Genomic DNA, 72,089 nt, shown 5'->3' with positions numbered 1-72,089 from the left:
GAAATGGTAATAGATATTACTCCGATTTCATGGTCGAATCACCGCGGTCCCATGGAATGGTGATATCACCGCTCATTTCATTACTCCGATTTTATGGTCAAATCTGCGATTCCATGAGATGGTGATGAAATTATCATTTTATTATTCTGAATCCATTGTCCAATCCACTGTTGATTTTATGGATTGATAATAAAATAACTACTCATCTTATTACTCAGTTTCATGAATTATTCTTCACTGAATTTCATAAATCAGTAATAATACCTAACAACCGGGCATCTGGACCATCACCGAGTAAGCCCCACAAAAATGGTGCGAGTGTACTCGACAATGATGCACGAATGATCACCCGGATGCACGAATGAGTGTCCAAAAAATATGAAATAATGAGGAATCCTTCGAAAAACAGGAGAAAACAATGAATATTAATAAAATAATAAGAGGCGCCCAAGGCCGGGCCCACTAGTCGGTCTGTCGGCCATGCCCTAGCCATTGTCGGTCCGTGCCTCTCCCGTTATTTTCCTTATTTTTTGTTATTTCGTGAACTCACGAAAACTCCTTGGTTTTAACAACTTTCCTTGTTTTTGCAAAACTCTTGAATTCTCCATAACTTGGTGGATTCACGAAATAATATTATTATAAAATAAGGAGAGGCGTGCGGGACCGGGCAACCTAACTGGCCGTCCATACCTAAGCCGTGACCGGTCCCACACCTCACAATCCTTAGCCTTTTATAATTATTATTCCCTAAGCTCACGAAACTCCTGTGTTTCAACAAAAACTCGTGGATTCTCCATAACTTCAAGGATTCTCCATAACTTCAAGGATTCATGAAAAATAATAAAATAGGGAAAGGTGTGGGGGACCGGACAACCTAGTCAGACGGCCATGCCCTAGCCATGGTCAGTCCCACACCTTGCAATCCCTAATCTTGCATAATTATTATTTTCCTCAATTCATGAAACTCCTGGGTTTGAGCAAAATTCATGATTTCTTCATATTTTCTCAAATGTTGCTCAAATCACGAAAACCAAAAGCCAACATAGTTGCACGACTGGATGGCCTCTCACGACAATTTTAAATATTAAAACACTTTTATTTTAATATTTTCAAAATATTGATGAATTGAGAAAACATGCTCATTCTAACAAAAATCGAGAATTCTCAGTCAAGAGGAAACTCTTCTGAAAATTCACTATGTTGCTCGAACGCGCATCAGAAAATAATGAAACTCTCGGTATGGAAACACGGACACCACGACAACACGTGCATCCCTCCATGACCGACCAGAGTCATTCCTAGGGCTTTCACAAATCCGTTCCCACATGTTTTCATAATTCAGACCTAATTTTTTCAATTGCTCATACTGGGCCCGAACTCTCTCCAACCAACTGGAGAACCCTTCAAATGACCAACAACTGGTCCCGAGACCACCAAGATCCGGTCCCGAGACCACCAAGATCCGGTCCCATGCTCTTTTGGTCAGTCCTCATATCTCATACCTAGGTTTGTGACCTAATGATAAATCCAGTAATATTTCAATAAATGATGAAACCTGCATTTAATCATCGTTTTTTCACCAACTCTCAAATTGAGAACCCTGGTGCGTGCTCACTCGAGCACCGGGCATCACATGGACGCTCATCATCCCATGTGGTCGGTCCCTCTTCACTCATGACCAATTTTCAGCAATTCACCAATTGTTGAAGGATTGATCAAAAAATTAGGGTTTCGAACAAACGCTCCACGAATCACCATTCTGAGCAACTTCAAACACAAAATTTATGTTGATTCAGCAATCAACATCCAAATTAATAATATTCGGTAATTCACCAATATTTTTTATTAATATTTTATTGGGTCACGACACCAGTAAATAATTCTTTGAATTGAGCAATACTTGCTCAGTTGCTCGAATATTGATCCAACCATCAATATTCGGTAATTCATCAGTAGTTTGTCGAATTGAGAAACACTTGCTCAATTGCACGTCAAATTATCAATATCAAGTGTTTTGGTGAATTGAGCAACACTTGCTCAGTTGCACACCAAAATTATCAAATTCGTCAAACTGAGCAATACTTGCTCAGTTGCTCGACAAACTCTCAATATTCGGCAATTCGTCGAGTTAAGCAATACTTGCTCAGTCTCTAGTCAGTAATTCATTGACATCTCAGAGAACTACATGTTCAATCCATGAATAGCCGAGCATTCACCGCTTATGCTCGATTCAACAAAATTAGATTCACAGTCTAAATCAGTCAACAACTGACCAACTAATACACGTCTGCCTTGCAGACTCCACTATTCTTGAAATCTCAATCACATCAAAAATGGGGGATATCATTCAGGGTTTTGTTCTGGCGGTCTATGGCACGTGGATTCATCCACAATGATAAATGTGCATAAGTCGTGTAAACGGTGGAAGGAGTTAGCAAAGTAGTGGGTGCACGATCAGTCAAGTCTCTGCACGACATGAAACTGACTTTACCACGATCTCCCACTTTCCAACTCTTTTACTCAAGAAACCGTCACACTTACAGGGATCAGTGGTACATCATTCTTGCAATATAAATAAGTCTAAATCGAGGACATCGGGGAGGATCAATCGAATATCATCAATCATCGATTATCATCATTATCCGTCAACAACCCGATATAAACTTATTCACAGAACTCAACTTCAGCAGTTCAGCGATATTGCAGAAACCTTCAACACACCCACAATCCTTGATCATCACTGATCTCACTCAACTCTCAGCTTCCTTCCTACAGATCAACCCATCTCCATCTTTGTGACCGAATTGACTCTGGAACGGCCATTGTCTTAGTTTAGGCCGGAGTCATACAGATTGATTTCCCGAATCTAAGCACCCCCTTTGCAGCGGTGCATCTGTGTGAGGATTAACATTTTGCCCGGCTGAGGAGTCTCGACAGCACGCTCGACTCTCCACTTTCCCAAAAAACCGGCGGCTCGTTTTTCCCCATCTACAGATTGGCGACCACAGTGGGAGATTAATCTCTCGGTTGCAATCTTTCATTTTCGCAAGATGGTTGGTCTTAGATCTAATTCAGTTTCTCAAAACTCCAGTCAGAGTCTTTCAAATGGTGACGCTTCTCTAACTCACCCGAATGATTCTGGTAACATTCATCATCCGTACTTTACTACTCCCTTTTCATCTATTGGTGCATTTGATGGAAAAATTCCGTCACTAGCTGAACTGGCACGATGGCAAGAGATTTTGGAAAGGAACATAAATCGATTGAAAAGAGCAATTGATAATTTGTTCAACTGCATGGTGGACCTGACAAGAATCTTAGGAGATCAAGTTGTGGAACGCTCATCTCTTGACACCACTGACGCTAACCTTCAAGTCAACAACTTCACCACTTATGTAAAGCCGGTGGAACAAGAGGTCACACATCTAATCGAGAATCTATGTGAACTTCTGCATTTTTCCAGAGATCAGTGCACAAACACGTTTGTCACTTTCAACAAAATATCATCTGATGTGCGAATAGTTTCATCATCTCCGGTGGTTGAACAAGTGTCCATGGTATCTGAACTCTCAATCAACAACATCACCTTCACTGAGGAAGGCCGACGGGCGGAGGAATGGCATAACCGAGCCTTGTTCGTTACTGCTTCCATTAAGGACTCTGAATTCAGGAGAGTTCTCATCGATACAGGTGCTTCCACGAATCTTATCACTATGAATACTCTCAAGGAGTCCAAAGTTCCACAAAGAAAGATCGTTCATCATCCCATATTAATGACGGGTTTTGAAGTAATCCAGAGTCACACATACGGGTATGTCTATGTGGATCTGAAAGTAGGGCCGATTCAATCCACTGTCAAATTTCACGTGATCGAGAAATACCCTGACTATCACATGATACTCGGAAGGCCATGGCTACATGAAAATAAATTTGTTCCTTCGACGTACCATCAATGTATGAAAGCTTTGTTCAACAACAAAATTGTCCGTATCCCAGCCTCAGTGTCTCCTTATGCTCCGGTTTACGATGTTAAGTTCCTGGAATATCCAAAGAGCATCCCCGAACCTCCAAGCAAGATCTGCAGTATTCCACTCCCAAGTTGGAAATCTATTGAGAAAGTCGACAAACCATCATCAACAGATGCTAAATATATCAAGTTGTCCACCACACTACTCAAGCGTCGTCAAGGTCAAGGTACGACTCAGAAAAAGTCCAACTTTATTACTGATTATGATGCAGAGGGGAGAGTCATTTATCTCCGTCGTAAGGATTAGAAATTAACAGGGGAGGTCGATGAAAAGTCTCCCCTCCCTGAAGAATCATGCCAGAGTGAGCAATCACCCGATGAAAAAATTCGAGATGCACCACGACAGCTACAAGATGGCACAGATTCCACAACCGACGACCTCGAGACTATCAACATTGGAACGTATGAAAACCCAAGGAGAATTCTAATTAGTTCCGCTCTCTCAGCTGAGGAACGAGAAGGATTGATATGCCTGTTAAAAGAGTATCAAGATATCTTCACCTGGACGTACGAAGAGATGCCTGGACTACAAGACAAATTGGTTACTCATCATCTGCACATCACTCCCGTCTCCAAACCCGTCAAACAGCCGCCCAGGCAATTCAGACACGAAGTTGAGGAACAAATCAAGGTGGAGATCCAGAAACTACTAACAGCAGGGTTCATCAAACCCATTCAACATCCAACATGGCTGGAGAACATTGTCCCAGTCAAGAAGAAAAATGGACAGATCCGGTGTTGTGTAGATTTCAGGAACCTGAACAAGTGCTTCCCAAAGGATGACTTTTCATTGCCAAACATTGATATGCTCGTTGATGCGACCAGTGGCCATGACATGTTCTCGTTCATGGATGGTTACAGTGGATATAACCAAATCAAGATGTACGAACATGATGCTAACAAGACTGCATTCAGAACCCCCATTGGAAACTTCCACTATACGGTGATGCCTTTCGGCTTGAAGAATGCAGGAGCCACTTATCAGCGGGCCATGACTGCAATATTTCATGACATGATGCACAAGCAAGTAGAAGACTATGTCGACGATGTGGTGGTGAAATCAAAGACCCGTGCATCCCACCTAGACATTCTGAGACAAGTCTTCGAAAGATGCATAGAATACAAACTGAAGATGAATCCCCTGAAATGTGCTTTTGGTGTTTCTTCCGGAAAGTTTCTTGGATTCTTGGTCACTGCAGAAGGAATCAAGGTCGACCCAGACAAAACAAAAGCCATTACTACCATGCCGCCTCCATAAACTGTGAAAGAGCTCCAGAGTTTCATGGGAAAAGTCAATTACATCCGGTGTTTCATTCCTGGACTCGCTCAGCTCATTGCTTCGTTCACTCTTCTGTTGAAGAAAGGAGCAAATTTTGCATGGACAACCATTCAACAAGAAGCATTCCAGAAAATACAGCAGATATTATTGTCGCATGCTGTCATGAAATCTCCAGTGTAAGGAAGGCCTCTGATACTTTACACAGCTTCCAGTGACGTAGCTATTGTAGCACTCCTCGCTCAAGAGGATGAAGAAGGTATCGAACAACCAATCTATTAATTCAGTCGCACAATGAGGGATGCTCAACTCCGGTACCCAAAGGCTGAAAGGGTGTGTATAGCGTTGGTTTGCGCAATTCAGAGGTTCAGAAATTATCTACTATCAAACAGGGTCGTGTTGATGGCCAAAGATGATCCTATAAAGTTCTTACTGTCGAAACCTGCTCTGATCGAAAGACCGGCGAAATGGCTACTTCAAATGTCAGAATCTTACATAGCGTGTGTCCCACCAAAAGCAATCAAAGGAAAAGCAGTTGCATACTTACTTTCCGCTTTCCATGGAGAAGAAATCACGATGTTGCATGAAGAAGTGCCCGGTGAGTTTCCAGAAATTTCAATCATTCAGGAAGAAACGTGGCTATTATATTTTGATGGGTCAGCCACTCCGAGCAATGATACCGGTGGGGCGGGTATTGTGCTGGTATCTCCATCCGGTGAAGTCTTCTCACATTCATTCAAGCTGGATCTCCATTGCACCAACAATTCAGCAGAATATGAAGCTTTTCTCCTAGGGCTATCTTTGGCCAAGAAAGCAGGAGCGAAACATCTAGAGATCAGGGGAGACTCAAAGTTGCTGGTCAATCAAATGAATGCCGTATACTCTCTCAAAGAAATAACACTTTCTCCATTCAGGACTGAGGCACAACGAATATTATCTCATTTTTTCGATGCAACAATTGTCCATACCGGACGCACCAACAATAGACATGCTGATTGTCTAGCGACCCTAGCATCCAAACTGCAATTTGAGGGGTCTGAGAAATCCATCATTGTGCAAAGACGCGTTGTGTCATCCACCTGGCTTACTCAAGTCGAAGATGCTCAGTCAAGCGACTGGCGAGCGCCAATTATGCATGAATTGAGCAATTCTCTTACGGAGGGGAAAATTAGCCTCAAGGAGTTGAAAAACGTTTTCCTGCTGCACGGAGCGTTATATTATCGCAAGACTGATGGATCCCTGTCTCGATGCCTCGGAGATGAAGAAGCCGGTGAACAAATCAAATGTATACATGAAGATGTATGTGGGCAAACTCTAGTGGTCACACTTTACAGAAGGCTTCAAAGGCTCGTATACTATTGGCCTTCCATGGAAGCTCAGTCGAGGATGCTGCAAGGATCATGTCCCAATTTTCAAAAACCACCTCATCATTTGGAGGTTCTAACACTTCATCACACTAGGGACTGGAGAGAACCTTACATAAAATATCTTCGTGACAACGATCTTCCGTCAGAGAAGAGAGGTGCAATCAAACTCATTCAGAGAGCCAAACGTTTTGTCTACTTGGAAGGGATTTTGTATCGCAAAAGCTTCGGTGGGAATCTCCTGAGATGCTTGGCCGAGCATGAAATTTCCATAATTTTGAAAGAAATGCATGAAGGTGAACACCAAGGGAAGAAGAAATTGTTTCTCCAAATCCATGAGAAATATTACTGGCCAACCATGGAAGACGACGCAGCTGCCTACGTTCGGAGATGCCATCAATGCCAAGTTCATGGTAATCTCATCCACACTCCTTGTCTTCCATTAAATTCTGTGAGCAGTCCGTGGCCCTTCTATAGCTGGGGACTGGCTATCATAGGAAATATCAAGCCGGCATCTTCAAAGCAGCATGAATACATCATCACAGCAACAGAGTATTTCACCAAATGGGTCGAGGCTATTCCTCTTCGAAGCACCACTGGAGTCACAATTGCATCTTTCATCAAAGAGTTTATCATATGCAGATTCGGCGTTCCTAAACATATCATCACGGATAATGGAACTCCTTTCGCCGACAAACATGTTGCATAATTGCTCGAAGAATACGGAATCAAACAGATTTTCTCCACACCATACTATCCCCAAGGAAACGGACAGGCGGAGAGTACCAACAAAACCTTGATCTGGATTCTCAGTCGAACAGTTCATGATAATCCACGAACGTGGAATGAGGAATTGCCCATGGATTTGTGGGCCTATCGAACCGCACCAAGAAGCTCAATTGGGACTTCACCACACTCTCTCGTTTATGGCACCAATGCCATTCTCCCAGCCAAAATCAAAGTTCCCTATGCAAGAATCGCAGCAGCTAGTGGAGTACAATGGGATAAAGCATAAGTCTCAGATTCAAGAATTGCTGAATTGGACATGCTCGATTCAAAAAGAGCCAAGGTGGAAAAATATGTAGAAACCTACAAACAAAGGGTTTCCAAGGCCTACAACAAACTTGTAAGACCTCGAACATTTCAAGTAGGAGATTTGGTTTTGAAAATAGAAAATCATATCCAACGAGACATGTCCGCTCCCAAGTTCTCTCCGAAATGGGAAGGACCTTATGTGATCATCAGGTCAGTATCCAGCGGATATTACAAAATCTTAGTTGTTAATTGAGGAGTTGCATCATCAACGGCAAGTGGCTCAAGGCGTATTATGCTTGAACAATCATTGGAAGTATTAAATTTCTAAATGTAATTTCTTTTTTCTCCAAAAGAGCAATATGCTCATTCACTCAAAATTCAAAATATCCTATGAATCTCACAAAAATCTTTCAATCACCTAATTTATTCAAAGCAAAATCTCAAACCTACATAAAATCTTCCTCTCACTCAGAACAAACCATCCAACAAAGGATAATCTCTATAGAAAACCCTGTCAAGCTTCTTCTGGAAATTTTTGGTTTTCACCTTCAAGTCCTGAACTGCCTTCTCAACTCGTGCTGACTCCAAGGCGAGTGCCTTTTCCTCCTTCAATATGGCAGTAGACGCGGAAATTGCATCAGCAGCGGCCGCCGCCTTGTGAATTTTGATCATCTCGAGTCGATGACGAAGCCAACCTATTTTAAACTGCAGGGTTTCACAGTTTGAAATCATCTCATCCCATTTGTGCAGTTCATGATTCTTGACATCTCGCAGATGCGTCCGGTTCATCTCTTCAATGATCGGTAGCAACCCTGCAACTATAGTTAGGAGGGTTGGTATAAATCCTTTCCATACTTCGGGCGTAGCAATATGCCCATACCTTCTCCAAATTTTGGTGTACATGGGTGTGTGACACTTGGGAATGACGAATCCCCCAACCACTTCATTATTCGGGCAATTGTTGATCATGGGAGCCTCAAACGGGAGTCCAGCTGTTGGATACTCAGGAGCACGAGATCTAACCTCAGTATCCACAGAATCAGTGGAGTTCTCGTCGACACGGTTGTTGTTATCATCAATCACAACCGCGAATTTCCCGTTTTTCCTTTTTCTAGCATCGACGACGACATGAACATCAACCTGCGATGAAATGATGTAGTATTTAATGGTATTGACCATTGAGAATGGTAAAAATCTCAGTCGAGAAGTTAAGAAATTACTTACAGACGTTCCGGCATCAACAGGAGCCGACCTATACCGGGAAAGAGCTTTAACCGTACGTTTAGGTCTCAAGCTACAAGAGGAATGTTGATTCTTTTTATTATCCTGCAATAAATTCTTTTCTTTTGATCAATCATCCTGATCGAGCAAAAGACAATAGAAGAAATGTAACTCACCGAGACGGATACTGCCACAGCATGTTCGGCATGAGATTCACTTCTGGAAAAAACACTGCTTCTGGACATGGTGACGAGAGGTAGGATTGTGATCAAAATTTCTTTTGATGATACACAAAGGCAGCAGATGGTCGACTGTTTAAATAAAATCTAAGTCCAATGTGGATGCTTATCCCCTAACGGATAAACAAGTCTGTTGCGGTTTCTACTGAAACCCTAAATCTCGAATCAGATACGTGGAATATGGGAGAAGAGTAACAATGCTGAGGACTGACGGTTCGGATGTAATCAACATTAAAACTACGGATGGATTGATCATCTGGTAGGCCACGTGTTTTCTAGATAGCTCATGTGATTGCATTCTATGGGTAATTATTGTCTATGTGGACATTGGTCCATCTACTGGAGATGTGAGGAAGATTCAGAAAGGGGATACTATAAGGAATTACGGTTCAAAAAATAATAATCTCTAAAGAAACATCTCTACATTCAAGCTGCTTAAACCAGAGAACATCTACTTCAACGAAAAATAAATAATCTCAGAGAGAATCCTCTTCGAGTTCTTCATTAGAGTCACTATCACGGCCATTGATGAAGTCTGGGTGGATATTAGGATCATCTGAGTCCGAGTCATCCTCTGCTTCGTACTCAGCTTCGAGTTCAGCTTCAACCTGCTTCGCAATCTTTTGAAGTTCCCTGGTACGCCGGTCTGGCTTAATCTCGTAATTCCGTACCACCCACACAGTTTCCTCGAAGCATTAATGTCAGAGTCGGAGGGTACACAACGAATCGACGCCTCTCTTCAGCCGCCTGTATCCTGCGCCGGATTCGATCCTTTCTACGTCGACGATCCTCCATCTCATCATCCTGGGACTTTCTCTTCATGAGATCTTCATGACTGCGGAACATGACTGTTCGTGTTTTACGAAGTATGATGCATATATCGCTCTAAATGCCTCTCCCGAGCGTTCGACACAGGGCATTTCATCATAGACTCTATGTAGAATACGTAATTGGCCGGTTGTCCGTAAAATTGAGAGCTTAACGCCTTCAGGATACCGGTGACACTCACTGTTCCCTGACTACATAAAGGAATTTTCCTCTACATAGAAGAACAATTGGGCGGTTCTCCGTAAGATTGAGAACAATAACGTCTTCAGGACGGTGATACTCATTGTTCCTGACTATGTAGAGAGACCCGTGTATAGACTCATGCGGTCCTCCATACAGGAAATGTTGAGAAGGAAAAACGTCTTCGGGACATTACCAACACTCGCTGATTTACTGGCTATACGCAAGAGATTAAATTCTAGGTCATATTCACCACTGAATTCCTAGAAGATAATCTATCTTATCTCATTACTCCTATTTCATGATCGAAATGGTAATAGATAAATGTATTACTCCGATTTCACGATCGAATCCACGGCTGATCTCGTGAAATGGTAATAGATGTTACTCCGATTTCATGGTAGAATCCACGACTGATCTCATGAAATGGTAATATCACCGCTTATTTTATTACTCCGATTTCATGGTCGAATCCATGGCTGATCTCATGAAATGGTAATAGATATTAATCTGATTTCATGGTCGAATCACCACGGTCTCATGGAATGGTGATATCACCACTCATTTCATTACTCCGATTTTATGGTCAAATCTGCGATTCCATGAGATGGTGATGAAATTATCATTTTATTATTCTGAATCCATAGTCCAATCCGCTGCTGATTTTATGGATTGATAATAAAATAACTACTCATCTTATTACTCAGTTTCATGAATTATTCTCCACTGAATTTCATAAATCAGTAATAATTACCCAACAACTGGGCATCTGGACCATCACTGAGTAAGTCCCACAAAAATGGTGCGGATATACTCGACAATGATGCACGACTGAGCAACCGGATGCACGAACGAGTGTCCAAAAAATACGAAATAATGAGGAATCCTTCACAAAACAGGAGAAAACAATGAATATTAATAAAATAATAAGAGGCGCCCAAGGCCGGGCCCACTAGCCGGCCGGCCGGCCATGCCCTAGCCATGGTCGGTCCGTGCCTCTCCCGTTATTTTCCTTATTTTTTGTTATTTCGTGAACTCACGAAAACTCCTCGGTTTTAGCAACTTTCCTTGTTTTTCCAAAACTCGTGAATTCTACATAACTTGGTGGATTCACGAAATAATATTATTATAAAATACGAAGAGGCGTGCGGGACCGGGCAACCTAACCGGTCGGCCATACCTAAGCCGTGATCGGTCCCACACCTCACAATCCTTAGCCTTTTATAATTATTATTCCCTAATCTCACGAAACTCCTCTGTTTCAACAAAAACTCGTGGATTCTCCATAACTTCAAGGATTCTCCATAACTTCAAGGATTCATGAAAAATAATAAAATAGGGAAGGTGTGCGGGACCGGGCAACCTAGCCGGCCGGCCATGCCCTAGCCATGGTCGGTCCCACAACTTGCAATCCCTAATCTTGCATAATTATTATTTTCCTAAATTCATGAAACTCCTGGATTTGAGCAAAATTCATGATTTCTCCATATTTTCTCAAATGTTGCTCAAATCACGAAAACCAAAAGCCAACATAGTCGCACGACTGGCTAGCCTCTCACGCCAATTTTAAATATTTAAACACTTTTATTTTAATATTTTAAAAATATTGATGAATTGAGCAAACATGCTCATTCCAACAAAAATCGAGAATTCTCAGTCAAGAGGAAACTCTTCTGAAAATTCACTATGTTGCTCGAACGCGCATCAGAAAATACTGAAACTCTCAGTATGGAAACAAGGACACCACGACAACACGTTCATGCCTCCATGACCGACCAGAGTCATTCCTAGGGCTTGCACAAATCCGGTCCCACATGTTTTCATAATTCTGACCTAATTTTTTCAATTCCTCATACTGGGCCCGAACTCTCTCCAACCAACTGGAGAGCCCTTCAAATGACCAACAACTGGTCCCGCGACCACCAAGAGCCGGTTCCATTCTCTCTTGGTCGGTCTTCATATCTTATACCTAGGTTTGTCTCTAACGCTGAATCCAACAATATTTCAATAAATGATGAAACCTGCATTTAATCATCGTTCTTTCACCAACTCTCAAACTGAGAACCCTGGTGCGTGCTCACTCGAGCACCAGGAATCACATGGATGCTCATCATCCCATGTGGTCGGTCCCTCTTCACTCATGACCAATTTTCAGCAATTCACCAATTGTTGAAGGATTGATCAAAAAATTAGGGTTTCGAACAAACGCTCCACGAATCACCATTCTGAGCAAGTTCAAACACAAAATTATGTTGATTCAGCAATCAACATCCAAACTATTAATATTCGGTAATTCACCAATATTTTTGATTAATATTTTATTGGGTCACGGCACCAGTAAATAATTCTTTGAGCAACACTTGCTCAATTGCTCGAATATTGATCCAACCATCAATTTTCGGTAATTCATCAGTAGTTTGTCGAATTGAGCAACACTTGCTCAATTGTACGTCAAATTATCAATATTCAGTATTTTGGTGAATTGAGTTACACTTGCTCAGTTGCACACCAAAATTATCAAATTTATCGAATTGAGCAATATTTGCTCAGTTGCTCGACAAACTCTCAATATTCGACAATTCGTCGAGTTGAGAAATACTTTCTCAGTCTCTAGTCAGTAATTCATTGACATCTCAGAGAACTACATGTTCAATCCATGAATCGTTGATCATTCACCACTTATGCTCGATTCAACAAAATTAGACTCACAGTCTAAATCAGTCAACAACTGACCAACTAAGACACGTATGCCTTGCAGAATCCACGATTCGTGAAATCTCAATCACGTCACAAATGGGGGATATCACTCAGGGTTTTGGTCTGGCGGTATACGACATGTGGATTCATCCACAATGAGAAATGTGCATAAGTCGTGTAAATGGTGGAAGGAGTTATCAAAGTAGTGGGTGCACGATCAGTCAAGTCTCCGCACGACATGGAACTGACTTTACCACGATCTCCCACTTTCCCACTCTTTCACTCAAGAAACCGTCACACTTACAGGGATCAGTGGTACATCATTCTTGCAATATAAATAAGTCTAAATCGAGGACATCAGGGAGGATCAATCGAATATCATCAATCATCGATTATCATCATTATCCGTCAACAACTCGATATAAACTTATTCACAGAACTCAACTTCAGCAGTTCAGGAATATTGCAGAAACCTTCAACACACCCACAATCCTTGATTATCACTGATCCCACACAACTCTCAGCTTCCCTCCTACAGATCAACCCATCTCCCTCTTTGTGAACGAATTGACTCTGGAACGACCATTGTCTTGGTTTAGGTCGGAGTCATACAGATTGATTTCCCAAATCTAAGCACCCACTTTGCAGCGGTGCATATGCTTGAGGATTAAAATTTTTCCCGGCTGAGGAGTCTCGACAGCACGCTCGACTCTCCACTTTCCCAAAAAACCGGCGGCTCGTTTTTCCCCATCTACAGCTTGCAATTGTTAATACTGGTTTTCAACCTTTCTATGGTAAAGGTTGAGGTGTGTTGTTATTCTTTTGTTTATGCATAAGGATGACAACATGGTGATAATTAGATATTAATTCTCCCTGGACGAAGATGCAATCATATTGGAGAAGTGGATGCGAAATTTGAGGTAACAATCTTGTTAGTTAATTGTTTTCCTGTTTAAGAAAATCCTGAGTTTATATTATATATATTTGTTGCTTTTGCTTAACAAAATTTAGGTTCAATTGATATTTATTCCATGATGTGTGTGTGGATGTGTGTTTCAATTGGTTCATGTTAAGAAAAACTATTGTTATCTTGTTTTATTGTGTGGTATCAATCGTTTAGGCTTACAAAATTTCGGTACAATTGATGTGTGTATGATTCAATTGGTTCCGGTTAAGAAAAACTATTGTTATCTTGCTTTTTTATAGTTTCAATGGTTGAGGCTTACAAAATTACGGTGCTTTTAATGTCTATGTTGTTTCAATTGCTTCCGGTTGAGGTGAATAATTATGCAAGTTGATTTGTATGAATTATTTATGTCTTAACGAAATAATATGTGTACGGGATGAGTTGTTTAGTCCAATTCGATTCTGGATAAGAAACTAAGTTAATTCTGATCTTAGTTTGTCTTATCAAAGTGAGGTTTCGGTTATTCAAGTCTAATCGAATGCCTAAACAAAGAAATGCTAGTTAACTAACCTAATATTTGGTTTGTTTAAAATTGAAAGGTCTAAGTTTATGGATAATTAGACCTGATGAGAAAAATGGAGTTTATCTTTATTTTGGTCTTATCGAATTAAGCGGTTGTTTTTGAACAATCGGTTTAGCAAAGGAACTAATGTGATTAGTTGTTTTTGGTTTGCTAAACTAAATGAAAAAATTGTTTTGGGCAATTGTTTCCTTGGTAACATATCAAAATAAGACTACTTGTAGTTTCGGTTTTGATATTGGTTATCAGAACGTGATGTGTGGAACCCTCGTGCCTAACTCTACAGGTTTGCAAGTCTATTCTGAGATTTGTAAGATTCTTTTCGTGTTGTCCTTTATTTTTTCGTTTCTTTGTCATTTTTGTGACAAAAAGGGGGAGAAATATATGGAGTAAACAAGTGATACTGGCATTGATTTTATATTAATTGGTATCACTAAGGAAAAGAACATTGGTACTTGAATGTTTTATCTAACGAAAGAGTGAAAGCATAGACTAAGGGGGAGTAACATGTCATATTGATTGGTATAAAAAAGACGTGCGGATTGAATATCTACCTATCTTCCTTAGGGGGAGTATTAGCTTTGTTATTATAATGTCAACAACGGCATTTTCAAGGATTGAATGTAAGCAGTTTTACTGTGTTGTTGAATCGGGAATCAAGCGGAGTATAATGAATTCTTGTAATTTGTTTATCCATATGATGTAAGAGTTTTGTCACTAAAATTGACAAAGGGGGAGATTGTTAGAGCATTGCTCGGTTGAAGCCACCAAGCGTTGCTATGTCAAGTTTGGTAGTCATATTTTAGTGAATCAAAACTCATGTTAAGAGTCGCTTGATTATGTACTAGAGTTAAACTTCGTATAGGTTAGCTTGAAAGCATTAGGATATGATACATTACAAGTATTGTGAAGTCTTGAAGATGTGAAGAAGCAAGGAGCTACAACGACAACAATCATCCTTCCACTTGAGGTTAGTGATATTTTACTTGAACTGTTTCATTCCCTAACGTATTTTTCAAGTCGTGCATATTGAAAACATAACTGCGAAGCATATATGAACTCTAGATAGACATAGTATTAAGGAATACAACACGAGGTTTATTGCTTAACCATTAAATTTTGTAGATAAGACATCGCCATAATCATTTGAATGATATTGTGATTATGTATGGGTATGAGGTGAGGATTTCATCCTAGGGAACAATGTTTACATGTGTTCTAAGGAATTAAGTTCATAAACTTGTTTGTGAACCGAAAAGGAAATTGACAGGAGTTATTTTTTTTTGTTATTCATTGCATATCTTATGAACAACCAATATGTGTGATAGAGTATAACCGCTCACAACTTGTTGTGTTCTTGGTATAACTATTCACAAAGTCCTGAATTTTGTATTGGTATAAATTTTATTAGTAAAACCAATCTTAAGTAATCACCTCTGGTATGATCGGATTATGTCTGCCTTGGGGAAAGGGAACCGATCCTAGTAAGGGAAAGGGAACCGATCCTTGTAAGGGGTGCAGTACATCAAGGGGAACGGATCCTTGTATGGGGTGCATCAAGGTTTATAGCAGAAAGGGGAACCGATCATATGGACATGTGCAACACATATAAGTTAGATACCATATATATGTAGGGAACCGATCCTAGTACCTAGTCAACCGAATCTTTGGGAAGCTAGTGTGACTCTGCGTAGTACTCACATGGAGGTAGAACCGAAACTTGTTTTGGTAGAACCGTAAACCCATGATTGTGATTGAATGTTGGTTTGATCAATCACATAGTTCTTGAAAGTCAGATGAACCAATTCTAAACTTGTTTGGAAGTGTGGCAAATCGGTTTCAAGGTTGTAAGTGTGAAAGAGAACTTACAAAGTAAAGATGTCGACAAACTTTGAACACGTGCTCTGAATGTTTATTTCTATAATTGTTCAAAGATATTCCTTAACGGCTAAGGGAAGAGAATCCCAGGATCGAAACATAAGTAAGTTAAAAATCTTTTAATTAAGGTAATTAATTTCACTTTGTAGGGAAAATACAGAATTAGTAATGTGCATTTACTAATTAGATTTTCCGAGAGATTTCGATTGTTATTTTTGGACAGAGAATTTCCTGGAATTATGAAAACCGAATCTGTGCTTTTATGAATATCTTGAGAATATTTTCGGTTTTGGAAATTCCTTGGTGTCCAAACTTCCTTGTATATAAACACACGAAGTTTTCCTTTCTAGCAAACTAATCCTTCGTAACAACAGACTTCCTCTTTTGTCTTCGTTACTGGTGTAGCCGCCTATCGGAGAGAAGAGTAATCTAATTAGGTGAAATCTCTTACGGCCGCTCATTTTAAAGTCTTCTTTGGGATTGAGAAGATCTAGCGCGACCCGTTGGTGGGAAACTAGATAATTGCGGTTTATCTTTGTTTTCGATTGATTTGATTGACTAACGGTGGTTGAAATCTGATTGCACCTAGTTTGTTTATTCTTGAGAATCTTTTCTTTTGATATAAGATTCATTCAAACTAGTTCAGAGTTTCGACAGGGATCTTTAGACTGTTGTTAGTTCTAAAGATGATCTTGTGATAATCTATTGTTAACAGACTCCATTCTGTGCGTGATTGATCACTAGAGATTCAAGTGATTGTGTGCAGGTTTTTATTGAAGATTTAAGAATATTTGAAGACAAAGAAGATATTGAAGATCTGACTTGGGTTTTATAATCTTTGGTGTGCACAATACTTGTTTGGCAAAAAGAGGATCCAATTAATAATCGGTTTATCCTTGTGGTAGATTGGACTGATTAATTGAGTACATCGGAATCAACACGGTTCTTCGGATTAAATGTGTTGTTGGCTTAATCTTTATTGATTACCTTCGAGTGATTAAACATAAGATAGATCTAGACCTGGCGAAGGAGTTTATGTTGAGATAAACGGAAGAGCCTTTGTCCGACTCATATCACTTGGTTGAATAGAGTTGATACCAAATAAATTTCTTGTTCCTTTACTGTTTGGAATACGAACCAAAGGTATTGTTCCAAGTACGTGACTTATTCATAAATCAGAGGCGTGGGAATACAGACAGAACTAGGTGAACTATAGGGTTAGTTACTTGGTCTCAACTATACGAAGTTAGTGTAGTTTTGTGTAGCGGCTTAATCCTGAGAGTATTCAATTCTGGACTAGGTCCCAGGGTTTTTCTACATTTTCGGTTTCCTCGTTAACAAAATCTTGTTGTGTCATTTACTTTTATTTTTCGCATTATAATTGTTGTATTATAATTAAAGTAAATTAAACAAACATTAATTCCTATTTACTTGATAGGCAATCCTATTGTGTTTGGTTAAGTCCGAACCTTTATATCAAGTAAACATACTTCTTTGTTGTATTGTCTCGATCTCGTATCCATAGACGATCACACGAAGTGTGAATCGATTAGTTGTATTGTCTCGACTCATTCCATAGACAATCACTTTCGGAGAAAGGACTTATAGGTAGTAAAATTTTTAGCTTGAGGTATATTTGGGTACCCTCGCCTTTTCAATATACTTCACTTCGGCTGAAGAAACTCTTAAGTTGTAAATGACGTCAGCTAAGGGAATCAAGTGCGTAGTTACTTGTGAGGTTCAAGAGATGTAAGGAGCGCGACTGTAACTGAATCTCTTGGAGGGTGGATTCAGTCACAACTACATTCCACGCTAAAGTATGATAGTAGGCTAGTGGTTTTAGCAACTTAATACAGTATGGTGTTTAATCTAGCTGAGGTCTCGGGGTTTTTCTGCTACTTTGGTTTCCTTGTTAACAAAATTTCTGGTGTCTTATGTTTTTCCTTTTCCGCATTATATTGTTTATCTTTATAATTGGATTTACACAGGTTTGTACGCATTCAAATCTAAGCATATAAGTCCGCTCAATTGTTCGATTACGAGACTAGTTTCTTGTAGAATTCGTATCTTGAAAGCTAGGTAACAAGTTTAATCACTTGGCAGAATTCCAATTGAATTATTTGGATACGACTATATTGATCTTGGATATTGATTTTTGAGATCGTCGAAGTACTCTTCTTAACAATCAGGTTCACGGACCTTGTGTCTATATACATACTAATTGAGTAGAGGTTGAGATATTAACTCTATACATATTGTCAAGGATCATTAAATTGGTCTACTTGCAATTGTGTTAAGTTTTGTCTATACAGGTTTCCGAACGAAACAGTTGGGTATATTTGGTATCCCTTGCGTTTTCAACCACTTACAACAACTTTCAAAAACACATCACAGAGAAATTGGTAGTTGAATCAATACAATATTAAGAAAATATTGGTAGCTGAACCGAATATTAAATTATTAGTTTAAATATTGATTGCTGGATCAATGTAAAAATTATTGGTGTTTGAACCTGTTCAGAATTATGCTCTGTAGAGCATTAGGTTCAAAGCCCTAATTTTTATAGATGGATGTGCTACCAATGATGGAATGAGGATCAATCATGGATGAGAGGGGGCCATCAATTGTGATGAGGGACCGAACATGTGGCCCCCAGGTGCTCGGTTAAGTATTCACCAAAGTCAGTTGCAGAGAAGTTGGTGAAATGATGATTAATTAATGTTTAATCATAATTAAAATAGTTGTTTAGTGATCATTAGGTAGTAAAACATAATTATGGAAGGAGGGTTACCGACCAAGAGGTGTGGGAACCAACCCTTGATGGTAGTGGTACCATCTGATCTGATGATACATGGGTCATCTTCCACGTTGTTGGAGAGAGCTTGAACTAAATATGAACTCCAGAAGATTAATTAGGTCATTGATCAATGAAGGAGGTGAGACCGTATTTTGGAAGACAAGGGACCCACCATGGTGGTATGTCCGTGTCGGCATGTCGCTCGCGAACTATTCCTGAGAATTTTGGTATATTTTGATTGTTCATCGAGCAGTATTTCATATTTTTATGAAAAATTTGAGTTTAATTGAAACTCATGCTTTTGCTTGAAAGACCAACTGTTGAAAACATTAAGATAATATTTTTATGGTACAAAGTCATAATGGTTGCAAGACTACTTGCATTGCTAACTAAAAGGTCCATGGAGCAATATTCGACAAAATATAGAAATCAGGAGTTTTGATCAAAAGAGTTAGTACTTGAAAGAGAAAACCCTAAAATAACAATGTTAGAGCATTTCTCGGCCGAAATCGCGAGCATTACTATCTCAGGCTTGTTTGTCAAGTTTAGTTGATCAAAACTATATACTTGATTTGTAGTCTACTTATAGATATGTCTCGGATTAGGATAGAATGTGTGGTTGAGCTTTAGACTTCACGGCGTTCACCAATTGAAGAAGAAGATCTACTGAGGAGCTTGGAGGAACTTCATCAACAAAAGGTACGTGGAGACTAAAACTTATCTATCACTCAGAAGTTTATTATATTCTATCTTCTAATGAGACTAAATCTTATAACTATATAGACTTTTATATTATACACATTTGATATTGTTAGAGCATTGCTCGGCCGAACTCGCAAGCGTTGCTATCTCAAGCTTGTTTGTCAAGTTTAGTTGATCAAAACTATAAGTCTTGATTTCTAGTCTACTTATAGCTATGTCTCGGATTAGGATAGAATGTGTAATTGAGATTTATACTTCACGGCGTTCATCGATTGAAGACGAAGATCTACTGAGGAGATCTTGGAGGAAATTCATCAACAAAAGGTATGTGGAGGCTAAAACTTATCTATCACTCAGAAGTATATTCTATTACATCCCCTAGTGAGACTAAGTCGTATAGATATATAGAATTTTAATTATATTATACACATTTGATATTTCGATCTGAGTTTAATTCGCTTATCTATTTCTCTAAATACGAGTTGGAAGTTTTTTGCTTTAGCTACGTTCATCATCATCCTTGACGAGTTTAGTTGGAAACAATTTATTTTTTGGAAACTAAATATTAAGACAAAAGATGATCATGTGGAAATTGCCTTGAAACATCTTACATGATTTATGCTAGACAATCGTTTGATGTCGACTTGGAAAGTTTCGTATTGATCATTCGATCACTTGAAAATTACTTGAAGCTAATAGTTTGTGTGAGACAACTATTTTCGTCTTCTAAGGATGTTTCATTGATTGAAATGGGAGTTTAGAACAAAAACCTTTGTCTGGATACAACACAGTATGCGTCCCTAGTATGCAAACTGTTTTGGTATGATTCAGGTCAGGGAACCTTGTTTGCATACCTAGTATGCGAACGGTTTTTAACTGTTAAATTCCGGGGACCTTGTTTGCATACTAGTATGCGAACAATTCTACCTGAGTTAGGTACGGGACGGCTGTTTGCGTACCCGTATGCAAACTGCTGGACAAGACCAAAGTCCAGAAGCTATGCTTTGCATACTGGTTTGCAAACTTAGTGGTTAAAGTTCTAAAATCGGTTAAGTATGTTTTTCATACTCATGAACAAATACATTTATGAATTAAGGAATGAAATATTTGCAAACCGTGGCTTAATGTTCATGAATTGATTCTTATATAAGTAATTTGTAAGATTACGAATTAATCCGATTTTGACTCAATTTGTTCATATATATTTCAATGAGATAGTGAATAATTGAACAACTCTATGTGAGACACAATTAGATTCATTTGATTATCTTTCATGATTGATTGATCATCATATTTGATCTAGAGGTGTTAGATGAATGTGGTTAAGACAAAAGTGTTCATATCGCTAACTTCGGTTAACTGTTATTGAGATAACCCAATATACACGTTTAGGTACGGTTACCCAAATATAAATGAAGGTATATTTCATTTGTGCGTAACAAGCTAAGACCATCTAACGGTGGAGAGATATTGCTTTGATTTTAAGCAAAGTTAGCTTGAATCTTAAATCAGGATTTCATCTAACGGTGAATATTGAATGCTTTGTTACTAAGCTATCTTATCTTAGATTTTAATCAAACCCTGATTTGAAAGACTATATAAGGGAGAACTCTAGCGACTAGAAAACCTAATTCCGACACTTTCCTGCGCCCTAGTTGCGACTAGAGTCGATTCTTCTTTAACCTAGGTTTTTCGAAAACTATATTAGGTTAACGACATGAAGACTTCATTTGGGATTCGTGAAGACAGATCCAACTAATTTCTCTGTACTTGCGTATTCTGATCTTACTTGTTCTATCGTTTTGAGTACTATCTTCTCTAAGATATGCTCGAGATTTATCTCTGATAGGTAAGATATAAAAAGTAATCACAAATCTCTCCGTCTCATTCTTTGTGATCCCACAATAACTTATTCTACTACTATATAGTTAAGTTATTGTGAGGTGATTGATATTTCTAGGCTGCTCTTCGGGAGTATAAGACCGGATTATCAATTGGTTCCTGTTCAACTTGATTTAAAGACGGAACAAAACCTTCAAAGGTATTTTTGTGGGAGAAAAATTTATCTATGAGAATAGACTTATCTGTGGGAGACAGATTTGTTTATAAGTCTTCGACTTTGGGTCGTAGCAACTCTTAGTTGTGGGTGAGATCACCTAAGGGAATCAAGTGCGCAGAAACCGGCGTGTATCTAGAGGCGTAAGGAACGCCACTATGCCTTAATCGATGTGAGAATTGGTCAGGGCTCAACTATATTCCAGTACGAAGTTAACTTGTAGTAGGCTAGTGTTTGTAGCGGCTTAATACAGTGTGGCGTTCAAATCTGGACTAGGTCCCGAGGTTTTTTTGCATTTGCGGTTTCCTCGTTAACAAAACTTCTGTGTTTGTGTTATTTCTTTTCCACATTATAATTGTTTATATAATTGAAATATCACAGGTTGTGCGTAGTTCAATCAATTGATAAATCCGACCTTGATTGTTGGATAGGAATTGATGACACCTGGGCATTGGTCTTTGGTACCATCCAAGTTATTTCTCATATCAATCGGGGTCACAGATTTCTATCTGTTCGATTGCAGATTGTATTGAGAAATTGAGATATAACTCTTTGATATATTTCTTGGTTGAGCTTGCTTTATAAGCTGGTGCTCTCGGAATTATATTGGAGTTAGTCCATACAGATTGCTGAACGAATTATTGGGTGTGGTTGTTATACCCCCGCTTTTTCAGATATTTCGATCCGAGTTTATCTCGCTTATCTATTTCTCGAAATAAGTGTTGGAAGATTTTTTCTTTAGATATGTTCATCGTATCCTTGACGAGTTTAGTTGGAAACAATTTATTTGTTGGAAACTAGATATATTAAGTCAAAATATGATCATGTGAAAATTACCTTGAACATCTTATATGATTTTTGTGAGACAGCCATTTGATGCTAGATTGGGAAGTTTCGTGTTGATCATTCGGTCACTTGAAAATTACTTGAAGCTAATGGTATGTGTAAGATTACCATTGTCGTCTTCTAAGGATGTTTCAATGACTGAAATAAGAGTTTATCACAATTACCCATGTCTGGATATAACACGGTATGCATACCTAGTATGCGAACTGTATTGTGATAATCCAGGTCCGGAACTCTTGTTTGCGTACCTAGTATGCGAACGCATTTATCTAAGAAGGTATGAAACTCTTGCTTGAGTACCTATTATGCGAACGGGTTTACCTGAGTTGGGTCTGGAACGGTTGTTCGTGAACCGGGTTTGCGAACGGCTTGACTAGGCCAAGGTCCGGAGCTGCTGTTCGTATACTTTGTACGATCATGAATGTATGATTCTCATACTCAAGAACTAAAACATTTATGATTTAAGGAATGCAAATTAACTTTGCAAACCGTGGCTTAATGTTCATGAATTGATTCTTGTATAATTACTTTGTAAGATCATGAATCAAACTGATTTCGTTTCAATTTTTTCATGAATATTTCTATGAGATAGTGAACAATTGAAAAACCCTATTTGAAACAAAATTAGATTCATTTGATGATTTATCATGATTGATTGATCATCATATTTGATCTAGAAATGTTAGATGAATATGGTTAAAACAAAAGTGTTCATATGGCTATCTTCGGTTAATTGTTATTGAGCCAACCCAATATACACGTTTAGGTACGGTTACCCATATCTAAATATAAGTATATTTCATTTGTGTGTAACAAGCTAAGACCATCTAACGGTGGAGATTAATTTCTTAATTTCTAAGAAGACTTAACTTGAATCTTAAATCAGGAGTTCATCTAACGGTGAATATTGAATGCTTTGTTACTAACTATCTTAGCTTTTATTGTAAGATACCCTGATTTGAAAGGATATATAAGGGAAAAATCTAGCAACTGGAAAACCTAATCCCGACACTTCCGTGTGTCCTAGTTGCAAACTAAAATCGATTCTCCTTTAATATAGGTTTTTCAAAACCATTATATAAACGACTTGAAGATTTCATTTGGGATTTGTGAAGCCAGATCCAACTATTTTCTCTGTAGTTGCTTATTCTGATCTTACTTTTTCTATCGTATTGAATTTTATCTTCTCTAAGATTTACTTGAGATTTATCTCCAATAGGTAAGATATAAAAAGTAATCACAACAGTTCTTCGTCTCAGACTCTTGTGATTTCGCAATAACTTCTTCTGTTAATCAGTTAGGTTATTGTGAGGTGACTAATATTTTTAGGCTGCTCTTAGGGAGTATAAGACCGGATTATTAGTTGGTTCCTCTTCACCTTGATCTTTGTACCAAAAGACGGAACAAAAAATAAAGGATAGACATATCCGTGGGAGACAGATTTGTTTATAAGTATCTGACTTTGAGTCGTAGCAACTCTTAGTTGTGGGTGAGATCAGCTAAGGAAATCAAGTGCACAAAATCCGACGTGGTTCTAATGGCGTAAGGAACGCGACCATACTTTAGTCGGTGTGAGACTTGGTTAGGGCTCAATTACATTCCATTCTGAAGTTAACTTGTAGTAGGCTGGAGTCTGTAGCGGCTTAATACAGTACGGTGTTCAAATATGGATTAGGTCCCGGGGATTTTCTACATTTGCGGTTTCCTCGTTAAAAAAATTTCTGGTGTCTGTGTTATTTCTTTTCCGCATTATATTTGTTTTTATAATTGAAATATCATAGGTTGTGCGTAGTTCAATCACAGTTGATAAATCCGACCTTGTTTGTTGGATATAACTTATTGACACTTGGGCATTGGTATTTGGTACCGTCCAAGTTATTTCTCATATCAATCAGGCTCACAGATTTCTATCTGTTCGATTTGCTGATTTGCTGATAAATCTCTTTGATATCTTTCTTGACCAAGCCTTCAACCGAGCAAAGCCCAAATCCAAGCCGAGTCAAGACCATGCCAAACATCCGGTTCACCAACTGGTCCAGTCGATCTAGTTTGGTTTTGTCTAACTTGGTCCAGTCTTGGTCCAATAGTTCGATCCAACCTGGTCCAGTAACCGGTTCGGTCTTGGTCCAACCTGGTCCGGACCGTTCTGGTCGAACCGGATACCACATCATCAACCTTTCCAGGAAACATCATGTCAGCCATCCAGTGGGCGGAATCAATTCGACTAGCCCGATTCGACTATTTTGTTTTTTCGATATCTTCTTCGTTTCAAGTCTGAATTGAGTGATCTTTGGCTTGTTTTGACTACCTTTCAATTCCCTACAACATGGATGCAAACATTCCCATGTTTAAAAATCTTTTATATGTACTTGGAGCAGAAACATCATGAGTTCGAGGTTCGTGGATGATCGAGTTCGAAGTTTGTGGATGATCGAGTTCAAAGTTTGTTACAGTTGTTGCATCGAAAACATGATATATTAATATTATAGATGAGGATTACTTAGAAATATAAATATCTATCCTTACATTACATTGCAAGCAACTAAAGCCTCACCTTGCACGTGATCAAATAAGTCTTGTTCTTATCGCAGGCATAAAATCTTGTCTTGCGTGCGAGTATAAAGACTTGCACTGATGAAAGAACAAAGTCTCATATCGACCACGATTCCAACGCCCGATGTTGGTCCAAAGATTCGTGCTCAACACAAGCAACAGCCAGCCTTCCTGAGTAGCAAGCGCTACAACCTTGTTACGTTGTTAGCAAAAAACATTTCCACAGCCGCAAGCACACTACATTCCACTCAATACTCGACTAAATATCGAGCATCACAAGTCCAATACTTGGAAAAAAGTCTCGCCTAGCACGTGAGAAAATTTATTGCAAGTAACCATTGTTGGGGGCTTCTTTGTAATATCTCTACAAATGCTCGGGGGCGAGTTACGTCATCAACGGTCAATGAAGAATGAAAAACAAACTTCTTAACCACCAACAAGTTGGAGGTTAAGAGGGGGCGTTGTTTGTACCGCCTATAAAATAGACGGAGAACCCGCTAATCAATCCCGTCTAACCCGTGAAAAAAGATTCCAGAAGTCTTGTCGCCCAAGTTGCTTGCATATCTAGTTCACAACATAATTAGGGTATACATAAATTATATAAATACATGCATCATAAAACCTAAAGGGATACAGAATTTTAGATTATCTAACCATACAAGAATTATTGTAACCTCATATATCAATGCAATATCTCTCCTACGGGATTCACCCGTGGATGTAGGCATCAATCACCGAACCACATTAAATTCTTTGTCTCCTTTTATTCTTCTTCAATTTTGATCTCACTTTTAAGTTGGTGCTCTCGGAATTATATTGGAGTTTAGTCCATACAGATTGCCAAGCGAATTATCGGGTGTGGTTGTTATACCCCCGTTTTTTTAAATAATAATAACAATATTTTCATTGTTTGGGTGTTGATATTCAAAAAGGGGTTGGTGCCCAGCTTATTGCTCGGTTGCCTACTAAATCTAAAATTAAGCGGTCTAACATTTATTATCGAAACATATATCTTGGAATGAGAGATTTCGTAATTACAGGTTGGATATTAATTGGAAATAGGAAAACCAAAATTAGGTACTTATTGCATATCTTAAGAATATTTTCGGTTTTTGAATTTCCTTGTTGTCAATCAACCTTGATTTATAAATAGTTGAATTTGAATTTCTTGCAACCTATCCTAAGAGTCGGGCATACTTCGCTCGTGTTGTTTTTGGTGGAGTCGTCAATCCGGAGAGAAAAGTACCCTAATTAGAAGAAATCTCTTATGACCGCTCGTTTAAAGACTTCGGTGGGATCAAGAAGCTGTACGAGTACCGTTGGTGGGAAACTAGATAGTTGCATTGTTATTTTAGTTTTCGATTATTGGTTTGATTGACTAATGGTTGTTGAAACTTTCATTGCACCTAGTTTGATTATTCTTGAGAGCCTTCTCTTCTGACATAAGGGTCATTCAAACTAGATCAAAGTATTGATGGGATGTTAGAACTGTTTTTAGATCTAAAGACAACTTGTGATCATACATTGTTAACAGACTCCATTCTGTGTGCGATCGATCACAAGTGGATTCAAGTTTGTGGTGTGCAGGTACATAAGAAATTAATTGAAGATTTAAAGAACAAGAAGGTTTTTCTTATTGGTTTTCATATCTCGTGATTTGTGTACACATATTGATCCGCTGGGATCCAACTGGATCTTGTTTATCTTTGATAGACTTGTGGTTATCTAGTGGTTAGACCGGTATCTCTTTATAGTTCTCTTTGAGATTTATTTAGATCAATTGTGAATCTAGATCTAATTACTTCGGTAATAAGGATCTTAATTGATCTAAACCAGACAAATGTGTTTACTTGTTTAAACGGAAAATCCTATGTCGTACTCAACAAATCTTTATCTTAAAGATTGAATAAAGTAGTTACCAAACATCTTTGTTCCTTTACTAATTGGACCGAACCGAACCATTGGACCAAGATTGAATCGACTACTGGAACAGGTTAGACCGAACCAAACCAGATCGACTGGACCAGTTGGTGAACCGGATGTTTGGCATGGTCTTGACTCGGCTTGGATTTTGGATTTGCTCGGTTGAAGGCTTGGCTAAGGATATGAGCGGCTCGAACAGCTCGGCTCCGCTGAAGCGGCTTGCTTGGAGAGTTGGCTGAACGAATAGCGGCTTGGATCATAGCGGCTCGAACATCTTGGCTCAGCTGCAACACTTATTTTTGTTTCTAATGTATTCGCAACACTTCTGTTACTGTTTCGGTAACAGTTTTTTTCAAATGTTTCGCAACGCTGTCTTCAACTGTTTCGCAACAGTTTCTTCAACCTCGCAACACTTTCTTCAACCCTAACTTTTTTTTTTTGCGTGAAATCTCTGCATGATTTCGTCTCCACTTTTTCAAAGGCAAAACCCGATCATTTTACCCGATCCCCTTAGTCGGTGTCAATGTTTGTACCCAAAATTACATTTAGGCACTAAACACGATGGATTGGTGTTGTTGATGCAAAATTTGGGTTAGGAAAAAAAATTGAAATCATGATCGATGACTTTTAAAAAAACTGTTTATCACAGTAGCAAAATAGAACATAATCCACCTGCAAGAACATAATTTGAGCTTTCAATAGCTCAATATTGCAAACAGAACAATATCTGTCAAAGCAATCAATAGCTTTTACAAGATATGATTGATATTTTCGGAAATTCCTTTTTCTGGAATAATTCCAAGAATATATTTCACAATCCTGTAGATTACAACTTGATGAATCTAGTTTAACATGTAATCTTATTCGAAAAGAAATCGAGTTGTAAATGTGATTTGAAACCTTTTGAGTCATCGACCGAGTAGTACTCTTAGGTTGGCCCTGTTTTTCTTGGAATATGATGACATATTTTGATGAGATTGTTTCCTCGATCTTGAATTAGACAAAATATAGATAAGAAAACTAAATGGTATGGAATCATTAGTTTGTTTGCATTCAAGTTGATCTTTACCTTTTTCAGATAAGTAATCCTTCTTGCTACTGTTATATATAGTTTTAATTAACTGAGTTTCAGTCAATGGATTACATTTTGAAACAACTCTTTTGATTCTTGCAGGTGGTTAGGCTGTTTGAATCAAGATGTCGTCTATTAATCAAGAGATCCTGGATACTAGAATCACACACCCTTATCTTACACATAAATGTCTTGACTAATAAAACTTTTATGACATTAGGGTAGTTGTCATAATTATCAGATATAGACTCAAGAAGATAATACAAGTAGTCTCATATTGAAATTGACTTGTTGATATAAATGAGATTATCATCCTGTAAGAAGGTTCATGAATTTCAAGAGTTTCTTGAAGCACATGTTTTTCATGAGACCTGGATTTTATCAAAGAATCTTTGATAAGTTTCTTGACAAATAGATAATAGACTTTATCTCTTAGATTATATTTTTCAGCAAGCTTTATGAAAAATTAATCTCGTCACTGTCATCTATATCTGAATCTTGCATCAAAGATGTTTGTTTTCTTATTAACTTATGATGGTTAATATTACCTAAGTATTTTCAACAAATAAACTAACAATATTGATATGTTCATCAGGATTTGAAAACAAATCATCTTTCACTACGGTTATCTACAGAAAGATGATTTGTTTTCAAATCCTGATGAACATTTCTGTTAGTTCATTTGTTGAAAACAACTCGATATCAGTTAATATTAACCATGATAAGTTAATAAGTAAACAAACACCTGTGACGCAAGATTCAGATACAGATGATAGTGACGAGATTAATTTTTTCATAAAGCTTGCTGAAAAATATAATCTAAGAGATAAAGTCTATTATCCATTTGTCAAGAAACTTATCAAAGATTCTTTGATAAAATCCAGGTCTCATGAAAAATTTGTGCTTCAAGAAACTCTTGAAATTCATGAATCTTCTGACAGGATGATAATCTCGTCTATATGAACAAGTTAATTTCAAGATGAGACTACTTGTATGTATCTTCTTGAGTCTGTATTTGAGAATTCTGACAACTACCCTAATGTCAGAAAAGTTTTATTAGTCAAGACGTCTATGTGTAAGACAAGGGTGTGTGATCCTAGTATCCGCGATCTCTTGATTAATAAACGACATCTTGATTCAAACAGCCTAACCACCTGCAAGAAACAAAAGAGTTTTGTTTCAAAATGTAATCTATTGACTGATACTCGGTTAATTAAACTGTTTATAACTATAGAAAAATAGAACAATATTGTGAATACATTATATCAACATCTTGTGAAACATTAACTTAATCAGTCATTAGATTCAATTCTTATAGGTTGGATCGCGTCAAACACAGATTGTTAGATATTTTCGAGTTTGCCTTCTCTAATACCAATTGAAATGACGAGGGTACCCATATATGCCACATTTTTTCGTTTCAACCTGTAAGTCCGACACCAAGTGTGATCGTCTATGAAAAAAGTCGAGACAATTCAACAACTAGGTATTCACTTGCTAATAGTTATGGTTAAAACCGATTTACTATAAGATCAATATCAAGTGATTAGGATTAATGTATAAGTTTATTTACATTTAATTAGAATAAAACAATTATAATTGCGGAAATTAAAAATAAATTACACAACAAGATTTTGTTAACGAGGAAACCGCAAATGCAGAAAAAGCCCGGGACCTAGTCCAGTTTCAAATACTCTCATAATTAAGCCGACACACAATGTACAAATCCAACTTCGTATAGTTGAGACCAAGTAATCTTTCCCACCAACGGTACTCGTGGAGCTTCTTGATCCCGTAGAAGTCTTTAAACGAGCAGTTTGTAAGAGATTTCGCCTAATTAGGGTACTTTCCTCTCCAGATAGACGACTCCACCAGAAACAACACGAATGAAGTTTGCCTGGCTCTTAGGACAGTTTACAAGAAATGCAAACTCAACTATTTATAGAACAAGGTTGTTATGACAACAAGGAAATTTCAAAACCGAAAATATTCTCAACATATGCAATAAGTACCTAATTTCAGTTTTCCCATTTCCAATTAATATCCAACCTGTAATTCCGAAATCTCTCATTAGAAAATATTTAATATTAGTTTAACACTTAACTAATATAACTTTTCAAGAGATATGTGTTTGATTTGATGGAAAATCAAAAGCATATATATCGAAAATCTTAATTAAAAGATTCTCAATATTCCGGGTTGGGATGACCTTGAGTATCAAGGAATATATTTGGATAATTAAAGATAAGATTTGTATGCATGTCCAAATTATGTCGACATTCATAGCAAACCATAATTCCAAACTCACACGAAATCGTAAAGTAATATGTGAATACAAATGATCGGTTTTGCTCTTGGGACCGGCTCTACCATGATTCCTTACATATGTTAATATCGGTTCTACCAAATCTCCAAATATAGATAGGGATCGGTTGTACCATGACTCCCCAAAATATCTAGGATCGGTTCTACCAAGTATCTCAATTTAGGTAGGGATTGGTTCTACCATACTATCAACAATAGTTAAGATCGGTTCTACCATGCATCCCAAAATAGGTAAGGATCGGTTCTACCAAGACTCTCAACATAAGTCAAAATCGGTTCTACCGCATATCCCAAACTAGGTAAAGATCGATTCTACCGTAGCTCTCAACATAAGTCAAGATCGGTTCTACCAAAGTTATTACCTAGGTTCGAATTGGTCATCCAATAGATCTTCAATGAAAACCAGACCAAATCGCCTATTGATTTCCTTTCGATTACGAAACAAGTTTCGTATATGTAATTAAACATAGTTTGCTAGGATGACATCACACCTATATCAAATACAAATCAAGTAACGAGTTACATAGATTATGTCGATGTCACATTTACGAAGTTCAAATGATAAACGTTATACTTCATGATAAAATATTATTCATTGACACTTTGATCATAATAAAATGACCAAGTCTAATACTAGAGCATTAAATATAACCTCACATGTAATGGTTTCAATCTTAAACGACTTTAAAGCAACGATAGGAATAAAAATAAGTCAAGTCAGTATCACTAACCTCAAGTGGAAGGATAATGTCTTCATTGTAGTCGATATGTCTTCACGATCTTCGGGTATGTAGAGTAATACTTGTATGTCTCAATATTCCTAGACTTTCTAGTCTAACCTAAACGAAGTTGATTCTAGTACATTTAATCAAGTGACTCTAATTCAGTTTTGATACTAAAATATGACAACCAAACTTGACATACCAACGCTTGGTGGGTTCAATCGAACAATGCTCTAACACATTGGTATTTCTTCGGGTTAGCTAAGCTAGAATTCCATATATATTTTTTAGTGTTTAGTATACATATATATATATATATATATATATATACGACTTATGTATACCCTAATTCTGATGTAAACTTGATATGCAAGCAACTTAGGAAACAAGACTTCTGGAAACTTCTGGAAAAATTTTCCACGGGATAGACGAGCTTGATTAGCGGGCTCTCCGTCTATTTTGTACCAAATATAAAATAGACGTAGAGCCCACTAATCAAGCCCGTCTATTCCTTATAAAAGATTCCAGAAGCCTTGTTGCCCAAGTTTCTTGCATATCCTAAACCCCAAAAAAAAATATATGGAATTCTAGGTTAGCTAACCTGAAGAAATACCAATACAATACATACATCAATAACATCTCTCGCTACGGGATTCCATCCGTGGATGTAGGCATCACTTGCTGAACCACGTTAAATTCTTGTCTCCTTTATTTTTCTTCAATTCGTTTCCTAACCCTAATTTCGCATCATCAACACCAATCAATCATATTTAGTTCCTACAAGTAATTACGGGTACAAACACCTACCTTAGATCTTCAATGAAAATCGTACGTCCAATCCTACTGATTTCTTTCAGCTACGCAACAAGTTCTAAGTCTACTTCCTTAAACTTAGGTAACTAAATATAGTTTTCTAGGCATGAAATCAAACCTATGTCCACTACACAATTTAGTAACGAATTACAACGGTTATATTGATATCACAATTGCGAAGTTTAAAAGATATGCATTATAATTCGTAATATGATATACCAATATAAAGCATTCACAAATATTCATATATTTTTCCTTGACACTTTGATCATAATAAGATGATCAAGTCTCCAAACTAGAGTTTTATGTATATAACTTCGCATGTTATGTTTTCAATCAGAAACCACTTGAAAGCTTACGATATAGAAATGGAAACAAGTCAAGTCATGTATTACTAACATCAAGTGGAAGAATGATGTATTCATTGATGTCGATACGTCTTTGGATACTTTAGGTCTTCAGAGTTATACTTGTATGTCTCAACATTTTTATAATTCGTAGTCTAACCTAACAAAGTTGACTCTAATAATCTAACTAAGTGACTTATGAGTTTTGACACTAAAATATGACAACCAGTCTTTACATACCAATGCTTGGTGGGTTCAACCGAGCATTGCTCTAACAATATTGATAATGTGAATATAGTAGTAAATTAATATTGTTCGAATAAGGATTTGAGCATCAATATACATACAAAACGAGTTCAAGGAATTCAACCGTGAAAATTATGAAACTTTAGACATGTTTAATATTGCTATATACTAGTGGATATCCATACACTTGCGTTTTTATTTAAAAACAACACATTAGATCATTATAAATATATTTTATGTATAATCAGAGAGTCCACACAGATTTGCATGAAGCAACAATAACTCTTCTAAGATTCCAATAATTTGAGTGAATTTTATACAGAGAGTCAGTACTGAGTCATACAGTACAGATATTATATTTATAAAATATTAATATTTAGGTGGTTGAAGTTCTAGTATTAGAGAGGCTACAAGATCAGTATAGAGTAATTGTAGATATTAATAGGGTTTGTATTCTTAGTTATGTCGTGGAATATGAGATAGGGATACATACTTCATGTTTCTGATAATGACCATAAATATATAAAATTTCTACATTTTTATATTTCTTCCACCAGATAGATGCGATTTTACAAATGTTGCCTTTTATAAAAATTCCACCATCAACACAACCCAAGAAAGAAATGTACAAAAGAAAATAGAAAAGTTTAAATAGAAAAGCTTACCAAAGAAAAGAAAATAAAACTAAAAATATATATAGCTAGAGAGAGGCTTGAAGTAGAAATCCTTCCGATTAACCATCACCGTGGTGATACGAAATGTCTTCAAACCACTTAAACTCGAAAGCCCAGGAATAGACTGTGTATTTAACGATATTAATTATCTGAGGCAAAGATTGAAACTTTTTGTTGTAATCCCTATCGTTTCTAGCTTTCCACAACCAAAGAATAGCTGGCGGAGTAATGTTCCAAAAATTTCTTTCGCGAGTACCACCATTTAACAACTGCCAATAAATTAGAGTGGACTCAACATAACTTGGAGTAGTGAAGAACCAGTTAAGATCTTCAGTGAAATACGTCCATACACCTCTAGCAGTTAAACAATGTAGCAGCAAATGTGCTGAAGTCTCATCCTTTTTGCAAAAGAGACATGTAGAAGGAATATCCAAACCTTTACGAATCAGGTTATCTCTTGTTGGTAGTTTATCATGAAACGAATACCACAGAAATAAAATAATATTTGGTGGTACCTTCAGTTGGCATATTAAAGCGAATTTATCATAAGGAAAACTATTTTTTTCGATCCACATCGATGTTATCATATGAATGAACCAATTTCTCAAAACATAATCTGACTAAGAATAAACCTTTAGTTGTCCATCTGAACAAACTTCCATCATCTAAAACGTTGAATTCTGTAGGGCGTGTTTAACAAGATTGAGTTCTAACCTTGCTGCTAGAGATAGGTAACGAGGAAGAAGCAATTTCGGCAAAACTGAAATGAAGTTATCATCTAGAATTTCACTTACCAACTTGAGTTTGGATCTTGTTGAAGAGTAAAGAGTTGGAAAAATACGAGAGACGGGTTGTGAGAAAAGCCAACTATCTTCCCAAAACCTAACAGACCAACCATTTTGCACCTTCCAGCCATGTATTTTGAAGAAACAAAATCTTATTTTGCATAATGCACTTCCCTTAAGTGATGCCAAAGTTGGTGGTTATTGGTTGGTCTGAAGCAGGTTGCTTATCTGAATGGTTCCTTAGCAGTCCATCTAACTCATTTGATGGTTGTGGAGGGGTGTATGATGTAGTTCTTTTCAGGTAATCATCCCTAAAAGCTCTTTTGATGCTCTATAGGCTCATGAAGTTCTCAACCTAATTATGTAATTAATAAAAATATCATAATTGTGGTTAATTACTAAGTTTTCCATAAGTGAGGTTGACAACATCAGGACAAATATGGCAAATACCATAACTAACCTCTTTATATGATAGTTCTTCCAGCGCGACTATATTCTTTTTTTTTTTTTTTTTTGAAAAGAGAATTTTATTTAAAGGCTCGAAATTCAAGGGTTACATAGTTTAGGAATGTAGCATTCCCAGTCTTTACAATCGGGTAAATTAAGCAAAACCGTAAGCATAACTAATTCCCAATTATAAGCATTAACTTCTGACCGTCTTGTTCGATTAGACCTTATCCCTTTGATAGCGTGGATATTTCTGCGATCTTTGATTCTTGTTTTAATCCATGTTACCAGTTTCGTCACAATCTTTGTTGTTTCTTGATCCCGGTGTCTGAATCCACAGTTGGTGTAGAGCACAACAGTTACCACTAGCCCAGTAGTTGTTGATGGTGTGATGGTGGTCGATCCGGAGTGTGAATGTTATGAAACCTTCTTCAATGACTATCCACAAGAATAACCGTAATTTTGAAGGATACTTCAGAGTATGAACAGTGAAGTGATCCATGGGTGTTGGTGATGGTTTTGTAGCCGAGGGGTTGGCGGATTGGTAGTTGTTCCTGTTGTGCTGTGGTGTGACGCTCCTGTCCCCACCTTCTGTGAGCACCTTTTGTAATTGTTGACGTAAAACTTGCATCAAGGAAACCTGGTGTTGATGATTCACGGATCCCAAATTATCCTTAGTACTACTAATAAACTTGTCTAAAAACATGAAAAAAAAAACAAATACAAAAGCAAATACTAATTGACGATTATGGTCATTCTCAAACTGGTTGGCAAAGTTGCATCGGCTATTGTCTTTGTTTCTTGACCTAAGCTGCCTATGTGGGGGGTGATGCTCTGGTGATGGTGTGTAGCCGAGTTGTTGTTGTCGTATCGTAATAGCTGAGAGTAAACAGAGCCTACAGAATGAACCCATGCATGGTAGAGACCAAAAACTAAACCTAGACCTAAAGACCAACTGGAATATGGTGCAATAGCACACTTATTTATATACAGATAAGACGACCAAGCGTCAAGCACGAGTTCGTGCCATATTAGGACTGTCAAAACCTGGTGTTTCCTTTGACAGCCCCTCTGGACATTACTAATTTTGCATGCGAGAGTCGGTTCCTGCCAACATCTCGCATTTCTCCATATATGGCGTCAGCGAATCTCTCTTTAGTGTTTGAGACGTGTTGTTGTTGACTTTGAATTGGTTTAATCGGGGTTGTAACTGAGTTTTGACTGGCTGAACTCTGAAGTACTTATTGGTTTACTGACCGCTGACTTGACTTTATCATATGTAATAGTTACTCGGTGCGACACACTATTTTTTGGTAAGACGTGGCTTGAAGTTGGGGTGTTAATTGTATAAAGTCGCGCCACAGTTAAAGGTGTTGTATCAGAGAACTTTTTATCCGCCAGGTGAGTCAGGTTTGACAGCTCATACTTATCTGTTTTATCTCTGGGACATTGTCTTCTTTTGGTTTCGCGTGCCAGTAGAATTTGCAGGTGAATTATTGGATGCAGGTGTCCACATCACAGTTGGTGGGACAACGTCTTTAGCTAGTCGACTCGCAAGTCGCAACTGAAATTTTTTGAGATGACACAAACCCATTCAAACAACCGATTTTTGGTTTCTCTCTATCAACAACAGAGATATTTGATGGAGATCCAGTTTGAGGCTGGCGGATCTTGCTTAGAGGACCGATTACAGAATTTCGATTATCAGCAGCAGAGAATAGCAGCAGTAGATACGTTGGTACCCATCAGTACATCGGAGGAGAGAACTTAGAGGACCGATTCCAGAATTTCGATCCAATAATTTTCTCTTGACAAAGTGAAAAAGCTTGACCCAGTTCCTAATACGTTTCAAATCACACATCGAACCTTCCGGCAAGATTAGAAATTTGTGGTGATATGCGAATAAGATCCTAAAACCTCTTGAATTCATTTGACTATGATGTCCGTAGATGGTTGTAGAAGAACATGTGTCTAGCTCCCTCTTGAAATCAGCATCTAAATAGGACTCGATAAACCAGAGATTATCATCCGTGTTCATAGTAAAAAATTTCTATTTTTTCTTCTTCATGACAGAAAATAGAGAATTAAGGTGGTATAAGATAGTAAAAATACAAACGATTCCCAGAATTCAACTAGAGTTTTTCTCTTGTGGGGTGATTTTAGATTAAACCCGTCTTTAAAATGAGCAAAGATACTCAGGGGATAAGCAAAACCGATTTGCAACAGTGGCTATACCAATAAATTAATCAACAACGATGAACTCCAAATATCAATCAGAGAGTGATTAAATATAGCAAGGAAACCAAAGTAAACAAACAAAACTCACAGTTAGAACCTGGTTGAGAATTGAAATCCAAACTCAATCTAGGGCATCCTCTCTTGCTGATTGGAGATAGTTTGATTCCACTCAAACTAAATTGCAAGACGAAAAACACACTTCTAGTAGTTTGACAAATTCAATTCTTTATTTCATCATGTGTGAATTGTTGGTTTCATCTTGTTGATTGGTTTAACCAAAACGGTTTTTCTGATGGATAAAGGTTGTTAATGGTTGTTTTTGGTGTGACTGGTTCATCCGAGTTGCAGAGCAAAAATAATCCTAGTTTACAAAAAAACATTTCATGTTTGGTCCACACTATATTCTTATTTGCAACCAGCTTTCTCACAATCTTTAGAAGTGATTTGTACTCGTAGTATTATAAATTGTAATTGAGATTCTGTAAAGCATCAACAATAAAGTGATCACCTCGGGAAAAAAGTCAAATGCGCCAAAGTTATTAACATATAAAAAAAAGATTGAGGCAGTACATAAACTAGATGACCGTTGCAAACGGTGGGGGCTAAGCATAATCTTTTTAAAGCCGATAATACATTTTTGTCGCTCCTAATATATATTAAGTGACAGTTTCTGGCGTCACTAATTTGGAACAGAAATAAAGGTTTCAAATATCTGCGGTATCATACCCGATCCCACTGGCAGTGGGATTAGAATATTAACAAAATGCCACTGGTGCCAGCTCCTCATCAGAGGATGAGACCAAATCGTACATTTGTAAGAAAAATAAGAGGATGTTGAACCAAACAAAGCAAAGTAAGCCACTCTAGCTTAGAACCCTCTTTTGATGCAATAATGCAAGATAAAATCAAAATACCAATCAGTAAAACAAATAACATGCAGGAAATTGAGGAAGATAAGTTGGAGGTTAAGAAGCTTATAAGTAAATCATGATCCCAAATGGCACCGTCAGAAATTAAATAATTTTGTTATTTTTTATTTTTTTGTACAGGATAGAAACCATCATACCTCTTCACTTCGCTGTTCTTTCAGTTTCACCAACATTTTTTCTTTCGAAGTCCGTCTTTTTGACTGCCCTTGCCAATTTAAGTTCCAAAGAAGTAATCTCGTTATTCATAGATTTCCACTTTCCCTCGACATTCTGAACTCTTGCACTAAAGACTTGCTTTTCCCTTTTTAATTTATCCAAATCCATCTCCTTCAGCTACAAATTAGTGATTTACGAAATCAAAATCGGTTTTGTTGTTGGTTTAGAACAAAAAAAGCAAATCATATTTATGAACAAAAGCTGCAAAAACTTACATTTTTTTGTTTACGGGAAAGAATTACAACTATACCGGTCAGGATAGATTGGGCGGTTAACCCACTCCATTGAATCATTAAAACGTTTCTGTTTCAAGGCATCACTGACAACAATTTCCTGTCTAGTCTCTTCAAGCTGTTTAATCTTTTTAAGAAGCTGTTTCTCCTCAGTGAACGTGTTTTTTGCACATCGTGTCCGAAAATGCAACCTAAGGACCTGTTTTGAACAGCTATCAACTACGAAGTCTAATTTTCTTTTTTGACCGACAACTACGAACTCTAATTAAAAATGGAAAAGCAAACAAAAAAAATAGCTTTTCCAGTTTAACTTACACGGTGATTAAGCTCTCTCTCCGATGAGCATCTATCATCACCCTTCTCCCGGCTTGTATCGAATCTGGCCCGGAGTTCCCCAATATCAGCCTGCTGTTTGTAGTTTTTTTAGTCCTTTTCTCATTTATGACATTCTTGTATCTGTCTTCTTCACGAGCTAAATCAAACAACTGCCACCTCAACTCTGCTCTATTCTCATCATCATTAAGCTGAGCTCAAAAATTCAGAAATTAGAAAATCTCAAAATTAGTTAGTAGTCTTGCGACTCTTACATGCGACAACATATTTACCTACTGTTTTATGAAAATACATGTGGTTACTCGTGAGTGTACCTTTTTTTGTTCTATTGTTCCGCGAATCAGTGTGCAAGTTTGGTCCAAAATTTTTATCTGCTCTTTTGCCTGATGAATTTTGGTTTCTAGCTCACGATTTTGATATATCCGATATTTCACGAAATAAAAAGAACGAATACGGTTAGATTTTGGCAATTGATCAACATGTTCTGGATTCTGATACTTTATAGTGCCGCGTCTTTCATCCCATTCCGTTATTTAAAGTCAAACAATGAGTAATCAAATAATTAATGCAGCTTTGTAAGTACTCTTCTTTCTTCGATTTCAGAGACAGAACGAGGGATTTTCAGGATTTGGAGCGCAAGAATGGGAATGGCCTTAATAGAAAAATGATTAGAAGAAAAAGAGTAGTCAAAAGACTGCTTCAAAAAAAAAAGTCAAAAGACTAGTTGGCAGTTTGTTTGGAGGGAACTTAACGCCGGCCTGTGGATCCGGCACCGGATGAAGCAATTACCGATCAAGAGATTTAGAAGTCAAAATACATAGTAGAAGTCAATCCATTCTTCGATTTAATGCACACGTGACATTTCAATATTTTTCCTTTAATTTTATTTGGGAGTTGTGTAATAAGTACCACAGTCACCATTTAATAATAATTAGATGTTGTCATTTAATAATAACTAGATTTTGTGTCCGCCATACCGTTTGCGCAAGAAAAATCTTACCTCAACAATTCAGCTGAACTTGATGATCTCAGTAGCTATCTTCTCCAAGCTCTCAGAGAGGGGTACCTGCAAAACAAATACTCTGACGCTCAAGTCAGTTTCAAGTATTTGCAGGTGAATTTTTTAGGGTTTGATCACGTATCTTGTTGAGAATTTTTGTTCTCCTTTTATAAGCTAGCTGAATCTCTAGATAAGTCTCTCTTGAGATCTTTGCGCTCACATTACTTATCCAACCTATGAAAAGATTGACTAATACTTTCTCGAATCTTCCATTAGGGTTTACGAGAAAAGTTCGCACATGAGATAACTACCAAGACTTGTAACCCACAACTGCAGTTACGACTGGCAGTCTAGGCTGGCAGCTCAGTCCGGTACATTGAACTGGCGGATTGACCCATGGACACCTTAATTTACACTGGGCACACACAGCTACGCTCGGGCATTTTTGTTCTTTTAGCCATGTTTGATTAGGTGTGGCTCGGCTTCGCCTCGCCCCATCACATACGATTTTTCATTTGGTGTGAATCGGCTTCGCTCCTCCCGTCGCGATCCTTTTTGATTAGGTGTGGCTCGGCTTTGCCTCGCCCCGTTCCGATGTATTTTTGATTTCGCGTTGTACGGCTTCTCCCCGTCCCATCGCATATAATTTTTCATTTGGTGTGATTTGGCTTCGCATCTCCTCCGTCGCTTAGATTTTTTCATTAATTGTCGCGTGATGCATTTTTGATTTGGTGTGGCTGGACTTTGCCTCTCCCGGTTGCTCGTTCTTTTCTATTTTTTTTAGAACCCCTCGGATTGGTATAACCTGAGGTCCATGAGTAGTATAATCAATCACAGTATTGAAATGAATTTAAGAGAAGTGACTTGTATGTACAATATATACATGAGCATATAGTGTCTAAATACAAAGACGATGGACAAAAGATTTTGTTTTTTATTTATTTTTAATTCCGTTTGAGGTGTTGGACAAACAATAACTTATTTAATCTGGAGATCGGACAAACCCACGTATCTCAAAGTCCCCGAAAGCAGTCCAGTTCATAAGAATAAGAAAAGCAGAAATAACTGCAACACTTTGAAGAATCACTGAAGAGTTGGACAAAAGCCTTGCACTCAAATCTTTTAAACTGGTTTGTCTTGCAGGAAATTACACAATAATCCTCTAGAGGTATATGCTAACTCTGCTGTATTGTTGCTTCACCATAGATTGCTTTCCAGTTCTCGTGCATTATATGATGATCTCATTCCGGGCACCAGGAGATGCTCATTTTGATATATAGATGCGAATGAGACGATACTCATTTTGTTTTATAGATGCAAGTGATCTTTCTACAAACAATTTTACAGTAATCACTTTTTTTACCCAATTTTGGGCATTTATCAGGAATTTACCCAAGTTTGGGCATTAATTCTCAGCAATTTCTCAAACATTATAGAGTTCCTTCCGACAGAGCAGTAACACTAACACATACTCGTTAGAATCTTCACCAACATGGTAAAGACATGAGCTTTTCCCTCCGACAGAGCAGTAACACTAATGCAGTTTAAAGCTGTTGGAAAGTTATAGTGTACCTCTTGCATCAAGAACTCTGCAACAACATTTAACAATCTAAGAGCGTCCACAGTGGTGCGAGTATAACCAAAGACCAAAGACTAAAAAAAAAGACCAAATTTGGGTTTAGTCCGTCATGTAGCGTAGTGGGAAAAGAGTATATTTGGTCGCGCGTTGATAAACATTACGCCTGGGATCAGGCGTTGGTAAAGATAACGCCCGAGTGGGGCGTTGGTAAAGATAACGCGCGAGTGGGGCGGAGATTATATCAAACGCTTCAGAAACAAAAAAAAAAAAAAAAAGGAAAATAATGGGGCGGAGGTATAAAGCCCGCCCCATGTAAGTTTCATAAATTTGTGAAAGTGGGGCGTACATTATATCAACGCGCCATTTCGGGCGTTGTCTTTACCAACGCCCCATCGGGCGTACATTATATCAACGCCCCGTTTCAGGCGTACATTATATCAACGCCCCTTGTGTAGCTGATATTATATCAACGCCCGATGAATGGTGGAGATTATATCAACGCCCGATGTGTAGCGGAGATTATATCAACGCCCGACTATATTTGGATTTGGTCTTGATCGCAGACCAAATTTGGTCTGGATTTTACTCTTTGATCAAATTTTGATCGATGATCCGCCCACTACGCCAGCCCACTCGACTGAAAATTTGGGTTTACTCGTCCATTGCAGTTGCTCTAAGGAGAGCAATTACGACTATACTAAGCCTGAGTACCCGTGTTAAATTCTTAGTTGTGTGACATTTTTGTTCTTAAACATCATCTGTATAATGTTGTCAAAAGAGAAATATATTTCCTTGGGATCACCTAAAATGAATAAATAAACCAATTATTTTCATCTCAGTATTATATAAATGTCTGTCATGGCTATACCTTGATAGTTCAATCTCTACTTTAACATTTTCCTAAGTTTGGGGGTGACAACAAACTACCCCAGCAATAAATCAGCAACCACACATTCAAAATGTTCCGCATTTGTCCATCCATCACCGTAAAAAATGACTGCAAATACATCCTTCTTATCCATGTTCAGGGAGTAAGCATCACTTAAAGCTTGAGGAAGTTGTATACCGGCAGATAAAATAAAACGGTTTATAAAGAGAGAAGAAAACCCAATGACAATTTCTTTTTTCCTGAACTGCTAAGACGCGGGATTCAGCAGACATCATGTAAAAGTGTGATAGCAACACTACCTGGAAATGTTTGCACATTTATTACTTAGTTGTGATAGCAACTTAGTTAATACCTCTAAGCTGAGGATCAACTTAGTTGTGCCTCCAACACTCACCAACACCAACCAACACTTCAATACTTTAATTATTTTTTTCATAGCTAAATAACTCCCTTGAATCCAAGATCCATCCCATGGTATTTAGATGCACTTATCCCATGTATTTTATTGAAAGTATGGTCGTCCTACAACCTACAATGACATTGTAAAGCGTAAATAAAACCACGTATAAAGAAAAACAAAAGCAAAGAAATGGGGAGGTTATCAATCCTACATTTTTTGAAGATGTGATATGTTTATTTGTACCATAAGTAAGATAAATCATTACAGAAAAATATGCTCACATGACAGAACTACTCTTCTTTTCATTCATCATCAGAAATATCCATAGCACGTCATACACTTGATTTCTCATTCCAAGCATGTTTTTGAATTGAAATTGTTGGTAACATTACATATCCAAATCACAAAAACCCTAAACAACATACATTCTAATTAAAGGTTCATAAGTTCGAATCACAATATTTTTCTCGTAATCTTATTAAAGTTGCTAGAACTCTAAAATTCATAATGTGTTTTAGTGAGAGTATAATCATTCTTATGAAATCATGTCTTTTGATAAGTTATGGGTCAACTGTTCTTCATATGCACTTTCCCATTTGACAACAAAATGAACATTGGTCTCGCTGAACTACTTCTGAGATATCCTACTCATCATGCTCTTGAACTGCCATGAAAAATATAAACAATTATAATATGAAGAAGCATATAAAAAAGACATTTAAGAAAACATTGGGACGTTGAAAAGCACCACCATAATGCACCTATACTCTGTGTCTTCAACTGAGAAAGGAAGTGGCTCAATACATAATGCGAAATTATCCGGTAGCTTGATGAGTGGTTTTACACTGCAAAGTCCTCTAACAGATAGTGCCATTGCAAAATCTAATGCTTTGGCAACTGGTACTGCCACCTGCATCCCCCACTTGTGTATACTGAAAATTGACAGAAAAGAACTGTAAAAACAAATATGTTGTGGTAACTACATGAGATAAGATTATGAAGGTCTAACTATGCTTCTCAATAGGAACAAAAGGGCACCACAATCTAGTCTACTTGGAAACTACAATGTGCTTTCTAAGTTGAACATAGATACATTCGGTACCTACATATGATACATAACATGCACCGCAACAAATATTAGGGAAATGGTACGACAAAACCAAGTAGTTTATAAAACTATGTTGTAGCAATAGCTTTTTTGTTATCAAAACATCATGCAGAGAGTCAATAATATGTTTTTACTCGTGGTTTTTTTTTATCGAAAGTCCACTTTTTATTTTCATCCAAAATAACTCCACGAAAATCAACAAAAGAAGCCCTATGTCATTCATACAAAACTAATGCTTAATTTAGGCACTTTTCAAATAGACTAGATACGATAGTAAAGATTATTGTTTTTAGAAGGAAAACACATAAACGAAACTTTGATCTCAGATAGAGACAGAGAGAGAATACCGATAGTAATGATTATTGTTTTTAGAAGGAAAACACATAAACGAAAATTTGATACCAGATAGAGACAGAGAGAGAATACCGCATAAGCACAAAAATTAATTAGGGTTTACAAATTTAAAAACCCATGATTAAAGCTTAATTGAATCAAGAAAAATAAGCATAACGAAAAAAACCTACCTGCAACCATCCTTGTTGAATGATACTCAAAAAGAAAAACCCGAAAAACCCAGTAAAGAGATCAAGAGAAAGAAAAATGAGAGTAAAACAGGGAGAAAACAGGTAGAGGTATATCAATGGATGGTTAGGGTTAGGGTTTTCATATATGGCAGCCGCTTTTCAGTAGTCGAGGAACATGAAAAAAACCCTAACTGACCTCTTTTAAAGATCCATGATTTCATGTATAGAAGGTTAAGGAAACCGAAAGATCTTTGTAACGATTGGTATTTTGATTTAGTATTTTGAATTAGGGTTAATGTCAGATATGAGTTACGATCCCTGTAAAGATTGGTGTTACGAGAGTTTGGTTATGTGATTCAGGGTTAATGGCAACGAAAGTTAAAATATTAATCGAATCTCCTCCAAGTTATCATAATCCATTGACCAATCGAGTCTCGCCAAGTGTCCTCTCCAGGTTTAACATGAGAACTCTTTTCTAAGTGATTGTGGCCCTCTTTTCTGAGCGATTGTAGGAATTCAATGGTGATGCTCACCATTCAACATGGAGCGAGATATGAGTTAGGATTTTAAAAGAGTTAGATATAATAATATGATTTCAGGTGATTTTCCTCCGTTGTGGTTAAAAGATGATTCAAGCTCTCTTCTTAGAGCTTCTGGCCCCACCTATGATATGTAGACCAATAAGAATCATTCGTTTTTCATACCACCAATCTTGGGTATTTTCAACCCCACTTCTCTTTTTTTTTTACTCGAGATCTTACCTCCTCTTTATTCCCCTCACCGTTGCTTCTCCTTCTCCATTCTCTCTTTTTATATTGTATTAAACAAAACCGATATATCCTAATTTAATTATCGTCGCTTTTCCATTCTCATCTATTTTTTGCGCCGTCACCACTGATTCTATTCTGAATCGATGGGTAAATTGTAGAGGCGATTTCTTTGATCAAACAACCCCAATAATTGGATCCATGGGTTTCTTTTCATAATTGAAACTAGGATTTTTGATTTGAACTTCAACCCTACTTAATAAAAAAGCTCAAAAGGGTTTGATTTCCAATTACTAATTAATGATGTCTGTTTTCTGTTCTATGTGGTTCTGATTTTTTATTTTGTAGCACTGATTTTTGATTCAGCTGTCCTGATTTTAATTTGGTTTTTAAAACATGCTTAATTTGTTTACTATGTGGTTGCTGCTTTGTATTTACAAAAATTGGGTTTTTATGCTCTGCTATAACTAGATATCTAATAAAACTTAGTACAAAGTTTCTTTCTGCTATGGATAATATGGATAATGCTGAGCTTTGTGTTACTGCAGTTTGGACCGAAAAAGAAAATAGAAGTTTTGCACAAAATAATTTTTACCATTCCAAGTGGTGCTATTGGTATTGCTAACGGTACTAAGAGGAAGTTAATAATATATCTTTATTTCATATGTTTTTTGTTGTTGTTGGTTTATTTGGGATTTTAGATTTGGATGTCGTCAGCTCGTGCCTTAAGGTGTTGGGTTAAGTCCCGCAACGAGCGCAACCCTCGTGTTTAGTTGCCACCATGCAATTACAGATTATAGTTATGGGTTTTAGAAATCCTGAATCCATATCTATGAGTAGGATTGACAGTGTAATTGTTTTTATAATCACATAGCATATTGATAGTGCCTGCGAGGAGTTTTTACCTGTTATTTACCTATATTAGAGAAAATCCTATGGGTAATGTCACTCTTTCAAATGAAGGAGTGCACTACCAATTAGACCAAATTAGAGGTTTTTATGGGTAGTGTTTAGCCTCCTTTTCATCCAAACACGTTCATGCACTCGTTCAAATGAACGAGTGATTGGTAGTGAAACACTAGACGGGGGATAGTCTCCCGTCAAAAAAATTTGCTCTTTTTAGTAGTAAACGGGGGATAGTCCCCCGTTTAAATTTTTTTTTTTGCGTTTGATTTTGGACGGGGGACTATCCCCCGTCTATTAGTTGTTTTTTTGTTGGACGGGGGACTTTCCCCCGTCTATGTAGTTTTTGTTTTGGGTTTTTTTGTTGGACGGGGAACTATCCCCCGTCTAAAAGTTTGTTTTTGCATTTTTTTTTGGACGGGGAACTTTCCCCCGTCTACTTTGATTTTTTTTTTTTTACTTTATGGAAGATTGTCTCCCTTGTAGTGTATTTTCTTATTTGTCCATACTGGGTTCACTCGTTTATACGAGTGAGGGATCCTTTATATGGGCGAGTTAGTCTCCATTTGGGGACTACCCATAGGATATGCTCCAGAATCTTTGCACCTAATATTTGCTGCACTTTTATTCTTTTTGTAATGTGATAACAAGATAAAAAGAAATCATATGTCTTCTTTGTAGTTTCTTTATGACGACGTGCTAGAAGTACAATGCATTTTGTATGAAAAAGTGGATCGCTAGGAGGAAACTGCTTTAGAAAAAAAAAACTCCAAGTGAAATAGATTGGTAACTGCATACAACAAGTTAATTAAGGAGGGGTATTAGACACAAAGTATATTCTATAGCTTTTATTATAACCTCCTAATAAGATGATGTGGCTCTTTGTTCATGTCGGTGTTTTTTGATCCTCTTCTATTGACAGACTCTTGCGTTTTTGTATTTACTACGTTTATATGCAACGAACGCTTTCGCATTTCATTATGAAAGTGGATAGATTAAGACACGGCCTTGCTGAATTACTTTTTTCAGGGGCTAACATTTTAACCACTGGAAAAAAAAAAGAGACAACAAAGTCGTAGTCATCCTATCCGACAACGAGGCTTGAAAGACTACACTGAATTCTTTTGGTGCTTAATTTCATTATTCTAATTAATTTCACTATTTCATATACTTTAGGTTTAACTTTTATTTAATTTTTAGATTTTATTATTTTAAGATGTAATTTTTGCAAATTATTTTTTAATAATATATTTTTTTAGCATTCTGCTATTGTAATTATTGCAAAAATGACACCCCTAACAAAATATACTTATTCTCTGCAAAATATCTAGGTCCGTGCAGAGCACGAGCGTCCAACCTAGTATAACTAGATTACTGCATCAGTGGGGGCCGACGAAAAACTGGATCTAGAATTCCCAGCCACTTTTTAGCCATTGTTTTTTTGTCTACGGAGGCCCGGAGCGGAACCGAAGTGTCGCCTGCATAACAGAAAAAGCACGAGAGAATTTCGAAGTTGCAAGTGGCAAACAAGAATCACGATAATCGTCCAGTTGCACAACAATGGGAATATACGAACAGATGAAATCTACATATTTTCTTTTTTTGACAGCTGTATAGCACAACTAAGCACCAGCTCTATTCTCTATATACTTGCATGAAAGGCAAGTGTAAGGCTTAAGGCTAATATAGTCATTATCATCACATAATTCTCAAATCTCATCCAAAACCTAAAAAGTAAAAACAACTATTTTACCTAAAAAGGAAGAAGCTCGTTATCTTCCTCCTATATCATACGACCATCAAAAAATCACTCTCCAGCACTCGATCAACATCTTCAAACTGTTGGAATTTAATCTCAAACATAAGCTAAGTTTTTATCTTTCTGTTTTGAATAAGTCACAGTCCTTGGTCTTTGTTATACCGAGTACTTAGGAGAAATTGTTTCGATTTGTTAGCATTACTGGCTAGTTTTCTATTGGCTAGTCTTTCTGTAAACACCTATAAATAGGTGTTGTTCTTTGTTTTCTAAATACTGAGAACTGAAGTTTAAGTATCAATAAACATTCTTAACTTCTATTTGATTTCTTCTTCACTATCAGTTCTTATTGCAGGTAGACTAATAGTTGTCAGATCCTATATTTGGCATCGAGAGCTAGTGCTCGATCTTTAAGTTTCCGCTGTGAACAGTCTTGCAGATTAGGTGTTTGATAAAAAGCTACAATGAAGGATTCAATACAGCCTCAAGTTCCACAGTTCAGTGGGAAGAATTACGATCGATGGAGCATCCAGATGAAAGTCTTGTTTGGTTTTCAGGAGCTTACGGAGATTGTTGAGTCTGGATTCTTTGATGCACATGATCCGGCAGTTGGTGCAGCTCTTCCTCAAGCCCAGAGGGATGATTTGAGAGAGAACAGAAAGAAGGACAAGAAAGCTTTGTACTTCATACACCAAGCCCTTGACGATGCAGTTTTTGAAAAGATTTCAGCTGCAAAAACATTTAAGAAAGCGTGGGACATCTTGCATAAAGCTTACAAAGGCGATGACAAGGTGAAAAGTGTAAGGTTGCAAACCTTACGAGGTGAATTCGAAACTTTATCCATGAATGAATCTGAATCCATTTCTGAATATTTTTCTCGAGTTCAAGTTGTTGTGAATCAATTAAGGGTTAACGGTGAACAGTTAGCTGATTCTCGTGTTTTTGAAAAGATCATGAGATCACTAACAGAAAATTTTGATTATGTTGTTGCTGCAATAGAAGAAGGAAAAGATATGTCTACTCTAACCATTGAGGGATTAGAGGGTTCACTGTCTGCCTATGAGTACAGGATGAAGCAAAGAAATACAAGTTCTTCTTTAGAACATGCTTTGAAAAGCAAGGCCATTATCACCAATAAGGAAAGCTCTAGCAAAGGAACATCATCAAGTCCAGGCAAAAGTAAACCTACACACAAGGAAGATAAGTCCAAAGAATACTATCACTGTGGAAAACCTGGACACTATAGCTATCATTGTTGGTTTAAAAATTCGAAAAAGAAGACAGAGCAGGCGAACTTTGTGGAGATTGAGGAACCAGAAAAGTTGTTTTTTGCTTGCAATGTTTCACAAGAAGAAGATGGAAGCAACAATACATGGTTTTTGGATTCTGGTTGCAGTAATCATATGTGTGGCAATAAGGAGTTATTTTCCCATCTTGATGAATCTGTTCGAGGAGTAGTGAACTTCCGAAACAAAGCCAAGGTTCCTATTCTGGGTAAAGGTAAAGTGCTCATTGCTTTAACAGATAATTCACATCATTGTATTCATGATGTCTTTTATGTACCAAGCTTACATAGGAATTTATTCAGTATGGGTCAATTATCTGTGAATGGGCTTCGTTTTATCGTTGAAGATGGTGTTTGTACCATAGAAAACCGTAAGAAGGAGTTGATTGCTACCGTCAAGATGACTAAGAGTCATTTATTTCCTTTGCCTATAAAAACAGAAATTATGTGTGCTTTCAGTAACATCATCCTAGATGACAATTGGTTGTGGCATTTTCGTTTTCGTCATCTTAACTTTAATGGTCTGCGTTCATTGGCGAAGAAAGAAATGGTTACAGGGCTTCCATTGTTGGACGAAGTTAACCGAGTATGTGAAGGTTTTATCATCGGCAAGCAGCACAGACATCCGTTTCCAATAGGAATGTCTCGCATAGCAACAAGGCAGTTGGAGATAATTCATTCAGACCTTTGCGGTCCAATGCAAACTCTATCACATGGAGGTAACCGTTATTTCCTTACTTTCATTGATGATTACAGTAAAAAGACATGGATTTATTTTCTAAAGAAAAAGTCTGAAGCTTTTGAAATATTTAAGAATTTTAAAGTTCATGTTGAGAACCAAAGTGACAACAGTTTGAAGATACTTCACACTGATAGAGGGGGAGAGTACAACTCCAAGGCATTTGGTGATTTTTGTAGAATGCATGGAATTAGGCACCAACTCACAGCCAGTTATACTCCACAGCAAAATGGTGTCGCTGAAAGGAAGAATATGAATACAGTTGAAATGGCTCGTAGTATGTTGCATTACAAGAACTTACGAAAATTATTCTGGGTTGAAGCAGTTGCATGTGTTGGATATATTCTTAACCGGTTTCCTACCACAAGTGTTCCAGACATGACTCCTGAAGAAGCATGGAGCAGTTACAAACCAGATGTTGTGGCTCTTCGTGTGTTCGGATGTATTTCATATGCTCATGTACCGGATGAAAAGCGACAAAAGCTAGATGTGAAGGGTGAGAAGTGCATCTTCCTTGGCTACAGTGATATAACAAAGGGTTACAAGTTGTTCAATCGAACTACTGGTGCTGTTATTGTTAGTAGAGACGTTGAATTCTTTGAAGACGAAGCATGGCAGTGGACAAGTGCAGAAAAGGTGCAAATGGGAATTGAGTTAGATGTCATGGAGAATGAAGAACCACAGATCAAATCACTCGTGCCTATAACACCGGAAAGTCCTACAACACCTGATCATAATATTTCTGAAACTGATTCCTCTCCAGAACAAGTGCCAACAACTCGTGTCTCTACACGAACTCGTTCTCTCCCTACCCGTTTTCAGGATTACATTGTAACAAATGATAATGATGAATCTGACGAAGAACTTGTAATTTTTACATTGTTTGCAGATTGTGATCCTATAACTTATGTAGAGGCAGTACAAGATGAAGGTTGGGTTCGTGCAATGAATGATGAAATCCATTCAATTGAAAAGAATGGCACTTGGGAGCTGACCACGCTTCCTCCAGAAAAGAAATCAATTGGAGTTAAATGGGTATACAAGACGAAGTACAAGCCTGACGGGAGTGTGAAAGGTTATAAGAAAAAGCCCGGTATCGACTACTACGAAGTGTTCGCACCAATAGCTAAAATGGATACTATTTGTCTTGTTATTTCCCTGGCAGCTCAAAAGAAATGGAAGATTCATCAAACGGATGTTAAATCTGCGTTTCTTAATGGGGTACTTGAAGAGGAAGTTTATGTGGACAAACCACTTGGTTATGCTAAGAAAGGTGAAGAAAACAAATTACTCAGGTTGAAGAAAGCTCTCTATGGGCTCAAACAAGCACCGCGAGCCTGGTACACTCGTATCGATTCCTATTTTCTTCAACATGGTTTTCAGAAATGCCCATATAAACCCACTTTATATATCAAGACTACTGCAGATGGAGATATGTTTTTTTTCTGTTTGTATGTGGATGACTTGATTTTTACTGGAACTATTTCAAGTATGATATTTGAATTCAGGGAGGCTATGATTAGTCATTTTGAGATGACTGACATGGGTCTCATGTCTTATTTTCTTGGACTGGAAGTTGTGCAGGAATATACGGCATATTCATTTCCCAAAAGAAGTATGTTGCTGATGTGTTGAAGAGGTTTAAGATGGATTCTTGCACTCCTATAAAGACACCGGTAGAAGCTAGAATTCCGTGGGAGCAGATAGATAATGCTGAGTTAGTGAATCAAACACATTATCGCCAACTGGTTGGGAGTCTACGCTACTTAACAGCAACCAGGCCTGATATTTCATTTGGATTTGGTCTAGTTAGTCGATTCATGGAGGCACCTAGTCAAGCTCATTTACAAGCTGCAAAACGGATTCTCCGTTACGTAAAAGGTACACAAGCTGATGGTATTTTTTATGCATCATCTAATAACTCTGAACTGCTTGGATATGCGGACACTGATTGGGCGGGTGATCATTTAGATCGAAAGAGTACTTCTGGTTTCTTGTTTCTTATGGGTTTTGGCATAATCTCTTGGTCATCGAAGAAGCAGCAAAGTTGCTCTCTCTACTGCCGAAGCTGAATACATAGCAGCTAATGCTACAGCATGTCAAGATGTTTGGTTACGGCGTGTACTTGAAACATTGAATATCACTCAAGCAACAACAACAAAGATATTTTGTGACAACAAGTCTGCAATAGCTTTAACCAAAAATCCAGTATTTCATGGAAGAACCAAGCACATCGACATCAAGTTTCATAAAATACGAGAGTTTGTGAAGAACATCGAGATTGAACTGGAGTTCTGTGAGTCACAAAATCAAATTGTAGACATATTTACTAAGCCACTGAAGGTTGAAGCATTTTACAAGTGAAAAGCTTATGGGTATTTGTAGTGTTTGAGCTTAAGGGAGGCTGTTGGAATTTAATCTCAAACATAACCTAAGTTTTTATCTTTCTGTTTTGAATAAGTCACAGTCCTTGGTCTTTGTTATACCGAGTACTTAGGGGAAATTGTTTCGATTTGTTAGCATTACTGGCTAGTTTTCTACTAGCTAGTTTTTCTGTAAACACCTATAAATAGGTGTTGTTCTTTGTTTTCTAAATACTGGGAACTGAAGTTTAAGTATCAATAAACATTCTTAACTTCTATTTGATTTCTTCTTCACTATCAGTTCTTATTGCAGGTAGACTAATAGTTGTCAGATCTTACACAAACACCGCCACCATGAAGAGAAATTTTCAATTTCAATGGGTTATCTTCAAGAAAACACCTTTCATCAATCCTCATTTTCAATCAGGTGCATTCATGAATCATGATAGCTAAGTTAATTAGAATCATATCCAGAGTCGGATAAGAGAATGATAACTAATTTTTTATCATTATCGTTGAAAATTTTGTTTCAAAATTAGAGTTAGGGATATTTGGTGCTATACTGCTATGATTGTTGCTGCGGAAGAATTTTTCTTTTTTCTTTTTTTTTTTTGCAAATACGGGTCGAAATTTTCTACCTCTGGTCCAAAGTCCGTACCTGGATACCCGTCGTCTTCTAAACCGAGTCAGGTCCGAATTACTGTTAGTGTTCTGTTCCTATTTTTCCTTCAGAAAACAGAATTTGTTTAGGATCCGAATCATACAATCGATCTAATGGTTTTTTGGAACAAGTTTAAACTGTAAATATGTTGGTTTGATTTTATATGAATGAATTTCATGATCAATTTGTTTAATTATGTGGATTTGAACTTGAATTTTCATGAAATTAAAACCAATTTTGATTTTTTTTGTACAAACTTTGTGACTGACAAACTACATTTTACCATCCTATAGAAGGCCTCCCTAAAGGTCGGCCAATTAGCTGCCGCACTGGAAAAAAAACGTCTTAATTAGCTACACATATCCCTTGTTTTACTAAATGCACTTAATCTTGCCAAACTTTCTGAATTTTTAAGCGAACTTTTTTTCAAGCACACCACACGTTTTTCTCATAATACGTTCGGAGATAAAGTGAGTCTGGAACTGAAATTCCTTGCAATGCCATATGATCGTCCTTAATAAGTGAATTTGTTTTCCAATACAAAACATCAGTCTTTAGTTTTGAATTTTCACTCCAAGTTATTGCAAATTAAGAAATTAAGAAATCATATTAAGAAATACAATATACTGTTAAGAATCAGATCGGGGCACTTCCCTAATGCCCTGTTGTACTATTGCGATTTCCCTTTTAAAAAACATTCTCCCAAAATAATAAAAGAAAAGAAAAGAGAGGAAGGAGATATACAAGAAACCCTTAAACGCCTCTATGAAAATTAACAAAACAATAAACCCTGCTAAACACTTGAAAAGAAACAATACGTTGTCCCATAATATACTACCAGAAGGTCTTGCTCTAAAAAAATTATAAACTTTATCGAACATCTTGAAAATATCCACGATCACCTGGAATGTCTTTTTAACTTTGTCGTACATTGTCATGATCATTGTCGCAGCTGTCTGATTAACAAAATCCGCTAAATTTTTAATACCCAGATAGTTTGCTGCAAAGATAATTTCTAAAAATGTATACCAGTCGACGTTAACAAATTCAGCATCCCAGGTCTTAAATCCTTCTTCCTCGGTTTCACCATCGTCCCCCAGAGGACTTTCAGCATGTTTCTTGCAGTATTCGACAACTTTAGCCAAAACCTTGCTTGATATGTGGGGTATTGGTATTGTGTTGTCGACAACACATTTGTCTCTGATATAATTCTGAACAAATACAGATTGAAGAGCAATATCTTCTTGGACCACAAAATCTTCTCCATCAGCACTCTTCAAGGTTATTAATACTGTCTTTGAAGTCGACATGATCAATCGACCAAAGTTTAAGGAAAACAATGATTTTTAGTAAGTAGAGAAAGAAAAGAAGACAACAACAAAAGAAAAAATCGAACGTGAGAAAACGAAGCTATTGTTCTCATGTATATATAGACTTTGTGACAAACCTAAGACTGCTAGAATTAGGAAGGATTGCTTCTTCTTTTTGTTTTCTTTTTTTTTGGTAGTTGTCTGTGTTTGGTAAACGCAAAATTTGTTTGTATCCAAGTTGGATCTCGGGCCTAATACCAACTTACGAAGTTAGACTTTGAAGGATGATTTGTCTCACACCCGGCCCATTAAACAACATTATGTGTTGGGGCTATGCGGGTGATTAAAGTATTCTATTGAACATATTAATTTAGATTTTTGTTAGAGGGAGAGCAAAAATGGATTTGAGGAGTGCGAAAATCGGTATCAACTCGCTAACTAGGCCGATTTATGTATTGGATCAGTTTTTGTTTTTTCGCATAAAATAATACCCCTCCAGCCTAATTGCGTATTAACCCAAACTCTAAAATTTAAACGCAGGTGACAAGATCTACGATTTAACCCCAGGAAATAAAATCATAGTTATATATACATCTTTTATGATATTATAAACACCAATAAACCCTAAAACTCAATGTCGTTTATCACTCATCTAATATCATAAAGACTTTAAAACTTTCCCCAAAAAATTCATCCACAATGGTAGATATAGAGTTATTAGATTTTGAGAACCAAGAATCTTATATATGTTAAAAGCATGATTTGTTCATGCTAGTAAATATCTGTTTTGCTTGCAATTTAATCCAATTTTAGTATTCTTTTAATGTTCATGGTTGTTCCGTATACAACACAAACACCCAATCACCTGCATCTAGCACTTGTCCAGTGCTTACATTGCGAAAAGAATTCTTACTAAAACACCACTATTCCACAGAGTGCTTAACAAGAACAATTAATTCATCTCGATTGGCGTGGGATGATACATATCGGAGATTGATGGCTGCCTGTAGTATGTGCTTACTGAATGACGGTAAAATGGTCAATTACTAAACAATGATTTGAGCATAATACTGTATCAGGCAACATCCGGAATGAAAGCAGAAGATGGAGTTCTGATTTCTAAATTTTAGATTTCGAACCCAGGTTATATCTGGTTGAGTTAGTGTTGCGATCATGTGAGATGAGCGTGTATTATTAAGGGTATTATTGTCGGAGTCAACGCTCAATACCCAAATCGCCTAGTTAATAAGTCGATACTGATTTTTGCACTCCTCAAATCCATTTTTACTCTCCCTCTAACAAAAATCATTAATTTATTTGCATAATTCGGAACCTTAAAATAATTTAATTTAGTTTTATGTTGGACTTGACATATCTATTTATCCATCCCGTTAAAAACAACATTCTATGTTGCGATTATGGGGTGACATGTAACTTTCTATAACATTAAAATTCAGAGTACAACTATACTATAAATGTTTAATATTCAGAATTAACCAAGAAAATATCTAATTCATCGGGATATTTTATTTAGAATTAACATTTTCCTTTGGTTCACAGGAATTCATTCTTCTCCGTGGTGGGCCGTCCAGGAATATGTCTCCCGGGAGATTCTCACAATATACTTAATATTATCGGCCGGTATCTTTAAGAACAACCATATAAAGTGTAAAATGTCAATAGTTAGGATAAATATTGTAATAAAAATGAAGTGTTAGGCTATTTAAAAACAACAAACACCAAAGAAAAAATAAAAACTGGACTGGTACAATATAATCCACTCAAAAAGGTTATTGAAATCTGACATTGGGTGTAAGCTTTCCAGAATCAACCTGCAAAGTATGGCATCAAATATACAAATTCATATTTGATTGACAAAAAAAAATGAACTATGCGAAATTTGCAACATAAATTTATTTGTCTGGTCAGTTAAATAGAGGGACAATTTGTCACTCCAAATCAATGAATGAAAGATTTGCGACAAAATAATATAGTTTTAATCACCACATGGTGTGTTTTGTAAATTACATTTTAGTGAAAGAATAGTTAAGAATCAATGTAATTTTGTGAATTACATCTTAAAACAGCAAGTTGAAGATACCTTCCAAATGAACTCGAATTCCCGTCAACATGTGAAAGAATTGCTGAAGGATCGATGTCATTCGGCTTCATTTCATCTTAAGTGTAGAGCTTTGGAGTATCTGCAATCAAACACAAATAAGACAACCATTCCAAATGCTATGTAATTTTGTTAATTTCTATAAATAACCCGTACCATAACGGTATGGCATGAAATTAAAATAAAATTCTGGTAAAATATCTAATAAGAAAAGAGTTATCTAGTTAATAATTATATTTCGAAATATTGTGAGGTTGAATTTTACACATATGAACTTGTAGATTGGGAAGTCTTATATAAATAATCTTCACATTTGTTTCGAAGTACAATGGATTGGAAAGTAATTACTGAAATTAAATCTTGCTAGTCAAATTGTCTTATCGTGTTAAATTATTTTATTCTGATTAATCAAACCAAAACAACATAAAATCGAGCAAATTTGGATTAACAGGTAATATCTTTAAAATTGTATCGTGAATCCATTTAATAACGCGAGGCATATTAACAATTCATTTTACTACATAAAAAGATGTATAGTTGTTATCTAGTTTCCTTGATAAATAATTATTCTTACGTGTTATTAATTTTATCTTGAAAACTATGTTAGAAATAACATATTTTCACAAAATATAATTATTCACATGTCGTACACCATAGTTTTATTTAAAAAAAAATATATTAATCATGCATTCTAATCAATCTTTACATCCTACACATGGAGATATCGTGCACGACATCGTCCCTAGAAAATATTTAATAAAGGATCTATATAGTTTCATTCGAATCGAAATAACAATATACTCACGTTTTCGTCAATCATTAGTGAATTCAAAGTAGTGACTTCGTTGGTCGCCATGAAATCGACATCTTCCCATTTTCTTGCAACACGAAATCTGAGTACTGCAGGTTTGTTTTCATTGCAATTATGCATTCTCGAAAAGGAAGTAAAAACGTTTTGGACAACGGTTTTTGTGGGGCTGCAGCTAATCATTTTTGACATGTTGATACTCTTAAGCAAAAAGTTGGGAATGAGTTAGAAATGAGTGAATAAGTGAATATGTGTGGTTGAAGAAACACGACCCTCTATTTATACATGTTCATTGCTTAATTATAATTAGTGACACATTCAATTATTTTGACGTTTTTTAATGGGTTACTATGGGTTGATCATAAAGGAGAATTCGTTTTGTCCATGCATACCTTATGTCATGAACGGTTTTATATCTTATTTATGGGTAATAAAGGGTAAATAAAGAAGCAAATTAAGTGAACAAATTAAAATTAGCTCTGATTCCGATCATATATAGAGGAGGAGATTTGTTTGTAGTCTAATCAAAAGAAAGAGAAAGTGAAAAGTGAGCTGTAACGTTTCCTTTTTAAGCACGGCGCTATTCATTCTTGAGCACGACATTCATTTAACTCTTACTTTTGAGCACGGGTTAGTACTAACAATGAATATATCATAACAAAATAAGTCTTTAGACCTTAATTATCTGATGCATGGGCTAAATTTTAGCGCAATTATGACGGAACTTTTTGTAACATTGAGTTTTTTTTTTCTTTTTGTGATGTGGATTACAAACAAAAAAAAAAACTTGATTCCATCTGAAGATGTGCTCCCAAAGATAAAGCAATAACTTGATTTCATATCCCACAATCTGCAGAAGACTGGTTTCTGATAACCCGTGTATATGTTGGTAGAAGATACATTTCACAATTTAGTTTCTATACATGTATATGGGTACACACTATTTTCAATTGCTTGATCAGGATTCTTTTTTATTTTTTTGCTCTTCTTTTGGTTTGAGTTTATCTTCTTTTTGTTTATGCTGCAGATCTTGATTAAACCACTCATGACATTAAAATCTGATGATCAAGAATGCTCAAATGTTCTCGGGAATAATCAGATGAAAAGATATTCATGATATCGATGAAAACAAGATTCATCTTTCCATTGGTTAAATGTCTCATTGGAAAATAAACTTGTAATTCTAATTTTATTTTTCTTCATTGTAACTTTAGTGTTTTTTTTTTTTTGTAAGTTGATGAAAATAGGCTTATTCGATTGCTAAAACTAAAATCAGGCTTATGACGTAAGAGTAAATTATCGGTGAGTATGGATGCTAGAAATTGTTTGTTCTACATTGTAACTCTAATGTCATTTGTTTTTGCAGGATTATGAAAATTATTCAATGAGTAGATGTTAATTATTTTTTCGTATTTTTAAAAAGAATAATTGTTATGTAAGATTTTTTCCCCTCTTTATTTTTTTTTTTAAATATTTCTTTTTACTTTTCTATGATTGAAACATGGTTGTAACATTTGTTTTTTTTCAGTTTTTTTAAAGGTGCATGTATTCTTTAATTGATGAAGAACTAATTAAGAGGGTTATTAATATCTCCGTAATGGAAAAAGGTGACAAATACCACAACCGCTAGATATAAAGAACTAATTAAGAGAGTTATGTGATGAATCAATTAGTAGGATTGAAAATCACACACAATAACCTACTCTTCCAAAGGAATGAGCCTAAAATTTTATTGATTCTCTTTCTTCTTACCAAAACGAACAAAAACAACAGAGATAAATACAACAATTATTGTTCACACACCCAGGTAGCCACAGTAGCCGTTAGATCTTCCCACCTACCAATCTAGTGACTAAGAGTACAGGGTCAATCGACCATGGAAAGAAATACACGTGTACACTACTTTACCCAATCATCTAACTCAGCACTAAGGCTATTCAGCTCACTCAGATGTTATCTAACGGTCATATGGCTGACTCAATAATAGTCATATGACAATACCCTCCCCATCTAAACATCCTTGTCCTCAAGGATGAACTCGGGAAACTGGGCATGAATGTGTGAAATGTCCTCCCATGTGGCATCTTCAGGCTGTGAGTTGGACCACTGAATAAGCACCCGGTGAATTGCAGTCCCTCCTCTTAAGCTTTCTATATGGTCAAGGATAGCAACAGATAAGACAATGAAAGCACCATAAGTATCAACCAATGGCAGAGATGCAGAAGGAGTCAAATGTTGGCCAATCTTTTTCTTCAATTGAGAAACATGAAACACAGGATGAATTCTGGAACCAATGGGAAGCTTCAACTTGTAAGAAACAGTGCTAACCTTCTGTATAACTTGAAAGGGGCCATAATATCTTGCTGAGAGTTTAAAGTTTCGTCTAAGAGCCACATATGATTGTCTGTATGGTTGTAACTTCAGAAAAACCCAATCTCCCACATTGAAAGCTCTGTCACATCTTGAGTTATCAACATAAAATTTCATCTTGTCTTGAGCCTTAAGTAAGTCTTCTTTTAGTATCTACAACATGTGGTCTCTCTCTTTGAGATACTCTTGAACAGAAGCAACTGAAGTAGTAGAATTGACAGGAAATGCAAGATGTGGAGGTAGGTATCCATATAAAGCCTGAAAAAGGTGTCATCTTTAAACTAGTGTGAAAGTTGGTGTTGAACCACCACTCTGCAAGAGGAAGCCAGTTGACCCACAGTTTAGGTATTGTACCAGTCATGCATCTTAAGTTATGTTCCATACAAGCATTTGTCCTCTCTGTTTGCCCATATGATTGGGGATGGTAAGTTGTGCTGAGGTGCAAGGAGGTTCCCAGTGATTTGAAGAGTTCTTGCTAGAATTGACTGATGAATATTTTATCTCTATCTGACACTATAGAAGATGGCAGTCCATGTAGCTTAAAAACATGATGCATAAATTCCTTAGCTACAGAGGTAGCTGTGAATGGATGGCTGAGAGCAATAAAATGGCTATACCTGGTGAGTCTATCCACTACCACTAGTATGACAGACTTTCTGTTGGACAGTGGAAAACCTTGAATAAAATCCATGTATATGTGTTGCCAAGCAGCATCTGAGATAGGCAGTGGTTGTAAGAGACCAGCAGGAGCATTGTGTTCAGATTTGTTGTATTGGCAGACTGTACAGCTGGCTACAAATTGGAGAATATCCTGTTTCATTTTAGGACAGAAAGAATATGATTTGGCCCTATTGTAAGTACCAAGCATGCCTGAGTGGCCACCAATAGCTGAAGAATGGACCGATGCCATGATGGAGTTTCTCATGTTGTTACCAGCACCAATATATAATCTCTTTTTATATCTGAGAATACCCCCATGCAAAGATAAGGTTGGGTGGACAGGACTGATAAGTAATTGAGTCAATAGTTTTTGAACAGCATTGTCATCTGAGTAACTGCTGAGAATATCTTGAGACCACTGAGGTTGAGATAAAGAAATTGCAGAACATTCAGAGGCAGGAGGCAGTCTTGACAATGCATCTGCTACAATGTTATCCTTCCCCTTCTTGTATCTAATCACATAGTCCAGGCCTAAGAGCTTCATAAGCCATTTTTGTTGCACAATGGAAGTCATCCTTTGCTCCATGAAAAACTTCAAGCTCTGGTGATCAGTGTTGATGATAAAGTAATTGTGAGAGAGATAATGTTTCCATTTTTGCACATCCATGGCAATGGCTAATATTTCTTTCTCATAAGTGGATAATGCTAAAGCTTTGGGACCCAAAGGCTTACTGAAAAATGCAGTAAGCTTGTCATGTTACATTAATACAGAACCAACTCCTCTAGTGCAGGCATCAGTTTCCAAGACAAATGGAGAAGAGAAATCAGGAAGAGCTAGAACAGGAGAAGTGGACATGGCTCTTTTGATGTCTTGGAAAGCTTGTACAGCAGTTGGGGACCAAACAAAGGAATTCTTCTTGAGCATGTCAGTAAGTGCCTTGATTATGTTGCCATATCCCTTGATGAATCTTATGTAATACCCAGTAAGGCCCAAAAACCCTCTTAATTGTTTCAAATTTTGGGGTTGAGGCCATGTTTGCGTGGCTGCTAGCTTCTCAGGGTCAGCAGCAACTCCATCAGCAGATATAAGATGACCCAAATAGTTCAACTGAGGTTGAGCAAAGTTGCATTTCTTGAAGTTAGCAAAAAGACTATGTTGTCTTAATAGGTATAACACCTGAGATAAGTGAAGTAAGTGTTCTTCAAGAGACTTGCTGTAGATAAGTATATCATCAGAAAATACTAGCACAAACTTCTTGAGGAAAGGCTGAAAAACTTTATTCATCAGAGACTGAAATGTAGCAGGTGCATTTGCCAGGCCAAAAGGCATCACTTTGAACTCATAGTGACCATGATAAGTTCTGAAAGCAGTTTTGTAGATGTCTCCCAGATGCATTCTGATTTGGTGATATCCTGCTGTAAGATCCAATTTAGTGAAAATGGAAGAGCCGTTTAGTTCATCAAGCAATTCCTCAATGAGAGGAATGAGAAATTTATCCTTAATGGTCATATCATTAAGTTTTCTGTGGTCCACACAGAACCTCCACGAGCCATCCTTTTTCTTGACCAATAAAATGGGAGCAACAAATAGACTTGTACTGTCCTGAATAATACCAGCATCTAACATTTCTTGAACGAATTTCTCCACCACTGCCTTTTGAATGTAGGGGCATCTGTAGGGTCTTTGAGAAGTAGGTATTGAGTCAGGTTTTAAGGGAATTTTTTGGTCAATGTCTCTGGGAGGAGGAAGTGTTGATGGATTGAAATACATCCTCATAGCTGTGGAGAAGAGAGGTAATCTATGGAGGTGTAGAATAAATGGGAGTAGCTGAGACGGAGAAAAATTTCCCAATTATAGTAGGAGTGTCATTTTTAAGGAATTTGAGAAATGATTCACCACTGAGTAACCTGCAAGAGGGCCTATCAGCGTGACCCTGTAATGTAATTTGTATCCCTTGATGATAAAAGGAGACCTTAAGATTAGCTAAATTAAAAACCACATCACCTAACTTTTTCATCCATTCAACTCTCAAAACCATGTCACAACCACCTAAAGGTAGTACTCTCAAATCACTAGAAAATTTGAATCCCTGCATAGACCATTGTAAGTTATGACAAACACCATGGCTAACATTAGTGTCACCATTAGCAACAGTAACTAGCATCTGACCAGTTGGAGCAATGTGTAAATGTAATTTCTCAGCCAAAGCAGCATCAACAAAGTTGTGAGTACTACCTGTATCAATCAGGACAAAAATATCTTGATGCAAGAGTTTACCTGGAACTCTTATAGTGTGTTGTGTGACAAGGCCAGTTAAGGAATGAAGAGATATTTCCATGTTTGTATCTCCATAAGTTGAAGGAGAATATGTATCTTCCTCAGAATCCTCAATAGGTGGAGATGCATGATCCTCATCAAAAGCCACTAACATGAATAACTGTTGTGATTTACATCGATGGCCTGGATTGTAAAACACATCACAATTGTAGCATAGACCTTTATCCCTTCTGGCTTGCATTTGAGCTGGAGCAAGTTTTTTAATATGAGGTAGAGGTGGCTCAGGCTTAGTTGGTGTAAGAGAATGGGTAATGATAGGTTTATCAGGAGAAAAAGATGGTCTAGGAATATTTGTGAGAGGTGGTAGTGAAGGCTTATAGTGTGAAGTAGAAGAAAATGAGTTGGTGGAGGGTTGGAATTGTCTGGTGAAAGTTTTATATCTCTTAGATTGAGATTCAACTGAAGCTTGCTGCAATCTGGCTAAGTAAAAGGCCTCAGAATCTGTAGTGGGTTTAAACATTTGCACAGGATTTCTGATTTCTTCCTTAAGTCCATTGATAAAACTCATGGTGAAATAATCATCAGGGAGATTTCTATTGTTAGCCTTCATTACAGCTTTCAAGGATTCATACCTTTCATAGTATTCTTCTACAGTAGTAGTCTGAGATAATTTATTAAAACTACCCACATAGTTATCATAGGCAACATCTTCAAATCGACAACACACATCATAAGAAAAAGTATTCCAATCAATAAACAATTTACCCTCCTGATAATCTAAGAACCACACATCAGCCTTATCATCTAAGTGAATAGAAGCAATATCAACTCTCTTAGAATTGTCGATGGAACTTAAGTAGAAATATATTTCGCATTTGAGAATCCAAGCTCTCGGGTTAGAACCATCGAAACGAGGAAAATCGATCTTAGGTTGGTGAGTGATATTACCTGAAGTTAGAGCAAAACCAGTACGATGATCAGAATCACTTCCGGAAGGAATTTCTTGGGTTGAACCGTTTGGATCTGGAGGAGGAGAAACACCTAGGTGTTTGCAGAGTGTAGAAAATTGGAGACTCAAAATTTCTTCGATTGAAGTCATCTTGAGTTTTATGTCGGCGACATCTTTTTCCAGAACTGATAAACGTTCTCCATCAAGCTTTTGCTGATGAAAAACGTCCTTTACTGTAGGTGCTTTCTCACCTCCTGTCATGAATCAAAACACAGGATCGAACTAATCTGATACCAAATGTGATGAATCAATTAGTATGATTGAAAATCACACACAATAACCTACTCTTCCAAAGGAATGAGCCTAAAATTTTATTGATTCTCTTTCTTCTTACCAACAACAACAAAAACAGCAGAGATAAATACAACAATTATTGTTCACACACCCAGGTAGCCACAGTAGCCGTTAGATCTTCCCATCTACCAATCTAGTGACTAAGAGTACAGGGTCAATCGACTAGGGAAATAAAGACACGTGTACACTACTTTACCCAATCATCTAACTCAGCATTAAGGCTATTCAGCTCACTCAGATATTAGCTAATGGTCATATGGCTGACTCAATAATAGGCATATGACAGGTTATTAATATCTCCATAATGGAAAAAGGTTACAAACACCACAACCGCTAGATGTATTTAGCTGGGATGAGACTGGGATGGTCGGATCACATGTTTTTCTTTGAAAATGTTATCCGACCGTCCAAGGATCAAAAACCCATCCTATTTTGTATTATATATAGACGAGATTTTAATAAACGTGGCAGTGAATCATTTCAAAAAATGAAGTATTTTCAGTTAAAACTTCCTACAAAGCTCTCAGTGGTGAGTTAAGCTTTATGCATAACCCACATCCTAGTCAACCTACTTACAAAGCCCTTTGGAGCTTTCCCACCCTTCTTAAGATTCATCTATTCCTATGGAAGTTTATAGAAAATGTCTTACCTATTGGAGTTAGATTATCCTAGTACATAAACCATTCAGATCCTTGTTGCTTATGTGATACCAATTCGGATGAATCTGCTGAACATCTTTTTCTACACTGTGAGTATGCAAAATCTATATGGGAAAACACCTCATTTGGTCACTATGTTACTTCCGAAGATAATTCTAGCATAACCATTCGAGATTGGTTTGATAAATGGTTAAAAAGTGGTGTTCAAGCAGTCTATATTTGTAACAACGTGGAGTATATGGAGAGATATATGTTTCAAGATCTTTCAAAACAAAATTGTTACACCAACATTTGCTGCTACCTATGCAATGAAACTTTTATCTGAGATATACAATAGCATGCATGTGCAAAATGCCCCAACTGTCAGATGTCCTGCTCCTATACAGACTCCAGATTACAGTGGTCTGCCTGTTAATTGTAGTATTCTATGTTATGATGCTATCTTTGATTCAAACACTAATGATGCGGCTTCTGGACTCGTATTAATTGATAGAACATGGATTTTTGAAGGATGCAAGCTCGTCAAAGGAGTAGCAATATCAGCTGAGGAATCAGAATGTATTGCCATACTGGAAGGAATTAAATGGATGAAAATCAAAGGCATCAGTTCTACATTTGCAGTGATGCATATAATGCAATCACTTATCTTAAGAATAAAAATAACCAACTGTGTTGGTTTAATCAGACTATTTTAGATGATTGTCAGTTTCTTATGAATGGTTTTTCGTACTCAAGAGTAAATTATGTCAACAGGGTTTTATTTTTCTATCTGACAAGGAAACAAAATATTTTATAAGAAACAATGTAATAGGTGATTGGACAGGTGACAAACCTTCCTTTCTTTTGGAACTGTAATCTCCTATTTTGAATAAAATCTTTTTTCTTAGCAATAAAATAAAATAATCCAACCGCTGCATTTTGGAACTACGTACAATGATTAAAGTGTTGGGCATGTGTTAATTTGCTTGCAGAAATAGGAGATCCCCAACAAAATTATTATTATACTATGACCCAATCAAAAGTTAATCTTAAGATAAGTTATAGAAAATCTTGAAATTAGATTGCATAACTCACAATAAGTTATAAAAGACCGGTTTCCATCTCGATACTTGATTTAATTTACTTGCATGTCTTGAAAATTATTTATTGAAATCATAAGTAAAACAAAAAGACGGGGAAAATCATAAAATAAAAAATAAAATAGCATGTAACGTACAATATAATACTAGGTTGAAGGCACAATATTAGACTTGATGAAGACTTCAATTTAAGGTGGTAATATTGTAATACAATGATTCGAAATAATTTAACATTTTCTAACATCAAGGCTTTTTCAACATAATTGGCTCCACAGTTGGAAAAAAACTCTGCTGTTAAGCGTGCTCGGGAGAGAGTAATCCAGGGATGGATGATCTTATGAGAACCTTGTGTTGAATGACCACTACGGTGTATGTTGAAAACTCCAAATTTTTTATTAACTGCAGTGGCTAAGTGGGATAATTTTGGTCTTAGAACATTAGTTAGAACCTCAATTCTAATGGATGACTACGGTGCCCGTTAAAAATTTCACACTGTTGGATGACTGCAATGTCTAATTGGGAGTCGTTATCGTTTTGGTATGAGAGTCTTCAGTTAGAACCTCCGTTATCAATAATGCAAGTACAAAAGTTTGGGAAATTGAAGAAAAAACGACGCCTTATCGTGAAGAACTTCATCATCAATAAGTCGTAAGAATGAAGATTGATGAGTTAAAGACTCAAAGAGATAACTTATGAAGTACTCATCTATCACTGAAATATGTCGTATAAGGTTGTTGAACTCAAATTATACGCATTAAGAGTAAATTGGTAATAACTTATAGAGTGTAAAGTTTAATTAAGTGATTATATGATTATAGATTTAAAAGGATGGAGAAAGTTAAGTAAGTGAAATATCAAATATTTAGTTCTAAAAAAGATTTCGAATCGCAGGAGTATTGGTTTGAAAAAAAAATAGTAATTTGAATCCAGCTTGGTATGTTATGGAAGTGATGTAATTAAGTGATGGAATTTCCATGAAGTGTTATTTGGGGGTTTTAATTACTAATGAGAATATTCATTATGTTATAGCCAATTTTGAAGAAATGTTTTTTTTGTTGGTTTAAAACACAAACTATAAACATTGTTTTTCATTAATTTTACTTTAGAAATGTTTTTAGTTTCATTGATTCTACTATAAGTCATATATAGTTACATGAGTTTGGACCTTGGTTATATATAGTTTGGGCTTGGTAAACTACGCATATTTTAAATTAAATTTGATGTATATTTGATTATGGAAGTGTACGTAAAACTTATATTATGTTAGGCAAGTATGTTTACTCGGAAACAACATATATCGCTATAATAGAAATGTGAAATTACTTGTTTTCCAACTAAGAGGTTGTTTGCATAGTATATAAAATGTAGGTTTTTGAATTAGTTAAGTTCACAAGTCAAAAGTACTTAGCCTGACAACCAAAATAAAATGGCTTCCAATAGTACAAAACTTTGGTTTTGACTTTTAAAAACCACTTCTTCAGGTTGCCAAACATACACTAAACCTCTACATTTACACATACAAATATAAATAGAGGAGTTTATAAATAATTACACTTAGAACCAATAACATTAAAACATATGCCTCATAGGTAGGTATGAGGAAGTATTAGGTGAGTGCGAAATATTCTTGAGAACCATCAAATGGCATGATGGTTCTCATACTCTCTCCCTTGAAGGAGGTAGGGGTTCAGTCCCTGGACCTTGTAATTGTTAGTAGTGTTTAGGGGCCACTAACTAACCACTGTACTAGCCTATCAAAAAAAATTTATTCTATTACAGAGTTAGCGCCATAACCCAGAGACCTAGTGCCGGTCATAGAAATATTTGTTTATCGTACTCCAAGAATTATGTTAGTATCATGTTAGTTGTGATTCAGGAAAGAACGTTGGAATAAGGTAATGTACCTGAAAATAACATTTCGGTTAAAGATCTAAGCACGTTTCCTATTGGGAAGCCATTAATTTGGTTGAAAACCTAAGAATGGGTATATCTCCATGATTTACTTTGCTAGTATAAAAGTTGATAAAATATTTCGATAGGACAACATTGCTTGAAATCCTAAGAGCATTAGTAAAACTTTAAGTAAGCTAGGATTTTTGAAAGCATGTAAGTAATTAGTGAAAATGCAGAGGTCTAACAACCACACCCAACAATTCGTTTGGTAATCTGAGAGGACTTACTCCAATATACTTTCTATAGAATCAACTAGACAGTCAGACTCAATCTAGAGAAGAGATATCAAAGAGTTTTATATCTCTAACTCTTAATTCAATCCGCAATCAGCAAATAGAAATCTGCTATCCCGATTGAATATAAGAGTAAACTTGAACGGTACTAAAGACCAATTTTCAAGGATCAATCAATCTCAATCAACAACCAAGGGTTGGATTTCCTAATTGATTGATACAATGCACAACCTGTAATGTTTCAATTATATAACAAAATATAATGCGGAAAATAAATAACACAGATACCAGATTTTGTTAACGAGGAAACCGCAAATGCAGAAAAACCCCGGGACCTAGTCCAGTTTGACCACCACACTGTATTAATCCGCTACATACACTAGCCTACTACCAATGAACTTCAGACTGGACCGTAGCTGAACCCTAATCAATCTCACACTGATTCAAGGTATAGTTGCGCTCCTTACGTCTCTGATCCCAGCAGAATACTACGCACTTGATTCCCTTAGCTGATCTCACCCACAACTAAGAGTTGCTACGACCCAAAGTCGAAGACTTGATAAACAAATATATCCCACACAGAAAAGTCTATAGGATTGAATAAATCTGTCTCCCGCAGAAATACCTAAGAGTTTTTGTTCCGTCTTTTGATAAATCAAGGTCAACAGGAACCAACTGATAAACCAGACTTATATTCCCGAAGAACAGCCTAGTATTATCAATCACTTCACAATAATCTAAATCGTATGATGGCGAAACTAGATATTGTGGAATCACAAACGATGAGACGAAGATGTTTGTGATCACGTTTTATCTTGCCTATCATAGAAATTAATCTCGAGAAAATCTTAGAGAAGATAGTACTCAAACGATAGAATCGGGAAAGATCAGAACAGGCAACTACAAGAGAAATAGTTGGGTCTGGCTTCACAATCCCAATGAAGTCTTTCAAGTCGTTAACCTAAAAGGTTTAGGAAAACCTAAGGTTAAAGGAGAATCGACTCTAGCTTATACAACTAATAACACACAGGAGGTTTGGGGATTGGGTTTCCCAGTTTCTAGAGTTCTCCTTTACATAGTTTTCAAATCAGGGTTTCCAATCTAAGTTACCTTGGTAACAAAGCATTCATTATTCACCGTTACATGAAAAATATGATTCAACCAAACTAATATATTTCAACCGTTATATCGAACTTAGCTTGTTACACACAAATGAAATGTACCCTCATTTAGGTTTATGAAACGTACCTAAACGTTTACACCATGTTGACTCAAAATAGTTAACCGAAGTTAGCCGTATGATTAACTCTCATATCAACCATATTCATCTTAACCATAACTAGTTCAAATGACTCAAATGAAACTAGTTAAAGAGTCATTCAATTGCTATATTCTCATAGAAGTATACAAGAACACAATTGAAACAAAATTGGTTTGACTCACTCGAATCAATTCATGAACATTATAGCCACGATTTGCAAAGATTTCATTCCTTATAATATAAAATTTTAATTTCATGTATACAACCGATTTAAGAAAGTAACCCACTCAAGTATGCAAACGGGTACGCATACTTAAGTAGCCGGACCATGTTTCGGTAACGCCAGTACGCAAACGGGTGCGCATACTACTTACACTTCCAAACTCTAGCAGAAATTCACGGAGGTGAACTTTCCACCAGTATGCGTACAGGTACGCAAACTTGCCAGACATCAGCAACCGCCAATACGCGTACGGGTACCCATACTTCAGGCTCTCGGTTTTGGACTTGCACACTAATCTGATTAATACACTATGTTTATATCCAAACATGGTTACTTGATTCTCAATTCTTTATTTTAATCATTGAAACTTTATTAGAGGATGACAATAGTCGTTTTCACAATACTATTAGCATCAAAGCAATTTTCAAGATATTGAAATTATCATAATGAAACATTCCAAGATTACACCAAAATGATTGTATCACACAAACCATGTAAGATGTTACTCGGCAATTTTCATATGATCATATTCGAACTTTCGTCACGAATGTAAGATGAACTTGGCCGAAGCGAAAGCTGTCCAGCACATATTCCGAGAAATATGTAAGCAATTTAAATTCAACTCGAAATCTCAAATGTGTATGATAGAAAACTATATCGTAACACGACTTATGTCTCAATATAGGAGATAGAGTAGAAATAGACTTTTCCAAGTGATAGATGAGTTTCAGTCTCACATACCTTTTGTTGATGAAGTTCCATAAGCTCCTCTTAGTAGTTCTTCGTCTTCAAATGATGAACGCCGTGAAAGCTAAAGCTCAACTACACAATCTATGTCCTAGTCCGAGACATCTAAATAGGCTAGAAATCAAGACTTATAGTTTTGATCACTAACATTGACAAACATGCTTGAGATAGCAACGCATGCGAGTTCGACCGATCAATGCTCTAAAAATCTCCCCCTTTGTCAATTTTAGTGACAAAACTATCAATATATATGGATTACAAAATAAATAAAAACTTTGTACCTTCTCATCCAAATGCTTGATCTCCTTGGCATCTTCAACACGACTCGAAATCTTCGTCACTTCCTAGTACTCCATGTTTATAAATGTGTTCAACTCAGCATCATAGTTGTTGAAGATCCGTAGCGATAACAATGAGAAAACAAATTCTATCGATCATTGTTATACAGTTTCATAGTATTATTACACAGCATCAAAGTTCAATTGTATCACAACTTTGACAACAATACTATGGTGATATGTATCACTCCCCCTTAGTTAATACATCATCTCAATATGAAAATCACTCCCCCTTAAATAACGATCCGTAAATTGTATGTATTTGTAGTATGAAACTACACATTAATTCTCCCCTTTTGTCAATATAAAATGGCAAAGGTACGAAACTAGTGGGATTCTCATGAAATTTCCATAGAGATTCTTCATGACCAAAATAGAAGAACATACCAACAAATTTAGATGCAATCATAAAGCCTAAGCTAAATGCATTCATCAATGAGTTTATAAAGATACAAGATAACCCCTGTAATATTCCACAGTCGCACTCCCCAGAAAGATATGGCGATTAAGCACAAGTTCAAAAAGAACTCTTCCCCATAAAATGTCATTCCCGAAAGAACAACAAAGGCGACCTTGCTTTTACAAGAAAAAAATGATTTCTTTGGATATAACCAAATCACATGAAAACATGAATTTGTATCCAAAAATCTCAATTGAATCAATCACAAAATGATTAATTCAATTTGTTATGCTCGACATAAGAAAACTTACAGAGCAATACAGTAAATACACAAAGATGTGGATCAGGGAAGATCAATACTGCGGAATAAACAAGGATTCAATCTATCTTTCATCAGTATTTGCACAATGGCATATAATAGACATAATCCTTGTAAACAAAAGTTCATCCTTTCTTCCATCAATATTTGTATAATGACATAAAAGGCTTAACTTTTGTATTGTCAAAAGTTCATTCTATCTTTTATCAATACTTTCATACCGACATATAATAGAGATAACTTTTGACCAAGTATAGTCAAGGTTCACGGACGTAAACAACATATCCCATAACAATTTGCAATATATAAAACCATAAAGATTAAAATTGCAAACATCATCTTCCAAATAACTTAGAATTTAAATAAATAAATCTAAAAACATCGAAGATGAAAATGTTTGGAACTAGCTATATGTAATCACAATAATGGCTATTCCAAACTCTAGTAATCATTCTAAACAAAAACAAGAATAAAAATTCTCATAAGAAGTTTCCTAGACAAAATCAGAGCTCTTTGAGAACATCATACCTTTCAATGAAACCATCATAGAAGGTATCAATGATTTCCTTGATTATCTTGACTGTAGATACTCCATGTTTGTGAGTTAGAACACAAACCTTACGGTCAATAACCCGAGCAAGTTTTCTAGACTTGACACAGTCCACGATAAGCTTATTCTGATTCCGTATCAGAATATTTTGATTAGCAAGGATCCTGGCCTGACCATCTTAGAGTTGGTTTATTTGCAGTTGAAGATTTGCAAACTCGACCTCGGAATCGTCCTGAAAACAAGTTAAATTCTTGACAGATTCATCAATCCAGGAGTTGTGCTCTTTCCTTGCAAGCATCTTCTTCAGAACCAGCTCTTGAACCGAATCACGTTCTTGAGTGTCTTCCTCCATATCAAGATGCACAATCTTTTAAGATTTTGTAGAGTTCTCCACATAATTTTTGATAGGGATGGAGTACTACAATATAAAACTTATATATGTAGTTGAGAAAAAGAGAAGAGACTTCTCATTAAGGAAACCCTATGAACTCACATAGGAGGGATGAGACGTTCGTGGACCGGCCACAAAAAGGAATACAAACAGGAATCCAATAAGAGAAAACACAGTGTTTGTTAATACAGCTCAATAATACAAAAGTAATTACTTAAAATTAGAGCCTGAGAGATGATAAAACTCGAAATACTCAGAAAATTAACATAAACACATAAAAACATATAACTAATCTTTAGACTCCCACAATCATCATCCTTGTATCTCTCAAGATAGATTCAAGGATGAGATCACCTAAAATTAGGTAAAGGAGTGAGACATATTCTCACTACGAATCATGGGAGAAGATTTGTACAAGTTTTTTGAGCGTTTAAAATGTGTATTCCCTTCTTTCCATCGATTATAACTTATTCCAGAAGAATTTTTCATAAACCTTTTCGGATATCCATCAGCAGGATTTCTCTAAGGGCTAAGTCTAGGTCCTCTAGAAACAGGTTCCAGAGGAGAAGAGAAAAAAGGTTTCCGTCTTCTTGACTTATACTTACCAGACACATTCTTATAAGTG

General features: G+C 36.7%; 2 protein-coding genes and 2 long non-coding RNA genes across 4 annotated transcripts; 1 reads left to right on the top strand and 3 right to left on the bottom strand.

The window, feature by feature from the left end:
- Nucleotides 1-34,609: 34,609 nt before the first annotated feature.
- On the bottom strand, nucleotides 34,610-37,295 carry LOC113302175. Its single transcript, XR_003336680.1, has 2 exons — nucleotides 36,867-37,295; nucleotides 34,610-35,180 (listed from the first exon to the last, which is right to left on the bottom strand). It is a non-coding gene; the product is annotated as an uncharacterized LOC113302175 (long non-coding RNA).
- Nucleotides 37,296-38,144: 849 nt separating this feature from the next.
- LOC113304070 lies at nucleotides 38,145-38,945 on the bottom strand. The gene is made up of 3 exons (XR_003338029.1): nucleotides 38,804-38,945; nucleotides 38,472-38,680; nucleotides 38,145-38,355 (listed from the first exon to the last, which is right to left on the bottom strand). It is a non-coding gene; the product is annotated as an uncharacterized LOC113304070 (long non-coding RNA).
- A 12,140-nt stretch (nucleotides 38,946-51,085) lies between these two features.
- On the top strand, nucleotides 51,086-51,511 carry LOC113305809 (uncharacterized mitochondrial protein AtMg00240-like). Its single transcript, XM_026554809.1, has one exon. The coding sequence runs from the start codon at nucleotides 51,086-51,088 to the stop codon at nucleotides 51,509-51,511; it is 426 nt and encodes a 141-aa protein (XP_026410594.1).
- Nucleotides 51,512-53,092: 1,581 nt separating this feature from the next.
- Nucleotides 53,093-53,773, bottom strand: LOC113305808 (SKP1-like protein 1A). The gene has a single exon (XM_026554808.1). The coding sequence runs from the start codon at nucleotides 53,771-53,773 to the stop codon at nucleotides 53,093-53,095; it is 681 nt and encodes a 226-aa protein (XP_026410593.1).
- Between the last annotated feature and the right edge of the window lie 18,316 nt (nucleotides 53,774-72,089).

This window comes from Papaver somniferum, chromosome 8, assembly GCF_003573695.1.
Source record: "Papaver somniferum cultivar HN1 chromosome 8, ASM357369v1, whole genome shotgun sequence".
In the NCBI taxonomy this organism is placed as follows: domain Eukaryota; kingdom Viridiplantae; phylum Streptophyta; class Magnoliopsida; order Ranunculales; family Papaveraceae; genus Papaver; species Papaver somniferum.
This window is presented reverse-complemented; position numbering and strand designations above follow the sequence as displayed.

What these genes read in the sequence shown, in the direction of transcription:
- LOC113305809 (XM_026554809.1), top strand. Translation starts at nt 51,086, where the DNA reads ATGGATTCTTGCACTCCTATAAAGACACCGGTAGAAGCTAGAATTCCG.
- LOC113305808 (XM_026554808.1), bottom strand. Translation starts at nt 53,773, where the DNA reads ATGTCGACTTCAAAGACAGTATTAATAACCTTGAAGAGTGCTGATGGA.